General features: G+C 43.3%; 1 protein-coding gene across 1 annotated transcript; it reads right to left on the bottom strand.

The window, feature by feature from the left end:
• Nucleotides 1-29294: 29294 nt before the first annotated feature.
• On the bottom strand, nt 29295-52472 carry LOC307066983 (zinc finger protein 550-like). Its single transcript, XM_079724194.1, has 6 exons — nt 52362-52472; nt 49830-49956; nt 48248-48318; nt 37113-37239; nt 34833-34928; nt 29295-29431 (listed from the first exon to the last, which is right to left on the bottom strand). Exons 2-5 carry the CDS (start codon nt 49861-49863, stop codon nt 34846-34848), a joined length of 315 nt encoding a protein of 104 aa, XP_079580320.1. The 5' UTR covers nt 49864-49956; nt 52362-52472; the 3' UTR covers nt 29295-29431; nt 34833-34845.
• Between the last annotated feature and the right edge of the window lie 19617 nt (nt 52473-72089).

Consider the following 72089-nt stretch of genomic DNA (forward strand, 5'->3'; position numbering starts at 1 on the left):
GGGAATCCCCATAAGGTTAACAGCTGATCTTTCAGCAGAAACTCTGCAAGCCAGAAGGGACTGGCAGGACATACTTAAAGTGATGAAGGAGAAAAACCTGCAACCAAGATTACTCTACCCAGCAAGGATCTCATTCAGATTTGGTGGAGAAATTAAAACGTTTACAGGGAAGCAAAAGCTGAGAGACTTCAGCACCACCAAACCAGCTTTACAACAAATGCTAAAGGAACTTCACTAGGCAAGAAACACAACAGAAGGAAAAGACCTACAATAATGAACCCAAAACAATTAAGAAAATGGGAACAGGAAAATACATATTGATAATTACCTTAAATGTAAATGGACTAAATGCTCCCACCAAAAGACACAGATTGGCTGAATGGATACAAAAACAAGACCTGTATATATGCTGTCTACAAGAGACCCACTTCAGATCTAGAGACACATACAGACTGAAAGTAAGGGGATGGAAAAAGATATTCCATGCAAATGGAAACCAAAAGAAAGCTGGAGTACCAATTCTCGTATCAGACAAAATAGACTCTAAAATAAAGACTACTAGAAGAGACAAAGAAGGACACTACATAATGATCAAGGGATTGATCCAAGAAGAAGATATAACAATTGTAAATATTTATGCACCCAACATAGGAGCACCTCAATACATAAGGCAAATACTAACAGCCATAAAAGGGGAAATCGACAGTAACACATTCATAGTAGGGGACTTTAACACCCCACTTTCACCAATGGACAGATCATCCAAACTGAAAATAAATAAGGAAACACAACCTTTAATTGATACATTAAACAAGATGTACTTAATTGATATTTATAGAACATTCCATCCAAAAACAACATTGAATACACATTTTTCTCAAGTGCTCATGGAACATTCTCCAGGATACATCATATCTTGGGTCACAAATCAAGCCGTGGTAAATTTAAGAAAATTCAAATTGTATCAAGTATCTTCTCCGACCACAATGCTATGAGACTAGATATCAATTACAGGAAAAGATCTGTAAAAAATATAAACACATGGAGGCTAAACAATACACTACTTAATAACGAAGTGATCACTGAAGAAATCAAAGAGGAAATAAAAAAATACCTAGAAACAAATGACAATGGAGACACGATGACCCAAAACCTATGGGATGCAGCAAAAGCAGTTCTAAGAGGGAAGTTTATAGCAATACAATCCCACCTTAAGAAACAGGAAACATCTCGAATAAACAACCTGACCTTGCACCTAAAGCAATTAGAGAAAGAAGAACAAAAACACCCCAAAGTTAGCAGAAGGAAAGAAATCATAATAATCAGATCAGAAATAAATGAAAAAGAACTGAAGAAAACAATAGCAAAGATCAATAAAACTAAAAGCTGGTTCTTTGAGAAGATAAACAAAATTGATAAACCATTAGCCAGACTCATCAAGAAAAACAGGGAGAAGACTCAAATCAATAGAATTAGAAATGAAAAAGGAGAAGTAACAACTGACACTGCAGAAATACAAAAGATCATGAGAGATTACTACAAGCAACTCATGCCAATAAAATGGACAACCTGGAAGAAATGGACAAATTCTGAGAAATGCACAACCTGCCAAGACTGAATCAGGAAGAAATAGAAAATATGAACAGACCAATCACAAGCACTGAAATTGAAACTGTGATAAAAAAAATCTTCTAACAAACAAAAGCCCAGGACCAGATGGCTTCACAGGCGAATTCTATCAAACATTTAGAGAAGAGCTAACACCTATCCTTCTCAAACTCTTCCAAAATATAGCAGAGGGAGGAACACTCCCAAACTCATTCTACGAGGCCACCATCACCCTGATAACAAAACCAGACAAGGATGTCACAAAGAAAGAAAACTACAGGCCAGTGTCACTGATGAACATAGATGCAAAAATCCTCAACAAAATACTAGCAAACAGAATCCAACAGCACATTAAAAGGATCATACACCATGATCAAGGGGGGTTTATTCCAGGAATGCAGGATTCTTCAATATACATAAATCAATCGACATGATAAACCATATTAACAAATTGAAGGAGAAAAACCATAAGATCATCTCAATAGATGCAGAGAGAGCTTTCAACAAAATTCAACACCCATTTATGATAAAAACCCTGCAGAAAGTAGGCATAGAGGGAACTTTCCTCAACATAATAAAGGCTATATATGACAAGCCCACAGCCAACATCGTCCTCAATGGTGAAAAACTGAAAGCATTTCCACTAAGATGAGGAACAAGACAAGGTGGTCCACTCTCACCACTCTATTTTTTTTTTTTTTTGCAGTACGCGGGCCTCTCACTGTTGTGGCCTCTCCCGTTGTGGAGCACACACTCCAGACGTGCAGGCTCAGCAACCATGGCTCACGGGCCCAGCCGCTCCGTGGCATGTGGGATCTTCCTGGACCGGGGCACGAACCTGAGTCCCCTGCATCGCCAGGCAGACTCTCAACCACTGCGCCACCAGGGAAGCCCTCACCACTCTTATTCAACATAGTTTTGGAAGTTTTAGCCACAGCAATCAGAGAAGAAAAGGAAATAAAAGGAATCCAAATTGGAAAAGAAGAAGTAAAGCTGTCACTGTTTGCAGATGACATGATACTATACATAGAGAATCCTAAAGAAGCTACCAGAAAACTACTAGAGCTATTCAATGAATTTGGTAAAGTAGCAGGATACAAAATTAATGCAAAGAAATCTCTGGCATTCCTATATACTAATGATGAAAAATCTGAAAGTGAAAGCAAGAATGCACTCCCATTTACCATTGCAACAAAAAGAATAAAATACCTAGGAATAAACCTACCTAAGGAGACAAAAGACCTGTATGCAGAAAATTATAAGAGACCGATGAAAGAAATTAAAGATGATACAAATAGATGGAGAGATATACCATGTTCTTGGATTGGAAGAATCAACATTGTGAAAATGACTCTACTACCCAAAGCAATCTACAGACTCTATGTAATCCCTATCAAACTATCACTGGCATTTTTCACAGAACTAGAACAAAAATTTCACAATTTCTATGGAAACACAAAAGACCCCGAATAGCCAAAGCAATCTTGAGAAAAATGGAGCTGGAGGAATCAGGCTCCCTGACTTCAGACTATACTACAAAGCTACAGTAATCAAGACAGTATGGTACTGGCACAAAAACAGAAAGATAGATCAATGGAACAGGATAGAAAGCCCAGAGAGAAACCCACGCACATATGGTCACCTTATCTTTGATAAAGGAGGCAGGAATGTACAGTGGAGAAAGGACAGCCTCTTCAATAAGTGGTGCTGGGAAAACTGGACAGGGACATGTAAAAGTATGAGATTAGATAACTCCCTAACACCATACACAAAAATAAGCTCAAAGTGGATTAAAGACCTAAATGTAAGGCCAGAAACCATCAAACTCTTAGAGGAAAACATAGGCAGAACACTCTATGACATAAATCACAGCAAGATCCTTTTTGACCTACCTCCTAGAGAAATGGAAATAAAGACAAAAATAAACACATGGGACCTAATGAAACTTCAAAGCTTTTGCACAGCAAAGGAAACCATAAACAAGACCAAAAGACAACCCGTAGAATGGGAGAAAATATTTGCAAATGAAGCAATGGACAAAGGATTAATCTCCAAAATTTATAAGCAGCTCATGCAGCTCAATAACAAAAAAACAAACAACCCAATCCAAAAATGGGCAGAAGACCTAAACAGACATTTCTCCACAGAAGATATACAGACTGCCAACAAACACATGATAGAATGCTCAACATCTTTTATCATTAGAGAAATGCAAATCAAAACTACAATGAGATATCATCTCACACCAGTCAGAATGGCCATCATCAAAAAATCTAGAAACAATAAATGCTGGAGAGGGTGTGGAAAAAAGGGAACACTCTTGCACTGCTGGTGGGAATGTGAATTGGTACAGCCACTATGGAGAACAGTATGGAGGTTCCTTAAAAAACTACAAATAGAACTACCAGATGACCCAGCAATCCCACTACTGGGCATATACCCTGAGAAAACCATAATTCAAAAAGAGTCGTGTAGCAAAATGTTCACTGCAGCCCTATTTACAACAGCCCGGAGATGGAAACAACCTAAGTGTCCATCATCGGATGAATGGATAAAGAAGATGTGGCAATATACAATGGAATATTACTCAGCCATAAAAAGAAACGAAGGGGCTTCCCTGGTGGCACAGTGGTTGAGAGTCCTCCTGCCAATGCAGGGGACACAGGTTCGTGCCCCGGTCCGGGAAGATCCCACATGCCGCAGAGCGGATAGGCCCGTGAGCCATGGCCGCTAGGCCTGCGCGTCCGGAGCCTCTGCTCTGCAACGGGAGAGGCCACATCAGTGAGAGGCCCTCGTACCACAAAAAAAAAAAGAAAAAAAAAAAGAAACGAAAGTGAGCTATTTGTAATGAGGTGGATAGACCTAGAGTCTGTCATACAGAGTGAAGTACGTCAGAACGAGAAAGACAAATACCGTATGCTAACACATATATATGGAATTTAAGAAGAAAAAAAATGTCATGAAGAACCTAGGGGTAAGACAGGAATAAAGACACAGACCTACTAGAGAATGGACTTGAGGATATGGGGAGGGGTAAGGGTAAGCTCTGACAAAGCGAAAGGGAGGCATGGACATATATACACTACCAAACGTAAGGTAGATAGCTAGTGCGAAGCAGCCGCATAGCACAGGGAGATCAGCTCGGTGCTTTGTGACTGCCTGGGGGGGTGGGATAGGGAGGGTGGGAGGGAGAAGCAAGTGGGAGGAGATATGGGAACATATGTATATGTATAACTGATTCACTTTGTTATAAAGCAGAAACTAACACACCATTGTTAAGCAATTATACTCCAATAAAGATGTAAAAAAAAAAAATTACCACTTTAGTGGAAGAATGAAGGTGAAAATAAAGCCTCTACTGTCTATGGCATTTTTACATCTTTTAAACCCAGGTTTGCAATTTCTTTCTTTACTGATCCTTGGACTCTTGACATCTTTAAAAGGTAACTCAGGAGGAATATCTGGTGCAGGATAGAAAATCTGGAGTGGAGACTCCTCCTCACTCTCCAGAATGGGGGAGGGTGGACAGAGTAATGATAATGACTGTGTTCCAACATCTCATAGTGCTATGACAGCACAGGGAAGGTGGACCTAACTTGGCCCAGATGGAAGACAGAAAGAGGTCAGTGGAGGCTACCTGGACAAGGTGCTACATGAGCTTATTTCTAAAGATGAGTAGGAATTCCCTGACAGAGGAATTAGGAGAAAAATTGTAGCAGATGACTTAAAGTACAAAGGTTCGGGGTTTTGAGAGAATGTTGAATGCCAGGCAAAAAGAAGAGGATGACAGGATGGTGGAGAGGGAGGCAGGGAAAGAGGAGAAAGAAATTCTTAGGATTCTGGAGTGTGTGAAAGTTGGGGCAGGGGCAGTGATAAGCAACTGGGTGCACATATTGAGTCTATTATAATAATCTAGTAAAGACTAGGTGAACAGACTCAAAATAGGTAACATTTAGATGAAGTAAACCAGAAAACATATCACATTAATGAAGATTTATATGAAAAGAGATTAATAATACAAAGTTGCCAATTTCCCTCAAATTCATCTATAAATTTAATAAAACTTCAGATAAATCCCAGTAGGGTTTTTCATGGTTATTGGCAAGCTGATTGTGGACTTTATATAAAATAACAGAGAGACCAGGATATATCTGAAGAAGAATAAAGCAAGGGGACTTGCCCTTTGAGGAATTAGGATTATGATGAAATCATATACACCAAGGCAGTGTGATGTAGCATAGATATAAGATAAGCTGTCAAACTGTCAAAGGAAAAGACAGAATTGGGAGCTCAGAAATGTATATATGGAACTTTGATATATGACAAAAGCTGCAGAGATGCCAGTGGAAAAAGGAAGGAATACAGGAAGTCTCCTACATACGAACCTTCAAGTTGTGAACTTTCAAAGATGAGAACATGGAGCTTACTAATGAAGACCAGATGGAATTGGAGGCTCAGAGAAAGAATGAAGAGAGACAACAGGAAGAAGAAGTAACTGAAGAACCAAAGAGATTCATGACGCAGGAAATGGCAAAGGGATTTTCTTTATTTGAGGAGGCACTGTTAGTTTTTGAGGCACAGGACCCAAACGTAGAACAGTACACAAAGGCTGCAGCAGCCGTTCAGAATGCAATCCAGTGCTACCGTGTCATCTATGACAAGAAAAAAATAGCTACTATCCAGACATCATTGGATCGTGTTTTTCAAGAGGGCAGACAGAACTGAATCCAGCACGGAACCAGAACCTGTGCCATCAATGTCAGGTGTGAGTGAAACTGCAGCTTGCCCTTCTCCTATTGCTGATGATCCTTCAGCTCTACCATCTCCCACCTCCTCCAGTCAGTAACTCTTCTTGCCTGTTCACTCAGTACCAGCCCCTGTATGCCAGCTGTTGTACTGTACTACTGTACTTTTCAAGGTACTGTACTGTAAGATTAAAAATGTTTTATTTTTTGTTTGTGTTTGTTTTTTATGTATTATTTGTGTGAGAAGTCTTGTAAACCTATTACAGTACAGTACTATATAGCTAATTGTGTTAGTTGGGTACCTAGGCTAGCTTTGTCGGACTTACAAACAAATTGGACTTACAAACACGCTCTTGGAACAGAACTTGGTCATATATAGGGGCCTTGACTGTATTCAATAAATGGATGTAGAAAAATTATTTGCCACAATGGAAGAAAATGAAATTGTATTTCTATCTTGTACAAAACAAAAAATTAATTCCAGACTGATTAAGACTTAACTGTCAGAAGCTAAAGATTAAAAACTTTTAATAAATAGTGAAAATGACTATCTTTTAGATCTTGGGAAAAAGGAAGATTACATAAACATATAGAAGCATTCTTTATAAAAGACTAATCAATCTGACTAAATATAATTTTAAAAAGGTAAACAAAGGAAGATGGCTGTATTAACATCAGGACTATATTAACATCAGGTAACAGACTACAGAGCAAAGAAGATGGGACAAAGAGGGACATTATATAATGATAAAAAGATTAATCCACCAGGAAGACAATCCTAAATCTGTATGTACCAAATATAAGAGCCTCAAAATATACAAACCAAAAACTGAGTTGAAAGGAGAAATAGACAAAACTACAATTACAGCTGGGGACTTCAACACTCCACACCCAAAATGAAAACTGAGCGTATTATGAACTGATATTTCACAGAAGATGTATATTGGCCAATCAACATATGAAGAGATAACTCAAATTTCTTAGATATGAGGGAAGGGCAAATTAAGACCACAATGAGAGACCATTTTATATTCACCTGATTGAAAAAACTTATCAAGTGTTAGAGAGGGTATGGATCCATGGAATTGTCCATATAAGGCAGGTGAAGTGTAAGTGGGTATAAATAACCATTTTAGAAAACAACAGGGCATCATCTAGTAAAGTTCTCCTTTTGCTTAACTTATAATCCCCAAATTCTAGTCCTAGGAATATTACTAAGAGAAATTCCTACACGTTTGTGAGAACACATGCATGTGAATTTTCACGGCTGTATTGTCTGTGGGTACAAAAAATTAGAAACAAGAAAATTCCCATGAAAATGGATGAATACATTGTGTTATATAAATGACTACAGAAGAAAAAAATGAGTAAACTATAGCTTCATGCATCATGAATCTTAGTAATGTACTGTTAAATGAAAAGTACAAATCCTATACAACAACATAAATGGATACTTTTTATAATATTCAAATAAAAAAGCAAAACATACACAAGTACGATGAACAATATTTTTTTGAGAATGTCAGTTTTTAATGGCATTATAAAAATGATATGTACAATACATACCTAAAATTTAAATTGTGGTAAAATATACATAACATAAAATTTACCATTTTGAGATGAAACCATCTTAAAAACTAATGGACAGGGCTTCCCTGGTGGCGCGGTGGTTGAGAGTCCGCCTGCCGATGCAGGGGACGCAGGTTCGTGCCCCGGTCCAGGAAGATCCCACATGCCGTGGAGCGGCTGGGCCCGTAAGCCATGGCCGCTGAGCCTGTGCGTCCGGAGCCTGTGCTCCGCAACGGGAGAGGCCACAACAGTGAGAGGCCCACATACCGCAAAAAAAAAAAAAAAAAAAAAAAAAACTAATGGACAGGCTTCCCTGGTGGCACAGTGGTTGAGAGTCCGCCTGCCGATGCAGGGGACGCGGGTTCGTGCCCCAGTCCGGGGAAATCCCACATGCCGCGGAGCGAATGGGCCCGTGAGCCATGGCTGCTGAGCCTGTGCTCCGCAACGGGAGAGGCCACAACAGTGAGAGGCCCGCATACCGCAAAAAAAAAAAAAAAAAACTAATGGACAGAATAATTAGATGAAGTGGACAAATTCCTTAAAAGACTCAAATTACCAAAACTGATACAAGAAAAAACAGAATATCTGAATAGCCCTGTATTTACTCAAAGAACAAATTTTGGTATGGACTGAATGTTTGTGTTCCACCAATGTTCATGTGTTGAAGCCCTAACCTCCAAAGTGTATTTGGAGATAGGGACTTTACAGAAGTAATTAAGGTTAAATGAGGTCATAAGGGTAGGGATCTGAGAGGATTAGTGTCCTTATAAGAAGATACACCAGGGGACTTCCCCGGTGGTCCAGCAGTTAAGACTCCTCACTCCCAATGCAGGGGGCCCGGGTTCGATCCCTAGTCAGGGAACTAGATCCCGCATGCTGCAACAAAAGATGCCTCATGCCGTAACTAAAGATCCCTCATGCTGTAACTAAAGATCCCGCACGCCACAACTAAAGATTCTGCATGCCACAACAAAAAGATTCCCACATGCCGGAACTAAAGATCCTGCATGCCGGAACTAAAGATCCCGCATGCTGCAACGAAGATCCCGCGAGCCGCAACTAAGACCCAAGCAGCCAAATAAATAAATAAATATTTTAAAAAAAAAGAAAGAAAGAAAAGACACCAGAGAACTCTCCTTCTCTTCCCCACCGCCCCCAGCACCACACACCACACCTAGGAAAGGCCATGGTCTCTTTGTCTTCATATAAGAACACTAATCCCATCATGGGTGCTCCATCCTCATGACCTCACCTAAACCCAATCACCTCCCAAAGGCCCCACACCTTAATTTCATCACATTGGGGTGTTAGGGATTCAACATACAAATTTTGGGAGGACACAGACATTCAGTTCATAACAAGGTTACATGAGAAAATGTAAATCAATCATCACAGTGCATGGCAAGTGTTCGGTAAATTTTAGACCACTGTCTATCATTATCACAGTTGTTGCATTTGTCCATCAGAATGTCAACAATAACCTGTAAGAACATTTTTAGTACTGTGGTGCTGGGAAATACCCCTATTCAAAGAGTAAAGGGGCAGATACCACCTGCTCACTAGTATCTGAAGCAATGAGGACTCTTACACATGGCTGGTGGGAATGTGAAATGGTGCGGTCACTTTGAAACTGATTGATGGCTTCTTTTAAAGCTAATCATGTAACTACACCATGATAAAGCCAGTCCACTCATATGTATACTCCCAACAGAAATGCATGCTTATAGCCAACAAAAAATATGATCAAGAATATTCATAGCAGCATTCTTCATAATATTCCAAAACTGGAGAACAAGCCAAATGTCCATCAACAGGAAAAGAGGTATATATAATCTATTAATTCACTGAGATATTGCACAGCGAGAAACTAACTCCAAATATATGCAACCACATGGGTGAATTCCAGAGTCATAATGATTATCGAAAGAAGACAGACATAGCAATATTGTGTACTGTGGGGTTCCATTTATAAACCTTCAAAACTAATCTATGGTGACAGAGTCTAAACACTGGTTACTTTTGTAGAAGGGGATATTAATAAGGAGGGAAGCACAAAAAGCCTGAGAGGTGCTGGAAATACTATATTTCTTGACCTGTGTGGTGGATACTCTGGCTTATATATATGTAAAATTTCATAATGATGAACTTTAAGATTTGTACATTCACTATGTGTAAATTACCCCTCAGTACAAAAATTACAGAAAATAGTAAAGGGGAGGTCTGTGTAGATGTCTCTTCTGAGAATGAGAAAAGTCCTCAAAGAAGCTTGGTAGTTCAGCTGAAACAGTCAACAACTTTTGGAGGGCACTGGAGAGCCAAGAGCACTTTTTTTTTTTAATGTTTCCCTCAAGTGTCAGAAACTTGACCACGTTTTTTATGTTGAGTAGAGAGTAGATGGACATATAACAGAGGTAGGAAATAAATGAAGATGCACATTCCCTGATGTAGTGGACAGACTCATGTATGGTTCCCCATAATCCCTGCCTCATGGTGTTCACAGTTTTGATACCCTCTGCCTGAATCCTAGCAGGACGTTGATTTACTTCTAAAGAATAGAATATAACAAAGGTGACAGAATGTAAGATGCAAGAGATGAAGTATATGTGTAACATCTCTCTTGCTGGAGTCTCTCACACCATTACTTGATTTGAAGAAGTAAGCTGACATGTTGTAAGCTGCCTACGACTGCAGCTTTGCAGAGGACCCAGCTAAGCTGTGCCTGGATTTCTGATCCACAGATGAGAGATAATACACGAGTGATATTTTAATATTAAATGATGAGTGATTTTTGGGCCTCCCTGGTGGCGCAGTGGTTGAGAGTCCGCCTGCCGATGCAGGGGATACGGGTTCGTGCCCCGGTCTGGGAGGATCCCATATGCCGCGGAGCGGCTGGGCTCGTGAGCCATGGCCGCTGAGCCTGCGCGTCCGGAGCCTGTGCTCCGCAACGGGAGAGGCCACGACAGTGAGAGGCCCGCGTACCACAAAAAAAAAAAAAAAAAAAAAAAAAAATGATGAGTGATTTTTAATATTGCTATATAGCAATAGATAACTAATACACCTGGGAAGGTAGGTGAAGGTATGACCTAGACACTGCTTGGGGAATTAGCCATGGCCGGGGATGAGAACTCTTTTGAGAGGTGAGAAGGAAGCCACAGGAATAAATCAGTAAGGGTTAGAAGGCAAGGAAAAAAGTGAATGGCCTTTATTTTCAAAATGAACTAGGTCATATGCTGAGATCTCAGTGGCTAGGGAGGTGTGGTGATATTTAGAATAAGGTGTGAGTAGACGGGGAAGTGGATGTAAGACATAAAGCTGATCAGAGGCACAGAGCAGGTATGGGGGTACCAGTTAGGAATTTGTTAGCATCATGCAGGCAAAAGATGATTATAGCCTGGACTAGGGTGATAGTGCTGGAACTGATGGACTTGGTGGAGATGATGGATTCAGGAGAAACGTATGATGAAATATGATCAAGATTCAGGGATGGCTGGATATTGGGAATGATGAAAATGGAGGTGTTGAGGGGTTGTTCAAGTTTGGTTTTGGCTTTCTCAACTTAGTGAATGGCAAGGCCATGAATTGAAATGGGGAGACGAGAGGAGTGGGCAAGATCATGAGGTCCTTTTTAGGCATGATGGGTGTGAAGTGCCTTCGAAACATTCAAGTGAAGATGGAGAACTGCGGGAAGGGGTGAAGGCTTGAGACAGACTCAGCAGGGCTGAGGAGGCGCTGGCCAGAGATACTCACTGGCTGGCTGAGCAGCCTGAAGGAGCCCTAGAGGGGAGAGATCATGCATCTGCATCAGTGCTATCCACACACTTGAAGTGGGGCTGACAGAGGCAAATGTCCCCTTGAGGTTTTACAAGACAGGAGGGTAAGAAGATGACAAGGCTAGGGACTGCTTCTGAATATCTCATTTACAAATGGAAGGATGGATGCATGCAGGGATGTATAGATAAATAAATGATTGGATGCAGGTAGAAAAGAGTGGGAATGCAAAGTATAGTTGGAGGTAGTAATCTGCAGAAAAAGAAAGGACTGTCTTTTCTGAATCTGGAAGGAAGTTTGAGATATCATTGTTCTCTATTCATTATGAGTACTAATATATGAATATTACTAGTACGTAAATTTATTAAGCCACTAACTTTGGGTAAGGCAATGTCCTAATAAGCAGTTTCAAGTTATCTAATTACATTCCCAAACAATACAGTGATGCAGAAACTATTATTACTCTTTTTCTAATATAGGCTAAGTTTAGCAAACTGAGTATATGTTCATCATATCCCTGGTATTTTGTCCTTGGGCACAAAGCTAAACCACATTTCTGTGACAAAACACGTAGCCTAATGCCCAGTTCTTGTCAATGGAATGTGAATGGAAGTGACTATGTATGCAAGTGGATATGACTACTCCCCTTCTCTCCTGTTCCTCTTGGCCAGCTGGATGATGCCAGGGCCACCTTACAGCCACATACTGACAATAGAATACACCTGGGTCCCTGAATAGATACGTGGTACAGAGCTCCCCTGCTGACCCACATTATACCATGGCACAAATGAGAAACAGTCTTAACCAGTTGACCCACCAAGATTTTGGAGTTATCTCTTATAGCAGGTAGCACCAACTCAGCCTTGAGTTGATTTCAAAGGCACAGGGAGATCATGTAACTTCCCCAGGGTCATTAGGCTAGTAAGTGGCCAAGTTTACAGCCCATCTCTTACCCAGTATACCACATTTCAACCCTAGTAAAGGCAAAGAGTGTGATGGGATTGGGAAGACAGAGGAAACACAGTTCAAAGTGCTCCAGGACCACCTAAGACCCCAGGAAGGCTGCAAAAAGAAACTGCTCATGGAATTTCAGACACAGTCATTCCCTGGTAGTCTGCCAGCTGCCATGCCACCCACCTGTACAGGTGCTTCTGGAGAGGCCTCTCTTCACTGTCCTTAGTTCTTGCCCATGCTCCAGTAGGTGAATCAGCTCTGGTTTGGGAACAGGATACCCTGTGCATGGAGAAATAAATGGGGCATGGATACACAGGTAAAGACAAAAGGAAAACTCTCAAGTATACTGGAATGTACACCTTTAACACACCACCATGAAACCCCAGAAAGGGGATGACTCCTTCCAGAAGGTTTTCCCTAATTAAATCAATAAGATTCAACCTTCCCATGCATCAGAACTACTTAGACACGCCTGGTTCTAAACACAGAACAAATTAAACCAAATCTCTGGGCATAAAAACTGAGCTCTGGTTGTTTTCAAAGCTCCCCAGGTGATTCTGGTGCCCAAGGATGGCTAAAAACACTAGACTAACTCAACTGATAGTCAGTTATCTGAGGTAGCCCATGACCTAAAATTGCTACCCATTCTTAAGAAAAAGCCTTCAATCCAGGTTGGGAAGACAGGGCTGAATGTGGGGACCTGCTGCCTTACTTACTGCTGCATCATTCTGTGGCCACTTCAAGGATGCTGGCATGATGATCTGGACCAAGGAGACAAAGCAGACAAACAGAGACAACTGGGTTGGTAGATACCAACCCAGGAGCCAGCACCACCTCAGGGCTTCTCATTAGGTGAAGTAATAAACCTTTTTCAGGGTGAAACCTGTATGAGGTGGTTTTCTGGTACATGCAGCCAAATATATTTTGCCAAATTTGAAGGCTAAGGGACAGGAGGACTCTGGAGAGAAGTCAATGACTTAGACACCAGGACCACAGAAACTCTGATTAGAAAATCCTGTAATGCAAGCCAGAGTGCACCCAGCTGTCACTGAGCAAATGTTCACTGATGTCTGCCATACGCTTGGCACCAAGCTCAGTGATGGGGCCGTGGAAAAGGAGAACCAGATATTCCTTCGCCTCTGTTGGACCTGAGCTCCCTGACCCCTCAGGGACTTGGCTCGTGTTGGTCCCTCTACCTGGAATACTATTCCCCAGATGTCTCCTTTCAACAACTAACCACAACTGTCATAAAATAACACTGGATTTACTTCACTGATGACTGACCTCCTGGGAGAGACTATGTGGACACAAGGCTGGGAGAGCCCTGTCAGAGGTAACCATTTCTGGGTAAAGTGGACATTTAAGGTTTAGGTGGGAGAACACTTGGGATTTATTAATTTATTATAACAAATGCATGTGTGGCACTTGCTATGTTCCCAGTTCTATTCTAAGCACTTTAAAGATACTAGTTCACTGGGGCTAAGTGGAAGGTTACTATAAAAATATGATAAAACAAAAATAATCATGGTCCCAGCAAGCTCATGCTGCCGACTCAAGTTTGTGAGTCTTGCGACTGTTCTTTCTGCTGAAGGGGAAATCAGCCAACAGCCATGTGAACGCTGAAGACTCAGCACTAAGCCCAGACTCTCTCAACAACAGTCAAGAGGCAGGAAAGGGAAGGGAAAAAGAAATAGCCTTCTCAGATGCCCATCAATGCCATTTGAAAATATCTCTGTGTACTCTCTAAAATTAACTCCCATAACCTCAGAGAAGCAAGGCACAGGCCTTAGGACATAAGGGACGACTGTGAAGGTACCAGGGGTCAAAGAAGTCTTTTAGCTGATATTGTGTTGCTTAGAAAAATACCAGTAGCACTGATGACAAATAGCTTCTTGTCTAATTCACCATGTTCTTGGAGAACGTCCCATTAACCGCAGGTCCTGTTAACTGGGCTGTGAGGACATTTGACCCAATCAAGCTGAATTCCAGATCATGGGAATCTGGAATAAGGATGTCAGATTGAGGTCAGCTTATGTTGGACACTTGGGTAAAAGTGTTGAGAAGAACTATGTTTGTTGTACAACAATCCTTGATGCAGACAAGGAAACCAAGGAAGAGGAAGTTAGATAAGAACGTGCTGGGGCTGGAGGGAGAAGGGAAGGCAGGTTCCTCAGGTCTTCTCAACCAGCCATGCTTAGAGAGAGAGAGAGAGTGGAATGAAAGAGGCTGTGGGTACCACAAAGGTGAGGCCTTACCCAGTGAGACCAGGAGGCCACAAGTCTCCAGCATCACCTCCTGGTATAAGGTCCTCTGGGCCAGGTCCAGATGTCTCCATTCCTCCCCAGTGAAGGTTACGGCCACATCTTCAAATGATATCAATGCCTGGAAAGTCAAACAGAGGTGGTGGGGTGCCTGTATGAGTCTACTGCTTGGTTAGTGGCAAAAGTCCAGAGAGACCCAAGGTCTGAATCACTGAGTATCTCCTGAGAACCAAGGTCTGTGCTGGGCTCAGGAGGGAGGTAGATGGTGCCTTTGACAGAATACAAAGGTGCAGGAGAGAAAAGCCGCCTATATGGGAATCCACTGGAGAGTGACACAAAACAATGGTAATCTTGTGTGGACTGTGAGTCCATTACTGTAATTCAAGTAATGATAACAGCAGCAGCAGCTGAGCCTCATTGGTCTGCACTGTTTGCCTGCACCTAAGGGCTTTCGATGCTGTGTTAAAGCAACTACAAGTCTCTAGGTCTGCAGCTAGACTTCCTGGGGCTTAAATCCAGCCTTTTGACGCTAATTTCTTTGAGCCTCAATTTCCACATTAATAATAGTACCAACTTCACCATGTTGTTGTGGGAATTTAAGTGAAAATGTTCATAAAGCAAACACTTCAGCGCCCAGCATATGTCAGTGCTCAGTGTGTATTTGTGAATTTCATTAATCCTCCTGCAGCACACGGGGTAAACACCATCACTGTCTCCATTTCACACGCAGCAAATGGGGACTCAAAGTCAAGCTGCCCAGAGTCATATGTCTAATGAGAAGGGGCAAGATTTGAAAACAGGTCCCTCTGGTTCAGCCACGGTGGGGGAGTTAGATTTAAGTATGATGGGAGCCCCAGAAGGTAGAATCTTTCACTCATCAACTGCTTACTGAACACCTGGTGCAGGCCCAGCACTCTTCTAAGCCTGGGGATAAAGCAGAGAACAGGACTCACACTCTTGTCAAGGAAAGATCCTTGACAAGAAACTAAATAAATGATCAAGATAAAGTCATATGGCCCTAAGGGCTCCGAAAAAAAACGCCAAAAGTAAGTGACATGACTACAAAGATTATGGGAGACTTTATGATACGGGAGGCTTTAGATGGGGCACCTGGGGAAGACCTCTCTGAGTGCATGTGGAACAAGGCTGGAATGAAGTTAGGGAGCAAGTCAGGTGAGGAAAGATGGGTAAATAAGAGAAATAAGAGAAGTTCTGAAGGTGATCAGAGCTATGATGAGAGCAAACAAGGTGGCATGCTGAAGAATAACTTAAGGCCTGTCCATGTGTTTACATGCCTTGAGACACAACATTTCTATGCACTGTCATTAAGGAATACTGTAATGGATTCACTTTTCAAATATAAGTAAATGTGCTAGGAAAATGGGTTCACTGCCATAAGTGGCAAGACAACTTCACTTGTGGTACCCAGATGGCATCTGCAGAGATAAATTCAGTGACTGGCTTGTCTTCTGGTCTGTCCAGGGAACTTCTACTCCTGTTAGAGGAGCAGCAATTCCAAAAACACTCCTCCCACCTCACCTCTGCTCTAGAGGCTCTCTCATCCCAGTCTCCCAGCCTTCAGCTGGGCTGAGACCCGAGGCAGGGAGGCGTGAGGGTCAGACTCCACCTGGGTGTGAGACTAAGATAATAGCAGGACCAGGAGAGTCCCTCTCTGGAAACCACATCGAGAGTGATGCTCTCTGGGTCCTGCTGAGCACTGAAGGACATACGTCACACGCATATCCTCTCCAGTTCCCTCAACCGAAAGAGAAAAATAGTTAATAGTCCAATTTTAGACCCGAGGGAATGGAGGCCAATCGACAAGCTCAAGGTTAGAGCCAGAAATGGGTGCCTCTCCACATCTGAACCCCTGGCCCGGATTCAGAAGCCTGGGTTGGAAGTGATTAGCACTGTCGTTCCCACACCCCATTCTCACTGGACCTCCAGATCCGAGAGTATTAAGAGGGAAAGGCGAAAGGTCCCGGGATTCCCTATATCACAGCGAGTGGAACTGTGCTGACAGCGACCCCAGCGCACATGGGCCTGCGGAACCCTCCACTCACCAGCTCCGGCGCCGCCATGGGGCCCAGTGGGCAGAGCGCGACGACGAGAGGCGGCGACAAAAGCCGGTCCAGCGGGCTCAGCCGACTCCTCAGGCCAGCCCTGGGCGGGGGCACCTGGAACCTGAGTGTCCGCGGTGTGGGATGCGCACAAGGCCCCGGGAGCCGCCTCCGGGACCTGCGGAGACCGAAAGCTGGGGCCGAGCTCGGAGAGTGCTCGGCTGACAACCCGCTCGAGGGAGGGGGTCACGGCTCATACAAAAGCGTAGAGGTGGGTCCCATTCTCCTCGCGGTCCTTTGCTCGGTCTTGAAGACCTTTTTCTGAGAAGCGGCCAATGCCCAGTGCTCCAGCCAGAAAGGCCCATAAGGACATACCGGCCACTTCCAAACGACGCCCTAAGACCCGACGCCAGAAGCTCCGCCCAAGCTGCAGCAGGCAGCACCCGCCTCCGCCGTCCGTCATTGACCCAGCGCCCACCGCCGACGTTCGAAGCACTGCCTTGTGGGTAACGTGATTTCTGACTGCATCCGGGTGAACTGGGGAGCTCACTTCCTGTTTTCTGTGAAAACTGTACCCTGAGGTTCCAAAGAGGGGGCGTGGCCTCGTTTCTTCTTAAAGGCACGCAGATTTCCTTGTCCCTTCAGGCAATGCCCCGCCCTTAAAGGTCTGTAACACGTGACCCATGCCTTGACCTTCCGCACTGTACTCCTGCCCCAGGGTTTCACTTCTCTGAGCCAGGATTTACAATGAAAAATGAAGATTATTCTTTAAGGTAGTAATTTAAAGTGTTTCCCTAATCCGTGGTTTCCAGCCCACAGACCACATCAGCATTACCTCGGAATTTGTTACAAATACAAGTCCTAAGACCCCACTTCAGACATACTGAATCATGTACTCTTGGGTGGGGCCGCGAACCTGTGCCTAAGCCCCCCAGGGGATTTTAATGCTCCAACACAGTTAAGAACCGGACTCTTTAAATTCCAGTGAATGAGACAAAACTATCTACTTCCTGGGAGATAACTAAAAAGTGCTTAGCACTAGGCCTAACATAATGATAAGTACTTAAGAGCTTTTGCTGTCATTATTATTTTATATTAGTATTATTGGCAATGTCTTCACAAGGATCTGGCATACACTGCTGTGAGAGTAAGTCTGATATAATTCTTTGCAGAGACATTGGTGATATTTGTCAAAACATGAAATATATTGACTCTCTGGCTCAACAAGAAGCCTCCTAAGTAGTGTTTAAAACTTTTACATAATACAGTGTTGTACCATTTGGCACATGTAATTTTGTTTTTTTTTAATGGTCCATGCAGCAGCATTTCATAATATAGGTAAATCTATTGCCCAAGGGATACTTCCTTACAGGCCACATGATTCAAAATTTAGCATCACCAGGAGTAATTGCCTGCAGGCCTAAGTAAAGAGTAAAGTTGACATGGTTTCTAGTTTGTTGGTTAAGATGACGTTATTTTTCATCTTTAATTCATAGGAACCAGGACCTCACCCTTCCAGCCTTCAGGGCAGCCAGGCACAAATGAATGGTCATGAGACAGACAAGTCTAACACCCAGGGTCTCAGGGTCACCAAGTCTTGTTCTCATCAAGGGACTGTCAACCCATCACCCAAACTTAGAGTCCACAAGAAGATGGCAGTAAATCCTGAGGGTTGTGAGAAGTGAAAGCATTAAGTCCAAAGAGGCATTCCGAGGATGGAGCAGAAATGAGAAAACATAATGATGACAGCTTCACAATCACTTCTGCCCATATTCCATTACCCACAACTCATTCATATGGTCCCCAAATGGATTGATGACCACCCAGCCATTTTCTAGCACAATCCTTTAATTTGGTCATCAGGTCTCCTTTTTATTATTTATCCTCTATATTCCACACTCTCACTTACTCCTTAATGTGACAAGCCAAAACCCTGTCCTGTCTCTGACCTCATCTAAATTTTAGAATCTCTGAGTGATGTGTCATATTACGCATCTGGTCCAGATTTTGTCCCTCTAAGATCAGGAAGCTCAAAACAAAGCTAAATGTGGCTTCTACCCAGACCTGATGTGCAACTGCCAGTCAAAGACATGGAAGGACATAAACTACTGGGGAAAAAACCCCTGCCAGCTGAAATTTCTATGCACAGCAAAGTACCTTCCAAGAACAGTGTGAAATAAGACCATTTAAGGCCAAAAATGTGAAATTAATGGAAAAATAACCCTCACAAAATGACAATCTAAAGATCATGTTTAAGGTCAAACTAAAGCGATTCCAGTTGAAAATTCTGCAAGATAAAAGGAATAAGTATACAAGAAAGGTGTGTTTGTGCATTTATACAACCACTCATTAGCTATATGAAATCATTACATTTCCTTTTTGAGTTAGAAAGATGAACTTACCATATATATCCTCAATAACACATAATTTAATATGGGGAAATTGTTCTAAATCCATTATATTGTCCAAGTGGAAGTAAAGGAATTTATAAATCTATACTTTAATATGTTAAAGATGTAAAAAGATGGAAAGATATTTTGTGTTAATGAATTGGAAGACTGAACACAGCAAGGATGTCAAATCTCCCCAGACTGATATATAGGTTTAATACAATTCCTATCAAACTAACAGGGCAGGGTAAACAATTTATATTCAACTAGTTTGAATAATTTCAATGGGCTCTAAGTTATAGGGGTGGTAGCTGGTTGCCTGGTACCTGGCCCTGGAATGATTAAGGCAGAGGAATATTGCTTCCTGGGGCACACAGGCAGATAGAGGAGGTATGGCTCTGGATTGATTAGTTTGCATGTTCTGGGCTGAGTCCTTTGCTATCCTCAAGAATTGGCTAGCCCTGGGCGGGGTAGTCTCTCCCCATTCAGGGCTGCCCCTTCTAGGGCTAGCCAATTCTTAAGGGCAGCCATACCTCCTGAAGATACATTGTTTACCCTGCTCTGTCTTGCCTTTCTCATGGAAACCCCAATAGTCTGTGGCCTAAACCTGTCTCTTGCTCCTGCTTCTGTTTTCTGACCAAAATCTCCTGTGGCCCTGCACGGCATGCCATTCCTCTTGTTTCCAGGGGAACTGAGTGACATTATAGGCTACTTTCAGTGGCATTGAGCTCTCTATGTTGTCACTCAGTCACCTTTAAAGATTAAGACCCAGGCACAAAACAGTATGAGTGCAAGTGAGAGAGGAGAGGGTGAGAGAGGAGGAGAGACTATAAAGGGATATCATGAGGGAGATTTTCATGGAGATAGAATGGTTCTGTATCTTGATTGTAGTGGTGGTTACACAATTCTGCATGTGATGCAATGATATAGTATTACATGTGCACATATTGTATGAGGGTTAATTCCTGGTTTTGATGTTCTAATAATTACCTAAGAAGTAACCATTGGGGAGAAACTGAGTGAAGGGTAACATGACTTCTCTACTATCTTTATGACTTATTTTGAATCTATAATTATTTCAAAAACAGATCATGTCACCATCCTACTGAAAACCTCCTATGGACTCCCAGAGCAGTTAACATAAAATCCAAATTTCTCATCATGACCTACGAAGACTTGTGCCCCAGCCCCCTGTGCCCTGTATCTCACTGCCTTCCACTTTTTTCCTTCAGCCACATTGGCTTCACTTGCTTTCTTCACTAGACCAAGCTCTTTTCAGCCCAGGGGTTTTGGCACATGCTAGTTCCTTTATCAGGAATGCTGTTCCCCACCTTTGAACCTGGTGAGACTATTCCATCCTGCAGGGGACTGCATGATGTCAGCTTCTGTTTAGTCTGCTGTCCACCCTGAAGTTTGTACCTTAATGTCCATTGTCCCTCTTTTACCAATGAGAACACTGAGAAGTGGTATTAGCAGGAAATGACAGATCAATATCCCTTACAAATATATCAACAGATACAAAAATCTTCAACAAAATATTAGAAATCAAATCCAACATCATTTTAAAATTTATAAAGGATTATACACCACAACCAAGTGGATTTATCCCAGGAATGCAAGAGTGGTTCAATGTAAGAATATCAAGTGGGGACTTCCCTGGTGGTGCAGTGGTTAAGAATCTGCCTGCCAATGCAGGGGACATGCGTTCAAGCCCTGGTCCGGGAAGATCCCACATGCTGTGGAGCAACTAAGCCCGTGCGCCACAACTACTGAGCCTGTGCTCTAGAGCCTGCGAGCCACAACTACTGAGCCCATGCGCTGCAACTACTGAAGCCTGAATGCCTAGAGCCAGTGATCCACAACAAGAGAAGCCACTGCAATGAGAAGCCTGTGCACCACAACAAAGAATAGCCCCTGCTCGCTGCAACTAGAGAAAGTCCGCGTGCAGCAATGAAGACCCAATGCAGCCAAAAATAAATAAATAAAATAAAATAACATTAAAAAAAATAAAATCAATAGACCACATTAATAAACAGAAAAAAGACATGATAATCTCAATTGACAAAGAAAATGCATTTGATAAAGTCCAACACCTTTTTATAGTAACAATAATAGTAATAAACACTCAGAAAACTAGAGACAGAGGAAAAATTTCTCAATGTGATAAGTGGTATTTACAAGAAAGCCACTGTTAAAATTATACTTGATAGTGAAAGACTGAAAGCTTTCTCCCCAAGATTAGGAACAAGACAAGGATTCCCGCTTTTACCACTATCATTCAACAATGTACTAGAAGTTTTAGCCAGAAATTAGGCAAGAAAAAGAAACAAAAAACATTAAATTTGGAAAGGAAAAAGTAAAACTACCTCTATGCACAGATGACATGATTCTAAATATAGAAATTATCATAGAATCTACCAGAAAAACTACATGTATTCAGAAAAGTTGCAGGGTACAATATCAACATGCAAAAATCAGTACATTATTGGTGGGGATGTAAAATGGGTCAGCTGCTGTGGAAAAAGAGTTTGGTGGTTCCTCAAAAAGTTAAGCATAGAACTACCACATGGCATATGACTCCATGGCTAGGTATACACCTCAGAGAATTGAAAACAAGTACTTCAACAAATACTTTCACACAGTGTTAATAGCAGCACTATTCACAATAGCCAAAAGGTGGAAATAACTGAAATTTCTATCAATGGATGGATAAACAATATGTGCTATAAACATACGATAGAATGTTATTCAGCTATAAAAAGTAATGACACAAGGAATTATACAATGTGGATGAACCTGGAAAACTATGAAAGATTTATAGAAAAATAGAGAAAATGGTGAAGCCTAGATAAAGAATTCTTAGACATGATTGCACAGGACAAAAGGGAAAAAACTGATAAATGAGACTTTATCAATTTTAATGATATTTGTTCTGTGAAAGTATTTTGAACTGAATGGAAATGAAGACACAACATATCAAACTTTGTGGGAGGCAGCTAAAAGAGTATTTAAAGGGAAATGTATCACATTAAACACATTTTAAAAAGGAAACGTCTTAAATCATGGATCTCAGTTTCCACATTAAGAAATTAGAAAAATAAGAGAAACCAGGAAAAGGATATAATAAAGATCAAAATGGGAACCAATGAAACAAAGAAACAAAAACTAGAGAAAATCATTGAAACTAAAAGCCTTCAGATATGTAAAATTGATAAACCTCTAGCCAAATTTTATTAAGAAATAGAGAATACATAAATTATGAAATCAAGAATGAGAGAGCAGACAGACATCACCACAGATTCTATGGATATTAAATGTTAATACGGGAATATTGTGAACTTCTTTTATGGCATTAATTGAAAAACTTAAATGAAATGGACAATTTCCTTTAAAGACACAAACCATGAAAGCTCAGTTAAGAAAAAAAAATAGTTAACTTATTTAGCCCTATATCTATTATAGAAATTAAATTTCTATTTAGAAACATTCCCACAAGGCAAATTGCAGGCTTAAATGGCTTCACTGTGAATTCTACCAAACACTTAAGGAAGAAGTAATAATTCTACACAAACTCTTCCAAAAAGTGGAAGAGTAGGGAATGTTTAACCAATATATGCTGTGAACTTAGCATTCTGTTGATACCACAACCAGACTAAGGCATTACAAGAAAAATGCAAACCAACATTCCTTATGAACATCCATGCAGAAATCCCAATAAGATCTTAGCAAATCAAATCCAGCAATGTATGAAAAGGGTTGTGCATCAAGACAGAGAGGAGTTTATTTCGGAAATGTAAGGTTTGCTTTTCCACTTTCACTGCACTCATAACTCAACTCTTCATTGTCAACTCTTTGATGAGCAATGAGAGTGGAGGTCCGTCTAAGGAATTCCCCACACTACGCCACTCCACTCATAAGGCCTTTCTCCAATATGGCTTCTCTAGGGCTGACCAAGTGTGAAATTGTAGCTGAAGGCTTCTCCAAATTCACTTCACTTGTAATGCCTCTGCACAGTGGGAAAGGCCACTGCACACTTGGTGCTCCTGTGAGGTTTCTCCCCTTCCTGGTCATTCCCTGGTGAGTGACCTGACACTGGAGAAAGCCTGATGTGACCAAGCAGTCCTTCCCAACCTCCCTGCATCTGAAAGGTTTCTCTGATGTGTCATCTCTACAGCTCTTACAAAGGAGCCCCTTCCCTCCTCCCAGAATGCTGATGGACTTCTTGACATTCTGCTGCATCTGTTGCTGGTGAAGTTTTACACTAAATCAGAACCTTCTCCACATGCCACACCAGTGTGTGGTCTCTGCCCTGGGTGTATGGCTTGGTATCCAGCCAGGTGCAAAATGTTTTTCAAGAGTAGACCATGCAGGGCTTCCCTGGTGACGCAGTGGTTGAGAGTCCGCCTGCCGAAGCAGGGGACACGGGTTCGTGCCCTGGTCCGGGAGGATCCCACGTGCCGCGGAGCGGCTGGGCCCGTGAGCCATGGCCGCTGAGCCTGCACGTCCGGAGCCTGTGCTCCATGGCGGGAGAGGCCACAGCAGTGAGAGGGCCGCGTACCGAAAAAAAAAAAAAAAAGACTAGACCATGCATGTCACAGGGGTAGGTCTTCTGAGTGGAAGGACCTAACTGAGTGGGATTCCTAACATGCGACACTCCTACTATGCTCAGAAGGGGACCCCTCACCCTCCACTCTGTGCCAGAACACTGAAAGCTGAGACATGTTGGAGAAATTATTGTTAACTTTGGTGGGAAGAAACAGCCCATCACAAACATATGCCTGACCCAGGAATGAGTGCATGGGATTGTTGGGAAGGTGAAGGTGTTGAGGGCAGGGTAAGGAAGGGAGGCTGTGCACTAGTCAGCCTCTGAAGGTCACAGAATCCAGGGGCAGCCTTAAGAGTGCCACATACTCGGGCTTCCCTGGTGGCGCAGTGGTTGAGAGTCCGCCTGCCGGTCCAGGGGACACGGATTCGTGCCCCGGTCCGGGAAGATCCCACATACCGCGGAGCAGCTGGGCCCGTGAGCCATGGCCGCTGAGCCTGCCTGTCCGGAGCCTGTGCTCCGCAACGAGAGAGGCCACAACAGTGAGAGGCCCGCCTACCCCCCAAAAATAAAAAAAAAATAAAAATAAAAAGAGTGCCACATACTCACCAAAGCCAAGAATACAAGGATGGGACATGGAACTGGATGGAGAGGCAGGGTTCTCAGGTTACTTCTCTGTAAACACTTTTTAGCGAGGCCTTGGCTGCCAGTAATACATGAACCCTGTGCAGAACCAGGCCCCAGGAAAATCTGATTACAGCTGAGTTGCTGGTGTCCAGGGGCTATTAACAGAAATGTGCACAAGTCACAACACATTAATCATAGGCCAAGTTGGAGAGCCCTAGGGGTAGTGGAGAGGGTGAGATGTGGAGACTGCAGGGGGATGGAGAGTGCAGCCAGGGACCCACAGTCAGAGTAGAAATAACAAGTGGTCAAGTTTCAAGAATGGGGAAGGAATGATGTAGAGGAGGTATGGCCATTAGCTTTGGAACACAATAGTGAATAGGAGACATGTCGCTGGTGTGATTTGAACCTAGTCCTGACGTCATGCCATCCCCCAGCTCCCACTCAGCAAGGCCGGACCACCTTGAGCACCCCTTGCCACAGTTGCAGTCATGTTTGCTTTGCTCAGGCACATAGGGCTCTTCCTTCAACTCCAGTTGGGAACTTAGAAGATGAGAGTCCTAAGGGAAAGATATGGTAGGTAAAGTTGCCCAGGTGAACTACTCTACCATAGACTACAGGAAAGAAAACCTAAATGAAACAAAATAAAACAAACAACCCCCTCTGAGGAATGTCTGGCAGGAATAATCCAGTGGTCCCAGACACATAGTGCCTATGTCAGTGTATGTAATTCCTGGCACAGCCAGAACCCAGGAAATGTCAGCTGAAAGGGGCAGCAGAACCCAAGTCCCAGAACTGTCCCAGAACTGGACAACCATTTAAGGAGGGAATGGCTAAGCCTGATGGGATCCACCAGAATGACCTCAAGATTAATGACTCTCGCCCTTTAGCTGCAGGGTTTCAGGGTGGCAGCTGTTGGGGCTGATAGAGGACTATACTGCTTAGAGTAGTGCATACAGCTCAGCCCTGGAACCCTGGCACCTATGCCAGGAAAGTGGGAAGGAAGACGTGCCCATGCTCCAGCTGTGGGAATGAGAGCTGCCTCTGGGGAGAAGGGGACAGGCAGAAACCAGCTCAGGTCACTGGGGTAGATGTGAAGGCCTTATGCAGTGAAGCTATAAGTGCAAAGTTGTCCAGCACCACTTCCCAGTACAGGATTCTCCGAGCCTCATCAGGCTGTCCCCATTGCCCCCAGGGAAAACTAAATGGCAATATCCTCAAAGGTCATACAGCACTTGGTGTGGGGGCAGTTGATTCCATGATCGGCAGGGCCCCAGTCCATCCTCCCATAATCCATCCCACGCTCAACTTCTTCCCCAACTTCGCAATTCATAGGAGATACCAGACACTGGTGCTCACTCTCAACTAATACCCCATTGATCACTGTGTTAACCCACAACAGACAGGCAGGCAGATAGACAACAACTAAGCTCTGGGCCTTGTAGGCAGGGTATTTTAAGATGTACCTGGGGTTTGTTTTTATCAGATATGGTAAGATGACAGACACGGAGAAAACTGTCTTTGAAAGAAGAGTTTATTACTTACAACTCCCATGAGGAAGGAGCACAGCAAGCCATGCTGGGCCACATGGGGAGGCACCAGGGTTGGTCAGGAGGCAGAGGAGTGAGAAGAAAACAGGCGCCAGAGACCACTGTGGTTTTTGCAGGAAGGAATGGGCAAAGCAGGGTAGGCAAGTTGAGCAGGTTTAGGATTGGAGAGTTTGAATAATTTTGGTAAATTCTGGGCTATGAGGTGGCATCTAGCTGTCCAGTACCTGGCCCCGGGGCAATTTTAGGGCAGGGGGATAGTGTCCTAGGCTGCAGGAGCCTGATAAAAGGAGGTGGGTGGGGGTATGGACCCAGATTGGTTGGTTTGCATATCAAAGACTTGCTCACAGGTAACTTTTTTACTGCCTCTAGGAACTAGCTAGCTCTGGGAGGGGCAGTCTCTCCAGGATCAGCAAGGGCCCCAAGACTTCAACTCATCATGAATACAGAAAATAAAAAGACATGATGAATACACAAGGCCCAACCCCATCTCCTGGTGGCACCAAGATCATAACTCAGTCTTCTTCAATCCCCAAAACCAGGGCCCTGGAGCCAACAGTTAACACTTCCTCCCTACATGCATATCACTCTTTAGACTGCACTTCCCTCGTAACTCTAGACCCCCCTTCCCCATGAACCCCCAACACCACTGCTACCCAATCCCTGGCCCACACCCTAGCCTTCTCCATAGACTCCCCACAAATCACTCTGCACCTGGCATTCAGAGAGCGTTTTGCAAATGCAACCAGGATCTCATCCTGCCCAAGACCTTCTGTATTCGTTTTCTTTTTTTTTAAATTAATTAATTTCTTTTTGGCTGCGTTGGGTCTTCCTTGCTGTGTGCGGGCTTTCTCTAGTTGCAGCGAGCGGGGGCTACTCTTCGTTGCAGTGTGCAGGCTTCTAATTGCGGTGGCTTCTCTTGTTGCGGAGCACAGGCTCTAGACACGTGGGCTTCAGTAGTTGTGGCACGTAGGCTCAGTAGTTGTGGCTCGCGGGCTCTAGAGCGCAGGCTCAGTAGTTGTGGCGCATGGGCTTAGTTGTTCCACGGCATGTGGGATCTTCCCGGACCAGGGATTGAACCTGTGTCCCCTGCACTGGCAGGTGGATTCTTAACCACTGCACCACCAAGGAAGTCCCTGTATTAGTTTTCTAGTGCTGCTGTAACAGAGTACCACACACTGAACAACAGAAATTTATTATCTCCAGTCCTGGAAGCTAGAAGTCTGAAATAAAGGTGTCGGCAGCACCATGCTCTCTAACGGCTCTAGGGGAGAATGCTTCCTTGCCTTGTCTAGCTTCTGGTGTTTGCTGGCAGTACCTGGTGTTCCTTGGTTTGTAGATGTACTGCTCCAGTCACCTGGCCATTTTCTGTGTGTCTTCACATCATCTTCCCTTTGTGAGTATCTGTCTCTGTGTCCATTTTCCCCCTTTTCTGAGGACACCAGGCATATTGGATTCAGGCCCAGTTTAATGACCTCATTTTAGCTTAATTACCTCTATAAAGACTAATTACAAGTGAGGTCACATCCTGAGGTGCTGCATGTTAGCACTTCCACATATCCTTTAGGGGAGACATGACTTAACCCACTGGCAAGGGCGGCACCCAATCCTGCTCTGCCGGCCTCCCACCGGGCTCTGTTCCTGACTTCAACCTCAGTCATAACTACACACAGATGTCTGATGCCCTCGATCATTTTCTCATCTGTGTTGCACATTCTGTCCCTTCATCACCAATGGTCACCAGGTCAAAAGCCTGGTATGTCCACAGAAGGGTGAATAAGCATTAGGCCAGGCCTTATTGTAATTTTACTTCCATTCCTGCTAAACCTCAGCATCGATCTAAAATCCATTCCCCCTTGGAATGTTTGGCCACCTGCTAGACCCTGATCTTCCTGCAGGCACCCCTCATGGCCACTGTATTCCCTCTCCTGTCCTTGTGGGGCCCACCATCCTCATTCATTTGCCCGAGCAAGATAACCGGTCCTCGGGCCCCACTCTCTCCTTTCTTTCCTTGCATTTTTCTTGCCACCATGACCAGAAGATTCCACCTCCTAAATCTAACCCACAATTCCATGCTCATCCATACACCAGGTGCCACGTTTTGGATGCTTATAACCTGAAAGCCTCCCCAGCACACCATAGTTGTGTGTCTAGTTCTGCCTATTCATAACCTCCACTCAGGGGTCTCTGCAACGTCAGACTCAACATGACTAAAACCTAATTTGCACCATTTGGCTCCTTTAAATTTTTTTATTCTTAAAAATAGATCACGAAGAAGGGTTTCATAACTATAGGGAGGCCTACTGCCTAACAGACAAATTCTTTTTTTTTTTTTTTTTTGCGGTACATGGGCCTCTGACTGTTGTGGCCTCTCCCGTTGCGGAGCACAGGCTCCGGACACGCAGGCTCAGCGGCCATGGCTCATGGGCCCAGCCGCTCCGCGGCATGTGGGATCTTCCCGGACCGGGGCACGAACCCATGTCCCCTGCATCGGCAGGCGGACTCTCAACCACTGCGCCACCAGGGAAGCCCCTAACAGATGAATTTTCACAAGGCCATATGATTCAACACTTGACAATATCATGTCTAACTGCCGTCACGCCAAAGCTGAAGTGGAAATGATGTGATTTCAAGAGTGTGACAGCAGTTGACAAGTCACCATTCGTCTCTAATTCTCAGGAACTTCACCTTGCTCCTGCCTCCTCTCTGGCTCTCAAAGCAGCCACACCCAGGTACATATGTTTGACCAGGAGACAGCACAGCCTGATGACCAGTGACTCAGAGACACCAGGGACTGCCCTCATCAAGACTTCGTCAGTCCATCACCTGAACCTGCCATCTGCAAGCAAGCACCAATTAAGTGTAAGGGAAGCTGGGTGTCCAGGAAGAGAAAAAGGGATTGCTGAGCACCTAGCCAGTTTCTACACGATCAATCAATTTGGCCACAAGATACCTGTTATATTATTTCTCTCACACCCTCAGCACGCTCATCCTTTTTATGTGACAACCCCACAGCCCATTCAATCACTGCCTCCATCAATGCTAGAATTTCCGTTCCTAACCTAACCTCAGACCTGGAGACTACAAACATATAGTTGTTGTTCAGAGACACAGTGAAAGGGACCTATTCAAACTGCTGAAGAAATAACTGCTAACCTAGCTTTCTAAACAACTCAGTAGTGCTTCTGAAGCAAGAGTATGAAATAAACTACTTCACATCATAAATGAGAAATTTAATGTAAAATTAATCTGCAGAAAACAAAATTCTTCTTTAAGGATTTTCTATTTAATGATGATGAAAAGTGATCCCAGGTGAAAGATCTGCGATGATAGAAGAAATGAGGATCCAAGGAGAGGTGCATCTGTGGATTTAAAAAGTGCTCATTATCTGTCTAAGACATGAATAATATTCCGTTATGAAGTTAGAATGATAGCATTACCATGTATAGCCTCAATAACATGTATATATATATATATATATATTTAAATTGAAAACCAATATTTTATTTTTTAATAATATGTACATATTGAGATGGGACAAATTGGTTAATGTTCTAAGTCTCTTAATATGGTGGAGGAGGAAGGTAAAGTGTCTGAAACTCCTTGTTCTATTATGTTAAATAAGTGTTTGTAATTTTTAGATTAAACAATACTAAGAATCAGGGTATACACTTCCAAACTAGAAGAAAATTTGGATTGTAAATAAGTAATCAATGGAAACTTTATAAAAAATGACCACCTAAAGAACAGTGAGGCAAAGAAACCTACAAAATAAAAGAATATATTTAAAGCCAAATACATCAACTATTACATTAAGTGAATATGAGAGAAATGTTCAAATTAGCAGTCAGTGATCTTTATTGGCCCAAAATACCCTGTATGAGGGATTTAATTTTCAGTGAATTTAAATTTTCATTCAAAGTACGACTAATTCCATGACACCCTCAGCCACCACCAGTGGAAAAGGAGCCAGAGGGTGGGTAGGGATGTCCTACGTTTGGCTGGAGAGGTGCCAAGATCTTTGAAGGTCATCAGGGTCACAACCAAGGTACGTTAAGGCCTAAAGCCAGCTGAGATGTCATTGGAAAACTGTAGTACACGTGCTTTTATTCAGAAAATCCCTAGGTCAGCAGCACTCTCTGGTGAGGGAGATGGGGTTGGGGAAAGGACAGTACAAAGGAGGAAAACTGTGATAGTGATTACAAAAATAGCTGCCCTTTATTAAACATGTTTATATATCAAGCATACCTATGTGTACAGACTCTGTATCCTTTAATCTACACAGCAGCCTGGAGAGGTGATCTACCCAGTTTACAGAGAAGGAAATCAAGACCTAGAGATCCCTGAGTTGCCCTCGGTGGTGCTTGGTAAGTAGCTGGGAATGGTGCCCCACAGAGCTGCAGCTCTGCCCACCACCCACATGGTCTCCTTCCCAGTATCATCTAATCTGGGCAGGGCCAAGGCCCCTCTGTGTTAGAGAAACAAAGCCATAGAAAAATGAACTGCCCAAGTAACCCTCCTGGGGACAGGGAAGAGTCTTGCTTTTTCTATGCCCCAGAAATGGCAGCCTTTGGCTTCACTCACTCAACCTGTTACTGTGTACTGATTGAGAAATCTAAACATGAGAATAGGACACGCCCTGCAGTCCCATGCATGTAGTGGGTTTTTACGAGATGGGAAAAGTCATTCCCTGGGGTTCACCACCTTATCTCAACCACCCATACATCCATACATCCTGTTAGCTCTGCTTCCTAACATGTCCCTGGGCATACTCTTCCCCCTAAGCTTAACACTGCAGTCCTGAGCCAGTCCACCATCAACACACTCCTGGATTATACTGCGGCTTGGCCACATGCCCTGCATCTGTTCTTGGCTCTACTGAGTACCTTTCTCACACACTAGTTAGAGGGAGATTTAAGAACAAATCAGATCATGTCTTTGTCCTATTGAAACCCTCCCACAGCCTCCCAGAGCGATTAGGATAAAATCTACATTTCTCACATGGCCTACAAAAACCTGTGCGTCCATCTCTGCATCCCACTCTACTTCACGCCTGCTACTCTCCTCCTCTCCACACTGGCCCAGCTCTTGGCAGCCTCAAAATCTTGGCCCATGCTATTGTCTTTTGCAGCAATACTATTCCCTATCTTTGAATCAGGCTTCCTGCCTACCAAGGAGTCTGCATGAAACCTATTCTGCTCTCCTTATTGGGCTCTATAATTTATTGATCATCTTCCCATTTTTACTGACAAGAATGCTAAAGCCTGGGGAAAAGAGACTTGTCAAAGTCTGGTGATGGGAACAGCTCAGAAGTGCTGGAATTCCAATCTATACTCAGTATCCAAGCCCTTAGCAACCAGCAACTAGACTACTCTTGCCCCTGTACATCTTTCCTCCAAGACCCAAGTTTTGAACCTACTCTTTTTTATGCCTTTGGGGGCCCTGGACAGGTTTCTACTGTAGCAGCAGAGTTGTTTTACTGCACCTGTTTTCATGTGTGTTTCCCACACTATACGGTGAGTTCTCTTCTTGCTCAAGAGCCAAGTCTTAGTCACCCATGTGTCTTTACTATCGATGATGTGTCAAGGATACAGTGTGTGGTAACGTGGATGAAGGATGACTCATGACTCTTGCTTATCATACCAGCAAGAACATACCAGACCCCTTTGGACACAGAAGTGAAGACTGAATGAGAGAACTGAACCCCAGGGTGTCCTTCCTCCATTGGACTGTGCATCATTCCTGCTTTGGAACAATTGGAGGCTCGTGTTTTTGTGTGAGCCATGTTATGGTACAGATCTTCCTGGTGTGGAACCAAGGTGTGATCTAGGAGAGGAGGACCTCCAACCTCTGCGATGCAGGGGTTCAGCTACCTGAGGCAGCTGAACCCCTGCGTAGCTACAGCAGAGACTGTGTACCTGAGGGATGATAGGGTTTCTCTTCAATATGAATTCTCAGATGTTGAGTAAGATTATTCCACTGACTGAGCAATTTGCCACAGTGGTTGTATTCAAAAGGCGTTTGCCTACTATGAGTCCTCTGAAGTAGACTGAGGTTTGCCCATGCGTGAAAGATCTACCCACGTTTCTCATACTCATCGGGTTTCTCTCCACTATGAATCCCTCAGTGGCTAGTGAGGGATGAACTAAGGCTTACAACTTTTCCACATTCACTGCACTCACAGGGCTTCTCCCCATTGAAGAAGACCTCACACATCTAATTGAGGATAGCTTGTCACAAAAGGTTTTCCTACATTCTTTACAGTAAAAAGGGCTTTCCTCCGGGGTGGGTCCTATGATGCAGATAAAATCAGAGCGGTAAGTGAAAGTCTTTCCATATTCACTGCATTTATAGGACTTCTTTCCAGCATGAATCCATGTATGTCAAGTTAAGGAAGAGCTGTCACCAAAGGCTTTTTCTACATTCTTTGCCCTCCAGGAGTTTTTCCCCCACTGGATAAAATCAGAGTGGTCTATGAAGGTATTTCCACATTCACTGCACTCATAGGCTTTCTGTCCAGTGTGAATATGCTGGTTCTCTGTGAGGTGTGACCTGTGATTGAAGGCCTCCTCACACTCAATGCATTCATATGGCTTCTCCCCAATGTGGATGCTGTAGTGTTGAGTGAGGCCTGCCCTCTTGAGAAGGGTTTTCCCATATTAATCGCATTAACAGGGCTTCACTCCAGGTTGAGTCCACTGATGTTGAAGATGGAAGCAATTATATTTTTCAACATGGATTTGGTTATTTACTGAGACTTCAGCAACTGTGAATTTGTCATAAGGTCTGAGTGGCTGGGGAAGCTGATGCAAGAGAGGGAGTTGACCAGAGGCACAGAGCAGATGTGCAGAGATCAGGTGGGAATCTGTCAGCATCATGCAGGCGAGAGATGACCATAGCACGGACAGGGTGTTAGTGGTGGAGCTGATGAGCTGATGGATTCAGATGTGTATGATGTAGAATGGACAGGCCTCAGGATGGCTAGATGTTGGGCTTGATGGTGATAGAGGTGTTGGGCTGTTGCCTGTGTTTCCTGCCTTCTCAACTTTCTAGATGGCAAGGTCATTCACTACAACTAGGGAGGTAGGAGGAGTGGTCAAGATCATGAGTTCCTTCTCAGGCATGATGAATATGAAATGCCTCTGAGACATTCACGTGGAGACGTGGGATTGAGGAGAGGGGTGAAATTTTGGAACAAACTCCAAGGGGCTGAGGAGGGGTTGGGCAGAAATATGTAGCTGGCTGTGCAGCCAGAGGGACGACCAAAGAGAGACCATCACTCTCATATGGTGCCGATCAACACAGTGATGGCTTCAGGTGCTCTCAGCAGCCCAGCTGTGGGACAGGCAAGGCCAAAGACACCTAAACGTTTTACAGAACAGAAGGGATGACGTGGGGAAAGGATTGCTTCTGAGTGTCTGATTGCCAAACAGAAAAATGTATGCATATATGGAGAGATAAATGGATAAAGAAGGTGGGAAATGGTGGGATGCAGAGTATAAATGGAGGTATTAATGGTAGAGAAAGAATGGCTCTTTTCATCTGAACTCTGAAGGAAATGTATGATATTACTCTTATTCATTATGATTAATATCATTACATACATGATATCAATATCAATATCAAAGCTAACTTTTTGTGAGGCACTATGTGTCAGGTACTATACTAAGTTTACATATTTTCTAGTTAGATCCTCAAACAATCCAATGGGATAAAATGAGATAATATTGGGTTGGCCAAAATGTTCGTTTGGGCTTTTCTTTTTTTTTTTTGTGGTACGCGGGCCTCTCACTGTTGTGGCCTCTCCCGTTGCGGAGCACAGGCTCCGGAAGCGCAGGCTCAGCAGCCATGGCTCACGGGCCCAGCCGCTCCGCAGCATATGGGATCCTCCCAGACCGGGGCACGAACCCGTATCCCCTGCATCGGCAGGCGGACTCTCAACCACTGCGCCACCAGGGAGGCCCGGGCTTTTCTGTAAGATGTTTCATTTGGGAAAACACAAACGAACTTTTTTGGCCAACCCAGTATTATTACTATCATTTTCTAACTGTAGGCTGAGTGTAGCAGACCAAGTAGAGGTTCACCAAACCCATTTTCTCTTCTCCTTGGGCACACAGCTAAGCCATTTCCTAGCTCTGAGAATACAGGTGTGGCCAAATGCCCAGGTTTCATTAGTGGGATGTTAGTTTCGTGGTGATGGCAATATTATGTGTACAAGTGGTATGACTTCTTTCATTCCTCTCTCATTTCCCCTCTGCTGGACAGAGAATGCCAGGAAAGCCTAAATTAAGCCACATGTTGACAATAAAAGGTACCTTGTTCCCTGAATAGCTCTGTGGTACAGAGCTTCCCACTGACTTATGCAGATCTTGACATGAATGAGGAAAAGAAAAAGACAAAAACAAAACTCCCTCTGCTGAGCTGCTGAGATTATAGTTTCTAGCATTAATTTAAATAAGCTGGCATTAACTTAGCTTATTTCTAACAATGATGAGATCACTCAACATCCCCATGGTCACAAAGCTGAAGAGAGACAAAGCCAGGTGTTAATCTCAAAGATATGGAGCCTACAGCCTGACATTTACCTAAGACAACCTACTCCTCCCCAAGTAATGGGGAAGAGTGTGACTGGGTGAGAGGACAGGCCAAAGGGCTCCATGGCCGCTGGGCCCCCAGGGAGGTCACAACAAGAGGCTTCCCAGTGGTCCCCTGCTGGTCTGCAGGGTGCAGTGACCCACCACCTGCTGGCTATTGGTCACCCACCTGGATAGGAACTTTAGGAGAGGCCTCTCTTCAGCATGCACAGATTTTGCTCATTCTCCAGCAGGTGGATCAGTTCTGGTTTTTGATTAGGATACTCTGATCATGGAAAAAAAGGACAGCAGTGTTTGAGTAAAGGCACAAATGAACCTCTCTTCTTCAGTATGATATTCAAAGATGGGATCTTGGAATGAGGCTGCTCCCACACCTGCAAAGAAATTGCTGACCTGTGAGTGACCTGGAAACCAAGAGCACAAACACCATCCTTGGACCAAAGGTCTGTAGAGGGTGGTGATGGCTGTCTACCTAACACCCATTCCCCCTGATCTCCATCCCACAGAGTCAAATTCAAGGGTACCCTTCCCTTTATACACAGACATGGGACCCCAGGAAGGTGACACCCTCATCTTGTAAGCTATTTTCAGTGTTCCAACCTCCCTGGGCATCAGAAGCACTTGGGAATGCCCGGTTTTGACCATGAGCCAAATGGAACGAAATTTCTGGGGAAGAAGCCTGGACAAGAATGCCTTAAAAGCTCTCCAAGTCACTCTGATTCACTCTGTTATAAAGCAGAAACTAACACACCATTGTGAAGCAATCATACTCCAATAAAAATGTTTAAAAAAATAAAAATAAAAAATGAATAAAACTGTTTTAAAAAAAAAGGCTCTCCAAGTGATTCAGGTACCCAGGGAGGACTGAAAAGTGTATGTTAACTGATGCCTGACTGTCTGACCTCTTTCTGTTTCATTTGGGAAATGTTGAGTGTTCTGCTGTCCTGGAGCTATGATCTGTGATGGTGCAAAGTGAGGCAAAGGGAATCTGTATAAACCAGAAGACATCTGCATCAACAGTCTCAGGACCGAAATTAATCCTTGTACTATGAATCTCACAAAAAAGGATGTTGAGTGAAAGACTCCGAACATAAAGCAGTGTACACTGTGTGATTCCATTCGTATAATGTTCAGGAACGGGCCAATCCAATCTCTGGGTGTGGAGGTCAGCAGAATGGTGTCTTTGGTGGGGAACTGACTGAGAGACTGGGGAAAACCTGCTTTGGGGCAAAAATTGCTCCATAACTTGATCCAGGTGGAAGTCATATGAGTGGGTACACAGAAAAATGTACAATTGAGCTAGACACTGAAGACTGTACATGTTATTGAATATAAGTTATACCTCAAATAAACAAGCATATTCAAATAATAACTCATGCTAAAAACTGTCATAGTTGTCTTTGGGCAGCAGCTTCCTGGAGGGGAGAGAACTGGGTTCAGAATGAGCAAAAGATACTGTGAGAATTAGTGGAGTAGCAACAGTCATGTCAGGAGCAGGGCCTGCCATGGGGTGTGAGTGACCAGGGAGCATTAGCTGTGTCCACTATTATAAACTGCTCTTTTAAAAACAGTTGACACATATTTTGTTTACTTAAATTGATTTCTTCAGAAGGGGAATCTTGTATCACTTGTAAATGGTAAAACTAGATTCCCTTTTCACAAATAGGTTACCATCAAAATATAACAATGAAAACAGAATAATGTTATAAGCTCCAGCAAGCTTATGTGGCCTGCCGTGCAGTATGAGTCAGGGACTGCTCCTTGTGTTGAAAAGGAAAATTAGCCAAAGTTAGGGGAGACATCAATGATCTCTCACTAAACTAAGACTCTCCTGACAAGAATCAGAGGCAGGAAAGAGAAGGGGAAAAGGAACGGCTTTCTCATGTATCCATCAATGACAGCTGATATTGTCTGCACACCCTCGAACATCATCTTCTGTACCAGCAGAGGATTGTGGCCCAGGCCTTAGGAAGCAAGGGATGATCATGCAGGCATCTGGGAAAAAAGCCTTTAAACTGAGATTGTGTAGTTTCACTGTTGCTGGGTGGCCTGCCTGACCCATGGACGTTTTGGAAAATGGTCTTTCATCTCTAGCCCCTGCTCACTGGGTTATGGGGACACCTAATCCAACAAAGCTTGACCATTCAGTTTCGCTCCAGTGAGAATCTGGAATAAGGGCCTCAGACTAAAGCCAGCCTGTACTAGGTATTGGAGTGAAGGTGGGCTTCATTTAGCTCTTGATTTTACTTCCTGTTTTTTGGCCCTTCATGGTGCTTGGCTGGACACAGGGAGACCAAGAAAGAGGAGGTGGGACAGGAACACAGCAGGAGTTACGGGTGGGAGGGAGGGTGGACTCCAGGGGCCTTGTGTACCAGTCAGGCCTGGAGTGAGAGGGTAAAATGAAGAAAGAGGCTGCGGGTTCCCCACACGGGAGGGAGGTGATCCTTACCCGGTAAGACCAGAAGACTGCAGGCCTCCAGGATTACCTCCTGATACAGGGTCTTCTGTGCCAGATCCAACTGCCCCCACTCCTCCCAAGTGAAGGTCATGGTCAAGTACCTGGAGATTATCGACATCTGGAAAGTCAAACAGAGACAGCCACCTTGACTTTGGGACTGTTAGATGAGATTAGAGTCTGTTGCTTGGTCACTGCTAAAGATACAGAGAGACTCAAGGCCTTAATCACCAAGCACATCTAGTGAGCCAAGCTCTTTGCTGTGTTCAATGTGGAGGCTGATGCTGCCTTTGACATAATGCAGTTGTGCCAGAGAGAAATGCCATCAATGGGCGAAGCCATTGGAGAAGGACACAAGGTTAGGACAAGTCCATAGGACTATAAGGTGCAGACAGTAAGTGCTCTGGTATGTCAGAGAATGGGAAAATAAGATAAAAATTCCAATAATAATGGCAGCAGCAGCTGAGCCTCACTGGTCCTCAATGTGTATCAGCACCATGCCAAGGGCTTCATATGGTCTGTTAAAGTATCTAAAGTCCCAGGTCTGGACCCAGAGTCCTAGGTTTCAGTCCATCCTTTAGAAACAAAAATTTGCCAGGTACATGACCTTGGGGAAAGCACTTCATTTTTTTTAACCCTCTTCACAAAAATTATTTTAAGTTAATTTTTATTGGAGTATATTTGCTTTACAATGTTGTTAGTTTCTACTGTACAGCAAAATGAATCAGCTATACATATACATATATCCCTTCCTTTTTGGATTTCCTTCCCATTTAGGTCACCACAGTGCATTAAGTAGAGTTGCCTGTGCTCTACAGTAGGTTCTCATTAGTTATCAATTTTATACATAGTATCAATAGTGTATATGTGTCAATCCCAATTTCCCAACTCCTCCCACCCTCCCTTCCCCCTTGGTATCCATACATTTGTCCTCTATGTCTGTGTCTCTATTTCTGCCTTGCAAATAAGATCATCCATACCATTTTTCTAAATTCCACATATATGCGTTAATATATGGTATTTGTTTTTCTCTTTTTGACTTACTTCACTCTGTATGACACTCTCTAGGTCCATCCACATCTCTACAAATGACCCAGTTTTGTTCCTTTTTATGGCTGAGTAATATTCCATTGTATATATGTACCACATATTCTTTATCCATTCCTCTGTTGATGGACATTTAGGTTGCTTCCATGTCCTGGATATTGTAAATAGTGCTGCTATGAACATTGGGGTGCAAGTGTCTTTTTGAATTATGGTTTTCTCTGGGTATATGCCCAGCAGTGGTATTGCTGGGTCATATGGTAGTTCTATTTTTAGTTTTTTAAGGAACCTCCAAACTGTTTTTCATAGTGGCTGTATCAGTTTACATTCCCACCAACAGTGCATGAGGGTTCCCTTTTCTCCACACCCTCTCCAGCATTTCCTGTTTGTAGATTTTTTGATGATGGCCATTCTGATTGGTATGAGGTGATACCTCAGGGCAGTTTTGATTTGCTTTTCTCTAATAATTAGTGATGTTGAGCATCTTTTCATGTGTTTGTTGGCCATCTGTATGTCTTCTTTGGAGAAATGTCTATTTAGGTCTTCCACCCATTTTTTGATTGGGTTGTTTGTTTTTTTGATACTGAGCTGCATGAGCTGCTTGTATATTCTGGAGATTAATCCTTTGTCAGTTGCTTCATTTGCAAATATTTTCTCCCATTCTGAGGGTTGTCCTTTCCTCTTGTTTATGGTTTCCTTTGCTGCGCAAAAGTTTTAAGTTTAACTAGGACCCAACTGTTTATTTTTGTTTTTATTTTCATTACTCTAGGAGGTGGGTCAAAAAAGATCTTGCTGCAATTTATGTCAAAGAGTGTTCTGCCTATGTTTTCTTCTAAGAGTTTTATAGCGTCCGGCCTTACATTTAGGTCTTTAATCCATTTTGAGTTTATTTTTGTGTATGGTGTTAGGAAGTGTTCTAATTTCATTCTTTTACATGTACCTGTCCAGTTTTCCCAGCACCATTTATTGAAGAGGCTGTCTTTTCTCCATTGTATATTTTTGCCTCCTTTGTCTAGATTAGGTGATCATAGGTGCATGGGTTTGTCTCTGGGCTTTCTATCCTGTTCCATTGATCTATATTTCTGTTTTTGTGCCAGTATCATACTGTCTTGATTACTGTAGCTTTGTAGTATAGTCTGAAGTTGAGAAGCCTGATTCCTCCAGCTCCATTTTCCTTTCTCAAGATTGCTTTGGCTATTCGGCATCTTTTGTGTTTCCATACAAACTGTAAAAATTTTTGTTGTAGTTCTGTGAAAAATGCCATTGGTAATTTAATAGGGATTGCATTGAATATGTAGATTGCTTTGGGTAATATAGTCATTTTCACAATATTGAGTCTTCCAATCCAGGGACATGGTATATCTCTCCATCTGTTTGTGTCATCTTTGATTTCTTTCATCAGTATCTTATAGTTTTCTGTGTACAGGTCTTTTGCCTCCTTAGGTAGGTTTATTCCTAGGTATTTTATTCTTTTTGTTGCAGTGGTAAATAGGATTGTTTCCTTAATTTCTCTTTCTGATCTCTCGTTGTTAATGTATGGGAATGCAAGAGATTTCTGTGTATTAATTTTGTATCCTATGACTTTACTAAATTCATTGATTAGCTTTAGTAGTTTTCTGGTGGCATCGTTAGAATTTTCTATGTATAATGTCATGTCATCTGCAAACAGTGACATTTTTACTTCTTCTTTTCCAATTTGGACTCTTTTATTTCTTTATCTTCTCTGATTGTCATGGCTAGGACTTCCAAACTATGTTGAATAATAGTGGCGAGAGTGGACACCCTTGTTTTGTTCCTGATCTTAGAGGAAATGCTTTCAGTTTTTCACCATTGCAAATAATGTTTACTGTGGGTTTGTCATATATGGCCTTTATTATGTTGAGGTAGGTTCCCTCTATGCCCACTTTCTGGAGAGTTTTTTTTTTTAACATAAATGGGTGTTGAATTTTGTCGAAAGCTTTTTCTGCATCTATTGAGATGATCATATGGTTTTTCACCTTCAATTTGTTAATATGGTGTATCACATTGATTTGCATATACTGAAGAATCCTTACATCCCTGGGATAAATCCCATTTGATCGTGGTGTATGATCTTTTTAATGTGCTGTTGGATTTGGTTTGCTAGTATTTTGTGTTTATGTTCATCAGTGATATTGGCCTGTAATTTTCTTTTTTGTGTGATATCTTTGTCTGGTTTTGGTATCAGGGTGATGATGGCCCCGTAAAATGAGTTTGGGAGTATTCCACCCTCAAGCACTTCATTTCTTTGAGCCTCAACTTCCCCATAGATATAGTAATAGTTACCACATCACTAGGTTGTTCTGAGAATTAAAGAAAAAATGTTGCAAAAGCAAACACTGGAGTGAATGGCTTATGTAAGGACTGAGTGTGTGTGTGTGTGTGTGTAAGAGTTTGGAAGTTTCTTTCTTCTTTTTTTGTAATTACTAGTAATTGTATTTCTTAGAACCATATCAGATTTACAGAAAAAGTCAGCAGATAATAGAGAATTCCCATATCTACCACTTCCCTCCCCAGTTTCCCCTATTATTAACATCTTACATTAGTATGGTATATTTGTTACAATTAATGAACCAGTATTGATATGTTATTATTAACTGAAGTCCATAGCTCATTCTGACTACCTTAGTATTTATCTAATGTCACTTTCATGTTCTAGAACCCCATCCAAGATACCATACTACATTAGTTATGCCTCCTTAGGCTCTTCTTGGCTGTGACGGTTTTTCAGACTTTGCTTGTTTTTGATGATCTTGACAGTTTTGGTCAGGTATATTGTAGGATGCCTCTCTATTGGAACTTAACTGTTGTTTTTTTTTCATGATGGTGGGACTTTTCTAATGGGCCTATCATTGTGGGGGAGGAAGATCACAGATGTAGAATGTCATTTTTACCACATCATAGGAAGGGTACATACTATCAACGTGATTTATGGCTGCCTATCGATGTTCACTTTGATTACTTGGTTGAAGTAGTGTTCATCAGGGTTCCCCACTGTCCATACTGTACTCTTAGAAAGTAAGTCACTATGCACTGCCCATACTTAAGGAGTGGGGAGTTATACTCCCTCTCCCTTGGTGTGCAGTATCTACTAAGTTTTTTAGAATTCTTCAGCACAGGAGATTTGTCTTTTATTCCCCATTTATTAACTTATTCAATAATCTATTTGTATCAATATGTATTCATATACTGTTGTACTTTGAGGTATAATTATATATATACACACACACACACACAGATACACATATATATATATACTGCTACTCAAATTTTTCCATCTTTGGCTAATGGAAGCTCTTTCAGTTGGTTCCCTGTGTCTCTTTGACATACTCCCATAATTGTGTGTTTTTTTGGAGAACTTCCTTACTTTCTGGCATTACTAGATTGACCCAGTCCTAGACTCAGCCACTTCTCCAAGAAGCCTTGATTCATTTTATTAGAGAATTTTATTAGAATCAAGATCTGAGCACTAGGTGTGCTCACTGTTACTTGGGATGTCATTGCTTTCAGGCCCTCTCATCTACAAAACAAAGAAATAGGTGTATACACTAATCTGTATCTGTATAGACCATCTGTATCTATATAAAATTAAACATGAGTTCTTACTGATGCCTCCACTCTAACCCACTATCACATGGATCATTCTAGTCTCCTTTCTTTACTTATCTGTAAATTCCTGCTCCAACAGTGAGACACCTGGCTCCTACCACCCACCATCCATTTACTTAATAGTTCAATTCCAGGGTACATATATAGCACTATCAGAATTGTTAACCTGTACTCCTGCGGGGACAACTTTATCAACTAAAGTGCATATTTGCAGTTCAATTTGCCTTTAGTCTTATAGATCCCATTCATTTCCAAAGTTACTTAGGTCAGCACCTTTTCCCCATTCCCTCTGAGGTTGTTTCATACATTCATAATAGAGTTAGATTGTCTGGTTGCAGTATGCTTTATTTTCTGGGACCTCTCAATCTCCTAAATTGTTATTTTAATTTGCACACATTAAGGTTCACTTTTTGTATTGTACGGTTCTATGGGTTTTGACAAATATATAACAGTATTAGAGAATAATTTCACAGCCATAAAAATCCCCTGTACTTTAAATATTCATCCCTCCAACCTTCCCTCTAACCCCTAGCAACCACTGATCTTACTGTATCTATAGTTTTGCCTTTTACCGAATGTCATATAATTAGAATCATACAGTTGCCTTTCCAGACTAGCTTCTTTCACTTAGCAATTTGCATATAAGAATACACATTAAGGGGCTTCCCTGGTGGCGCAGTGGTTGAGAGTCTGCCTGCTGATGCAGGGGACACGGGTTCGTGCCCCGGTCCAGGAAGATCCCACATGCCACAAAGCGGCTCGGCCTGTGAGCCATGGCCGCTGAGCCTGCGCATCTGGAGCCTGTGCTCCGCAACGGGAGAGGCCACAACAGTGAGAGGCCCATGTACCGCAAAAAAAAAAAAAAAAAAAGAATACACATTAAAAAGGAGAATTTAATGAGTTCCCACATACGGATCACTCAGTTTCAACATTTATCCTAATTTTTGCTACTCTTGTTTCATCTGTCCCCTCTTTTTTTTCCTGGTTGGAGCAGTTTAAGGAAAATCCTATAATTACTTCAGTATGCATCTCCCACAGATAAGAACATTTAAAAAATATAACCATGCCAATATCATACCTAAAAAATGTAAAAAGATTCCTTAATACTCAGTTTGTACTTAAAATTTCCTGATTATATCAAAGATGGCATTTTATTGTTGGTTTGTTCAGTTCATCATCCAAACAAGACCAAGCTCTCTTGCTCTCTCTCTCTCCCTCTCTCTTTCAATCTCATAAAGAAGAAAAATCTTTTGTCATCACAAATGAGATGTTGGGCAATGGAATAAATTCTTTCATCAAACTCATTTTGGTGTTGGTTACAAATATAAACATCAAGAGATTTTTTTCAGAGAGCCCAAGAGAGAGTAGATATTAATTAGAATGAAATTTCAGCAAAGCAAGCTGAATTTTGTTTTGTTTTGTCCTGGTGCTGCATCATTTCTGCATCATATCCACTTAACATGAGCAGAAGCAAGAACTACAATCCTGAAGCCTGTGGAACAAAAACCACGTTCACAGAAAGATAGACAAGACGAAAAGGCAGAGGGCTATGTATCAGATGAAGGAACAAGATAAAACCCCAGAAAAACAACTAAATGAAGTGGAGATAGGCAACCTTCCAGAAAAAGAATTCAGAATAATGATAGTGAAGATGATCCAGGACCTCGGAAAAAGAATGGAGGCAAAGGTCGAGAAGATGCAAGAAATGTTTAACAAAGACCTAGAAGAATTAAAGAACAAACAAACAGAGATGAACAGTACAATAACTGAAATGAAAACTACACTAGAAAGAATCAATAGCAGAATAACTGAGTCAGAAGAACGGATAAGTGACCTGGAAGAAAGAATGGTGGAATTCACTGCCGTGGAACAGAATAAAGAAAAAAGAATGAAAAAAAAAAAAGAAAAAAGAATGAAAAGAAATGAAGACAGCCTAAGAGACCTCTGGGACAACATTAAACGCAACAACATTTGCATTATAGGGGTCCCAGAAGGAGAAGAGAGAGAGAAAGGACCCGAGAAAATATTTGAAGAGATTATAGTCAAAAACTTCCCTAAGTTTTTTTTCCCTAGCCACCCAAGTCCAGAAAGTGCAGAGAGTCCCATACAGGATAAACCCAAGGAGAAACACGCCGAGGCACAAAGAAATCAAATTGGCAAAAATTAAAGACAAAGAAAAATTATTGAAAGCAGCAAGGGAAAAATGACAAATAACATACAAGGGAACTCCCATAAGGTTAACAGCTGATTTCTCAGCAGAAACTCTACAAGCCAGAAGGGAGTGGCATGACATATTTAAAGTGATGAAAAGGAAGGACCTACAACCAAGATTACTCTACCCAGCAAGGATCTCATTCAGATTCAATGGAGAAATCAAAAGCTTTACAAACAAGCAAAAGCTAAGAGAATTCAGCATCACCAAACCAGCTCTACAACAAATGCTAAAGGAACTTCTCTAAGTGGGAAACACAAGAGAAGAAAAGGACCTACAAAAACAAACCCCAAACAATTAAGAAAATGGTAATAGGAACATACATATGGATAATTACCTTAAACGTGAATGGATTAAATGCTCCAACCAAAAGACACAGGCTCGCTGAATGGATACAAAAACAAGACCCATATATATGCTGTCTACAAGAGACCCCCTTCAGACCTAGGGACACATACAGACTGAAAGTGAGGGGATGGAAAAAGATATTCCATGCAAATGGACATCAAAAGACAGCTGGAGTAGCAATACTCATATAAGATAAAATAGACTTTAAAATAAAGAATGTTACAAGAGACAAGGAAGGACACTACCTAATGATCAAGGGATCGATCCAAGAAGAAGATAAAACAATTATAAATATATATGCACCCAATATAGGAGCACCTCAATACATAAGGCAACTGTTAACAGCCATAAAAGAGGAAATCGACAGTAACACAATAATAGTGGGAGACTTTAACACCTCACTTACACCAATGGACAGATCATCCAAACAGAAAATTAATAAGGAAACACAAGCTTTAAATGACACAATAGACCGGATAGATTTAATTGATATTTATAGGACATTCCATCCAAAAACAGCAGATTACCCTTTCTTCTCAATTGCACACAGAACATTCTCCAGGATAGATCACATCTTGGGTCACAAATCAAGCCTCAGTAAATTTAAGGAAACTGAAATCATATCAAGCATCTTTTCTGACCACAACGCTGTGAGATTAGAAATCAGTTACAGGGAAAAAAATGTAAAAAACACAAACACATGGAGGCTAAATAATATGTTACTAAATAACCAAGAGATCACTGAAGAAATCAAAGAGGAAATCAAAAAATACCTAGAGACAAATGACAATGAAAACACGACGATCCAAAACCTATGGGATGCAGCAAAAGCAGTTCTAAGAGGGAAGTTTATAGCAATACAATCCTACCTCAAGAAACAACAAACATCTCAAATAAACAACCTAACCTTACACCTAAAGGAACTAGAGAGAGAAGAACAAACAAAACCCAAAGTTAGTAGAAGGAAAGAAATCATAAAGATCAGAGCAGAAATAAATGAAATAGAAACAAAAGAGACAATATCCACTTAGCACCACCACCTGTGCAGAAAATAATCTATGCAAATAGTTGGTCTACAGAAGTCATGCTCAAAGTGTGAAGCAGAGACTACTGAAGCAGAGACTCTGGCAATGGAGCCCAGCAATCTCTGTGTTAACAAGCCCTCCAGGCGAGTCTCTGCTTAAAATATAAGTTTCTGGTGTACAGCATTATAATTCAGTATCTGTACAAACTGCAAAGTGATCACCATCACAAGTCTACCATCCGTTGCCATACAGTTGACCCCCTTTATTTTTGCCCATTCCTCATCCCCATTCCCCTCTGCTAATGACTAACCTGAGCTCTGCATCTATGAGTTTTATTTCACTTGTTTGTTTGTTTTTAGAGTCCACATATGAGTGACAAGGGGTTAATATCCAATATATGTAAAGAACTCATACAAGTCAACAACAAAAACCCAAACAATCCAATTTAAACAATGGGCAGAGGATCTGAATATTTTTCTTAAAAAGACATACAGATGGCCAATTCAGGCACATGAAAAGATGTTCAACGTCACTAATTATGGAAAATGCAAATCAAAACCACAATGAAAAAGGTATATGTAGGGCAAACAAAATGAAAAAAAAAACCCACAATGAGACATCACCTCACACTGTTAAAATGGTTATCATTGAAAAGATAGGAAATAACAAATGTTGGAGAGGGTGTGGAGAAAAGGGAATCCTAGTACACTGTTGGGACTGTAAATTGGTGCAGCCACCATGGAAAACAGTATGGAGATTCCTCTTAAAAATAGAGCTACCATATGACCCAGCTATTCCACTCCTGGGTACTTATCCAAAAAACACAAAAATACTAATTTGAAATGATATATGCACCTATATGTTCATTGCAGCACTATGTACAATAGCCAAGATACAGAAACAACCTAAATGTCCATCGATGGATGAATGGATAAAGAATATGTATATATACACAATGGAATACTACTCAGACAGTGAGAGGCCTGCGTACCGCAAAAAAAAAAAAAATCACTGAATTCCATTGTATGTATGTACATTCATAAGGCCTTCCTCTAACGCGAACTATCCAATATTTAATGAGGCTGAAGCTTTCCTAGAGACTCTCCCATACTCATTGCATTCAGAAGGTCATTCTCCAGTGTGAAATCTCTGGTGTTCAATAAGGCTGGAGCTTTGGCTAAAGGATTTCCCATATTCATTGCGTTAATAAGGCCTTTCTCCAGTGAATTCACTGGTGAGAACAGGTCTGTATTTGCACACTGAAGACTTTCCCACATTTGTGGAAAGCCTAAGTCCTTTTTCCATTGTGGACTCTCTGGTGCTAAACAGGCATGTGTTTGTGGTTGAAGGCTTTCCTGCATTTGTCACACTTCTAATCATTTTTCCTACTGTGAAAAGTCACCCCACACTCAGTGCTGCTGTGTGGCTTCTTCTGTTGTAAGTGGCCTGGTGCTACAAGAGGCCCAAACTGACCAGGAAGCACTGCCCAACTTTGTTACAGGTGAAGGAATTCCTTGGCACATGGAATGTGTAGCTCTTCACAAACGAGGCCCTGCCACATCCCTTCTGAAAGTTTTTCTCTACAGTGCTGCTTCTGGTGAAGGTTTACACTGAATGAATTGTTTCCCACATGCTCCATAAGTGTATGGTTTTTGTCTGGGATGTGTGCCCCTTTCCTCAGCCAAGTGCAAAATGTCTTTCAAGAGAGAGGCACTGATAAAATATTTGAAAATGAAGCAACTGACAAAGGATTAATCTCCAAGATTTACAAGCAGTTCATGTAGCTCAATAACAAAAAAAAAAACAACCCAATCCAAAAATGGGCAGAAGACCTAAATAGGCATTTCTCCAAAGAAGATATACAGATTGCCAACAAACACATGAAAGAATGTTCAACATCATTAATCATTAGAGAAATGCAAATCAAAACTACAATGAGATATCATCTCACACCAGTCAGAATGGCCAACATCAAAAAATCTGGAAACAATAAATGCTGGAGAGGGTGTGGAGAAACGGGAACACTCTTGCACTGCTGGTGGAATGTGAATTGGTACAGCCACTATGGAGAACAGTATGGAGGTTCCTTAAAAAACTACCAATAGAACTGCCATATGACCCAGCAATCCCACTACTGGGCATATACCCTGAGAAAACCATAATTCAAAAATAGTCATGTACCAAAATGTTCATTGCAGCTCTATTTACAATAGCCCGGAGATGGAAACAACCTAAGTGTCCATCATCGGATGAGTGGATAAAGAAGATGTGGCACATATATACAATGGAATATTACTCAGCCAGAAAAAGAAACGAAATTGAGCTATTTGTAATGAGGTGGATGGACCTAGAGTCTGTCCTACAGAGTGAAGTAAGTCAGAAAGAGAAAGACAAATACCGTATGCTAACACATATATATGGAATTTAAGAAAAAAATGTCATGAAGAACCTAGGGGTAAGACAGGAATAAAGACACAGACCTACTAGAGAATGGACTTGAGGATGTGGGGAGGGGGAAGGGTAAGCTGTGACAAAGCGAGAGAGTGGCATGGACATATATACAGTACCAAACATAAAATAGATAGCTAGTGGGAAGCAGCCGCATAGCACAGGGAGATCAGCTCGGTGCTTTGTGACCACCTAGAGGGGTGGGATAGGGAGGGTCGGAGGGAGGGGGACACGGGAGGGAAGAGATATGGGGACATATGTGTGTGTATGACTGATTCGCTTTGTTGTGGAGCAGAGACTGGCACACAATTGTGGGGCAGTTGTACTCCAATAAAGATGTGAAAAAAGGGGAAAAAAAAGACAGAGACACATGTCTCACAGGGGTGGGCTTTCTGGGGAAAGGGACCTGCTTCGGGAGTCCTGACCTGTGACATTTCTTCCACAGAAACACTCTGCTCAGAAGGTGCCTCCTCATCTTCCACTCCATGCCAATTACCTGAAATCAAAGAAATACAGGTGAAGTGCAGTTGGCTCTGGTGGGACAGGGCAACCCCAGTCACAAATGTGCATCTGATACACTAATGAATGAGTGTATGTGAGTCCATAGGATTATTGTCAGGAGGAGGGAATTGGAGTCAGGTTGAGAAGTAGCTGCTGTGCAGTAATGGTCCTCTAAAGGTCACAGCATCGGGGAAATGAAGGATACAGTGAAGGACCAAGTGAAGGAGAAAGGGTGGGGTGCAGCACGAAGAGGAGAGCCAGGTCTACAACTCACTCTGAATGGTTTTCAGCACTTGCCTGCTGATAACACAGGAGTGCTGTGCAGAAGGATGTATATGGGCCCAAGAAAACACAATTGCATCTGAGTAGCTCTTGTTCAAAGACTACTTAAAGATATGTGCACATCTCACAACATAATACGTGTGGTGCAATGGTGGAGAACACTGTGAGATGGAGCAGTGGAGAAGAATGGGTGAGATGTGGAATCCACTGTGAGAACTCAGGATTCACCCTGGGCTGAGAGTCAGTGTAGAAATGACAAGTTGGCAAGGTGTCAAGAATGAAGAAGGGAAGGTAGAAATGAGGTGTGGCCACTGGCACCAAAATAGTAATGGAAACAGAACGGAATTATGGTATGAAGTGAACACAGCCGTGATGTCACATCCTCTTACCTGCTACTCAATAGGGCCAGGGACCCTCTGAGCCCATTTTGTGGAGCTGGAATCATGCCCACCCTGAGAAGCACCCATAGCTCTTCCCCTATCCCCAGGTGAACATAGTACCTGGATGACGCAAGTTCTAAGGAGAAGACTGGACAGGTGAGTGGCCAGCACTGGCCAGAGCAACTCATAGGAAAGAAAACTCAATATTACCAAAAAACCCTCAGAGGAGGATCTTGCAAGAATAGCCCGTGGGGGACTTCCCTTGTGGCGCAGTGGTTAAGACTCCGCGCTCCCACTGCAGGGGGCCCGGGTTCGATCCCTGGTCAGGGAACTAGATCCCACATGCATGCTGCAACTACGAGTTCGCATGCCACAACTAAGGAGGCAGCGAACTGCAACTAAGGAGCTCACCTACTGCAACTAAGACCCAGTGCAACCAAATAAATAAAATAAATATTTTAAAAAAATAGCCCATGGGCCACAAAAGTAGTGACCATGTCAGTGACTGCGATTACTAGCATAGGCAGATATAAGGATACATCAGCTAGGGGAAGGGAGTAGACCCTAGGGCAGAGGCGTCACCTGGCCAGAGAAAGGGAAAGCAAGGTGAGGTCCCAAAGGCTAACTTCAAGACTCCTGACTCCTTCCCTGCAAGGCTTTGGGGCAGCACGTACTGGGGCTAAGTGGGAAAAGGACAGGACAGTACAAACAGCTCAGCCCTAGCAACCAGAGCACCTACCCGGGGAACTGGGGAAGAAAGCAGGGCCCGTGGTCCTGATGTGAGAAAGACTAATCTGTTCCTGGGGAAAAGGAAAAGGTATTGGGGCAGGTATGAGGGTCTTACCTACAGAGGCCATAAGTGCAAAGTTCTCCATCATCACATCGTTGTATAGGAGTTTCTGAGCCTCATTAAGGAGAGCCCATTCCTCCCTGGAGAAGTAAACTGTCACGTCCTCAACGGTTATACTGCCCTGCCATGATGAGGAGAGAGGAAACCATGAACAGCCTCTCTCTCAAGGACCTCCAATCCATACCCCCACATATCCAGCCCACACTCACACTTCTCCCCAGCTCCACAACTCAGGTGAGGTATCGGACCCTGGTGCCATTTGCGTCTACTCTCTCCTCATGGCCCCGTTAATTACTGTGTCTGGCCCTTGGCAACATTAGGCAGGTGGGCACATGGATGCCATTAAGATCTGGACCTGCCATGCAGGAAGTCTCCCAGATGGTGCCTCCCAAGCACCACCTGGGCCCAAACTTGGGTCCACCTTCATCCTTCAGTCCCCAATACCAGGACCCTGGCGACATCAATTCATACTTCTTCTCCACATGCACATCGTTCTTTAAACTGTGCCTCTCCCAGACCCCACAGCCACCACCACCACCTCCCTGCCCCATGCACGTGGGGAGACCATAAATCTCTCCCTGGCTTCCTCATGTGTTACTTCCCTCATGGCATCAAGATTATGCAAATGCAAACAGGATTCAGTACTACTCCAGACCGTCAATGGCTCCTGCTGCCAGGGCAGCCTTGAATCCTGCTATGAAAGCCTCACTTCCTGGTTTATTGCTTGTGTCACCCCTGGCCATTCAGAACCATATGCAGACTTCAGATCCCACTGGTCCTCTTCCACTTCTGTGTTGCACTTGCTGTCCCCTTATTAGTCACAACCCTCCTTTCTCAACCTAACCCTCATTCAGAGACCAACCTCAGGGCTCCCCTCCCCCAGCTTAGTGACTCTATCAGACAACCACATTTTCCCCTGAGCTAATCCACCAGCCTGACTGAAAAACTCCAGTGTCACCAAAAATCCTGGGAAGTCCATAGATATGTGAATAGGAATCAGCCTCAGCCTCATGTTTCCTCAATTATACCTAGGCCTCTGCATCCGTCTCAGTGTCTACTCTACCCTTGGAAGTCTTGACCACCTGCCAGACCATCCTCTTCTCAAATCCCCTTTCATGGCCGGTTCTCTCCCTCAACTGTGCTTGTGACGCATACCACCCCTAACCAGGTGCTCTAACAAGAGACCCAGTCCTGGGGCGCCACCTTCCCTTTCCTGGACTGCTAATAGCATTGCCCCCATAACCTGAAGATTCCTCCTCCCAAGTGTGATCCACAGCTCCACCTCCTCTTTTTTAAATTAATTAATTTTTGGCTGTGTTGGGTCCTCGTTGCTGCGTGCAGGCTTTTTCGAGTTGAGGCGAGCTGGGGCTACTCTTCGATGCAGTGTGCAGGCTTCTCATTGCGGTGGCTTCTCTTTGTTGCAGAGCAACGCTCTAGAGCGCAGGCTCAGTAGTTGTGGTGCATGGGCTTATGTACTCCGCAGCATGTGGGATCTTCCTGGAACAGGGCTCAAACCCGTGTCCCCTGCATTGGCAGGCGGATTCTTTTTTTTTTTTTAACATCTTTATTGGAGTATAATTGCTTTACAATGGTGTGTAAGTTTCTGCTGTATAATGAAGTGAATCAGCTATACATATACATATATCCCCATATCCCTCCCTCTTGCATCTCCCTCCCAGCTTCGCTATCCCACCCCTCTAGGTGGTCACAAAGCACCGAGCTGATCTCCCTGCACTATGCAGCTGCTTCCCACTAGCTATCTATTTTACATTTGGTAGTATGTATAAGTTCATGCCATTCTCTCACTTCGTCCCAGCTTACCCTTCCCCCTCCCCATGTTCTCAAGTCCATTCTCTACGTCTGTGTCTTTATTCCTGTCCTGCCCCTAGGTTCCTCAGAACCATAAAAAAAATATTCCATATATATGTGTCAGCATACGGTATTTGTTTTTCTCTTTCTGACTTACTTCACTCTGTATGACAGTCTCTAGGTCGATCCACCTCACTACAAATAACTCAATTTCGTTTCTTTTTATAGCTGAGTAATATTCCATTGTATATATGTGCCACATCTTTATCCATTCATCTGTTGATGGACACTTAGGTTGCTTCCATGTCTGGCAGGAGGATTCTTAACCACTGCGCCACCAGGGAGTTCCCTCCACCTCCTCTTGGATACACAGAGTAGCCACCACCATTTGGATGTCTCCACCTTGAACAATTCCCTGGAGTTTCAGACATTTATGTCCAGCTGCCAACCTGATGCCATCAAGCAGTATTCTCTGAAACATCTCAGATTCTTAACATGGCTAAAAAAAACCCAAACTCCAAATAGTCCCATTGAAAATTATTGCCAACCTTCCTTTCTTCCTTCCAAAACCTCAGGGTAATCCCTGACTCCTACCTTTTTCTCTCTCACCGTCAACATCAGAAAATCCAGTCAGCCATACACAAAAACAGATCCAGAATCTAAACACTTCTCCCACTTCCACGGCCACCACACTGTCCAGTCACCACCAATACTCACCAGGACTATTGCAGTAGCCTCATCCCTGGTCTTCCTGCTTCCTCCCTCACTCCCTCAAATCTGTTCACTCTGCAGCCAGAGAGAGTCTGCTAAGACCTGAGCCACATAACCTCCTTGTTCTCATCCCATTGCTCCCATCCCTCCAGGAAAACATCCAACTTCTCAGGCTACCATTCCAGGCCTGACTCTTCCTCTCCTGACTGCTACAAAGGAAAGAGAAACACCGAACACTCCCAGCTCAGTCTGCTCTTCAAGCACTTGGACATGCTGCTACCTGTGCCTGGGATAAACTACCACACCTCATTCCCGTGGTTGCCAGACATAGGAATTATTTCATATAAACTCTGGCCTAGGGTTTGGCGTTTCTCAAGAGTCCCCAGGCCAAAGGGCTAGGAGAGTGGCAGTCTGAGTCCTAGAGCATCACAATGCCAGAGAACATGTGTGTGTGAGGAGGTTGGGACTGGTGAGAGCCCACTCACCTGTGTAGGGTCCTTAAGCACTTCTGTGGCCATGGAACCTGTGGGAAGAGGGAAGCTGTGAGAAGCAAGCCACCATGGAAGGGCTCCATGGGCTCAGGCCTCCCTTGTACCCTTGCCTAGCCCTGGAACCCAGTGACCTTGGGCTTACTCTACCCTGGCCTTCAGTAATGCCTCTTACCAGCTGTGTGACTTTGGAGAAGGACTCAAACTCCCTGTGACTCACCTTTTCCAGTTTGGGGGAAACTCCCTAACTCAGACCATGGTCCTCCTTTGTTAATAAGCCTCCATGGTTCTAAGCACCGTATGAACCTAGGTACACCTCTTCCACCTGCCATTCCAGGCGTGACTCGCCTTCACACTCTGTTCTGTACAGACACAACATGAAGCCCAGGTTTCCCCAACAGTCCTGGACCAGTAGCCCCTCCAAGCCTTTGCACATGCTGATCCCTCTGCTTGTAACACTCCCACACCTCATCACACTGACTTTCAGAAACGGGGATATCACCCACAAGTGGCCCCTCTCACACCCCTGCAGGTGCTGGATGCTCGGGCCTAGGCTTCAGTGATCTGAACAGGCTCCCAATATTTGGGGCTTTAGGATTCAAAAGTGGGGGTGGTTCGGGGGAAGGCCTGAAGGTCTCAGCACCAACTTGTGTCAGGTCCATCAGTGAGGCTTCTGAGAACTGAGCCTGTGGGCGGGAGTGACGGGTGACCAGGGTGGGGACTCCACCACCACCACTTCCAGCCCAGCCGCGACGCACAGTCCCCCTCCGAGCCTCAGATTCACCTCTTTGTAGTGAGGACAACACCTTCTCTCGACCTTTCAGCCTCCCGTTGCCTCCAACCTGACCCAGCTCTCGGGAGCTACCTCCAACCCGACCCAGCTCTCGGGAACTACCTCCAACCCGACCCAGCACTCGGGAGCTACCGGTCAAGTAAACCAGACCGAAGCCAGTCACAATGACCGTCACAAAGTGAGACCGGAAGTCCCGCCCCTATCCTTCACGCCAAGGACGGATTGCCCCCCTCCTGTGTCTTCATTGGATCAGCGCTGCTGCCACTCTGCGCAGAGCACTCTGGGTAATATAGTCACAGCTCCTAACGCGGCAAAGGGCGCGTGCCTCATCCCCTGCAAGCCGCAGAAAAGGCACTTTGCTTCCTCTCAAAGGGAAGGCACCCGGATTTCTGGGCAGTGTTGTCAGCAATCGAGCCAACACCAAAGTGTTGTTACGTATTATTTCATAGTCCATCAAGCTCAGCATGCTCTTAGAGGCTAAACATATTATTTCCAATGCTCCAAAGGCTACAAATCCAAATGGAATTATCATTCCATGGTGTCACTGAGGCCCAAAGTGCTTCCACACCTGTTATCTAGGATGTTCCACACCTAGGATAGGATGTTATCTCCAAATGTGATTCTTTTTCATTCTTGAAAATACTGAGCATTCCCTTCCAGCTTAGAGGGAAAACTGAAGAGGACATGTAGAGTTACCAAAATGGTGAAAATGAACAGGGATCTATGGTGGCATGTTCATTCATTGCTCTAACAAATGTTCAGTGAACATCTGTTCTAGGCGCATGGGAGACATCATGAAACAATTGAGACAAAACCTCCTGCCTTCACGGGGCTTATATTATTTTCAAGAAAGACAGGCAAAATGAAAGAAGAAATACTAAATTATATAAATATAAGTAGAAAGTAGTAGGTAGAATGGATAAGAGTGATTGTGTGCTGAGAAGTAGGGAGATAGGCTGTAATATTACACAGTGCAGTAAGGGAGGTCTCTTTAGTAAGAGGATAATTGAGTAAACACTAGAAGGAGGTGAGGAATGAGCCATGTAGGGTTTTTTGTTTTCTTTTTAAGTTCCAGGCAGAAGAAACAAGTGGCTTGGGGCCTTCTGTGGGTGGAGCTTGGCCAGGGTTTGTGATCACCTGCATCCTGGGGCTTCCTCACAGGGTCCCTTAGCAGTGGAGGGACTAGGACCCCCAGGTGGCCATTTCTCTGTTTTACACACTGCAGAGACCTTCAGGAATGTCGGTGAGAACTCCTGGGGTCTGCCCCTTGGAGTGAGCAAACCTCCAGCCCTGTGGACTGGGGCCTGGCACAGCATGCAGCATTGCCTTTCCTGGAACACTGCTTCTCTGAGTTTGATCTTTGAACCAGAAGCAACCGCATCACATGGGAACTCTTTAGAAGTGAAACTTCTCATTTGTGAACCCAGAACTACTGAATCAGACACTCTGGGGTTAAGGAGAAGTCACAAGTCAGGATGGCTGCTGCTGGCAGGCTGGCCCCTCCTCGGGCACCTCCTGGCGGCTGCTGGTCAAGGTTGGGACTCGGCCTAAGAGCCAGCCTGGAGCACTCAGCCTGAGGAGGGAGAAGTGGAGACAACCTCTGGAGCCAAAGGTCAAGACTTAGTCCCCTGGGCGGAAAGCGGGACGCAGCTCCTGACCAACTGAGTGATGGGGACTCAGCTTCTGAGACCAGGTGCTGAGAGAAGCCAGGGACTTAGGCTGGTTTCCTACCCTGGGAAAGCACCCTGGAGAGGACTAAGCATCCTCTCAGGGGCCTGTCATTTCTCCCTACTAGCAGGAGACCGATTAGCTACAAGAACTGACAGGGAAAGTTAAAAAGAACTTTAAAACGAGTTGAAGAGAAAGTTTCCATCTGCTGTGGGTCAGCTGTGCCTGTGGCCATTTCCTCTGAAACCCTCTACCAGCAGCCACCGGCCCTCTGGAGAAGGGGCATGCATGCTGGGGCACAGGGTTACTTCTAAGGTGTGGTCTCTCTGGAGTCTCCACTGAACACCCAGGGTGTTCAGGGAGGAGGTCTCTCCCCTCTGGCTGCTCAGGATTCAAATGAATCTCACACTGTAGACCTCTGCAACCCCCATTCAGTGCTCAGCCCCCAGCAACCGTTCTCACCAGGTCTTATAGAATCTTGTCCAGGGAATTTCCTGGCGGTCCAGTGGTTAGGACTCTGTGCTTCCAGTGTAGGGGCATGGGTTTGATCCCTGGTCATAGAACTAAGATCCCGCAAGCAGAGTGGCAAAAAAAAAAAAAAAAAGGAATCTCGTCCAGAACCCACCCAGCTTAGTCTTCCACCAAAAAGCCAGGGGAACCCATACAGATTTCTGTGGCTGCTTCTCTATGCATATCCCATTTTATGGGAGGCCTACACACAATTGCCTGAGCAGCCTGAAGCTCTGATCTCTGTTGCTTCCACCCTATCCTCTCTGGCCTGCACTTCCAGGAATAGTTGTTTTCGAAAATGGGGAACCGGGTGGGAAGAGTAACCGATTGCCTTGATTTGACCAGATTGTCTTGCTTTTAGCACTGAAAGTCCCAGGTACTGGGAACACCCTTCCCATGACAGAAGTCTCAGTGTTTAGCGATTGGTACAGGATTTTATAGCAAAGTACAAAACTCATACAGTGACCAAAAAATATGGGCTGAAAGCAAAACTGTTTTCCTTTTGTTTTTTGGCGGCACATGGGCCTCTCACTGTTGTGGCCTCTCCCATTGCGGAGCACAGGCTCCGGACACGCACGCTCAGTGGCCATGGCTCACGGGCCCAGCCGCTCCGCAGCATGTGAGATCTTCCCGGACCGGGGCACGAACCCATGTCCCCTATATCGGCAGGCAGGCTCCCAACCACTGCGCCACCAGGGAAGCCCTGTAAAAGTGTTTTTAATGTCAAATAGATATGGTATAGATGATCTGTTTTCTGTAGTTGCTGTAGCTGACCCAGTTCACACCTGAGTAATTTTATGGTGAAGCATCATATATGAAATATACCTTAACTTCATTATACCTAATGTATATAATTAATCAATGAAGCCACAGAAAATGAAGCAGTTTCCTTATCCACATTGATCCCACCCCATCTCACAGTCAGAACTACCTCACAGAGCAGTGAGCATTCGCTGACTTGCTCTGAATTCTTCTGTCTCAGTTCTTTCTTCTTGCATGTCTGTCCCTGTATTTGTTTTCTATCATTGCTATAAAAAAAATTACCACAAACTTAGCAGCTTAAAACAACACAGCTTTCACAGTCTCTGTAGATCACAAGTTCGAGGGCTCAACTAGGTCTTCTGCATAGGGTCTCACAAGACCAAAAATCAAGGTATTGGCTAGGATGGCAGTTTTCATCTGGGGCCCTGGGTGCTCTTCCAGGACCATTGTTTTTGTTTTGTAGAATTCGTTTCCTGCCCATGGTTTCCATGTGATCTCCTTGATGTTCAAATTAGCAACAGTGGGTTGAGTGCTTCTCTCATGCTTTGACTCTCTCTTTTTTCCTCTTTTACCACCAGCCAAAGTTATCTGCTTCTAAGGGTTCATGAGATTAGAATAGGCCCACCCAAACAATCTAGGAAAATCTCCTTATTTGAAGGTCAGTTGATTAGTAATTTTACTTACATATGCAAAGTCTCATTACTATGTAACCTAATATATTCATGGGAGTAACACCAGGAGGCAAAAGATAATAGGTTCCAAAATTCTGCCTACCGCAGTTCCCTTTTATCTGTAAGCTTATCTGTATCTATAGATCCATATCTATCTATAGGTTCTATAGCAGATTTTATATTTTCTTTACAGTAGGTCTGGAATTATTTATATGAATTTAGTAACAACTTATCCACACAACTCAGGTTTCCTCATGTCAATTTAGAACATGAGAAAACTTATTATTACAGGCTCTGGATGCCAGCCACCACTGCACAGCACAACCTGACTCAAATTATGGTTTGTCGGACTTTCAGACAATGGTCTTAATCATAATAGTTTGCTTCCAAGTAATTCTGATTATCCCTGGTTTTGAAAACAAATGAATCATTTTGGGAAAAGTTTTAATTTTATTTCACTCACTTTTATGGATTTATCTTTCTACTTTACCTAATATTCCCCTGGGGCTTCATATGCTGGGTCTGTGAGGAATTAATACTGACTTCTGTTGACATCTCACTCCTGTCCATGATGACGAACAGACCTGGGACTTAAGCCTAATACCCAGTCTTTTTTTCTTTTTAATCAATGTTCCATTTACACAATTCTTTTTCTTCGTGTTTTCATTGCAGTAAGTCAGGTATTTTTTTTTTAGCTGCATTAAAATTCACACATTTTGTCTGTTTTCATATGGTGGTTGCACTTAATGTAAGAACCGCATTTACATTTATCCCAATTTTTCCCTTAAAGAAAACTTAGTATGTGCATTAGTTTGCCATGGCTGCCATAACAAAGTACCACATATTGGGTGGTTTAACCTACAGAAATTTATTTTTTCACAGTTCTGGAGCCTGGAAGTCCAATATTAAGGTATTGGAAGGTCGGTTTCTTTTGAGGCCTCTCCTTGGCTCTCTGTGTCCTCACGTGGTTGTCCTTCAGTCCATGTTGTCTGCGTCCCAATCTCCTCTTCTTATAAGGACACCAGTCATATTGGAGTAGGACCCACCCCTATGACCTCATTTTACCTTAATCATCTCTTTAAAAGCCCTATCTCCAAATACAGTCACATTCTGAGGTACTAGGGGTTAGAACTTCCAACATATGAATTTGGGGGAAACACAATTTCACCCATAGCATTGTGGATTGGGCATACACATAGGAAATTTTAAAATATTTATGTAGGTTTTAACGAATCTTTCTAAAGTTGATACCTATGTAACTAACTACCACTAAAGACAATACAAAAGAATATTAGCAGTGCCCATAGTCCTGAGTGATCCATCCCAGTCACAATGGGATCTTCCCCCAACACCAAGAGGAATCCCATATCCTAATTTGAAAACTAGGTATTACCTGACTTTTGGATAGTTCTTACTATGGCTTATGAGTCCTAAAAATAGAATTTGATTGTGGCTGTTATTGATCTTTATATGAATGGAATCATATATTATGTGTTCTGTTTGCCCTTGTATCTTCTTCACAATAAATGCTTTTAAGATTTGCCCATGTTGGGACTTTCCTGATGGCACAGTGGCTGGGAACCTCCCTGCCAGTGTGGGGGACAGGGGTTCAATCCCTGGTCCGGGAAGATCCCACATGCAGCGGCACAACTAAGCTCATGTGCCATAACTACTGAGCCTGTGCCCTAGAGCCTGAGAGCCACAACTACTGGGCCTGTGCACCACAAATACTGAAGCCCGCATGCCATGGAGTCCGAGGGCCGCAGCTGTGGAGCCCAAGTGCCACAACTACTGGAGCCCTTGCACTCTGGGGCCTGCATACCACAACTGCTGAGCTCACGTGCTGCAACTGCTGAGGCCTGCACGCCTGGAACCTGTGTTCTGCAACAGGAGAGGCTTCCACGATGAGAGGCCTGCACACTGCAGTGAGGAGTGACCCCCGCTCACCGCAACTAGGGAAAGCCCCTGTGCAGCAAGGAAAACCGAACGCAGCCAAAATAAATAAAGATTTGCCCGTGTTATTCCATGTATCTGTGTATCATCCATTTAAATTGCTGTTGAGCAAGCAATTTATCTATCCATGCTACTGCTGATGCACCTTTGTATTGCTTTCAGTTACCAGTAATCAAAAGGATGCTGCTGTGAAAGTTTCTGTCCATGTATTCTGGTGCACATTAAAAAATGTATTTTTTATAGCAGAAGACACACTTTTATTAAGGACTCTTCATTGAGAAGGTATAAATATCTTAAATATTTATGAACTTAATAGAGGAACTTAAAATATATAAGGCAAAATAAATGATAATATACAAATTACAATTATGATTGGAGATGTTAACATTTCTTTCTCATGAATAGTTAGAAAAAGTAGACAAAAACCAAATGAGTACAGAAATTTTATCTTGACTTAATTGCATTTTAAACAATATACCCAAAATTATTTGAACACACATGCTTTTTCAAGTGAACATAGACTATTCCCAAAGATAGGCATATACTGTGTGAAAAAATAAGTCTCAGCAAATTTCAAAAGATTGAACACATACGGGCTTCCCTGGTGGTGCAGTGGTTGAGAGTCCGTCTGCCGATACAAGGGACACGGGTTCGTGCCCCAGTCCGGGAAGGCCCCACCTGTCGCGGAGTGGCTGGGCTTGTGAGCCATGGCCGCTGAGCCTGCGCGTCCAGAGCCTGTGCTCCGCAACGGGAGAGACCACAACAGTGAGAGGCCCGCGTACCGGAAAAAAAAAAAAAAAAAGATTGAATACATACAATGGAATTAAAGTAGAAACCAAAAACTAATGTATCTAGAACGTCCTTAAATATTTATAAATAAAGCAACATGTGCTTTTACATAAGCAATGGGTCAAAGAAATAACAAGGCAAATTAGAAAATAATTTGAAATGAATGATAATTAAAAACAACTTATCAAAATTTGTGGAGTGCAGTTAAAGCAGTGCTTAAGGGAATGTTGCAGCTTTAAGTGTGTATATTAAAAAGTAAGTAATATCTAAAAGCAATGATTTAGTTTTCCATCTTAAAAACAGAGAAATAGAAATCAAGTTAAATCCAAAGTAGAAATAAGTAACAAACATATAAGTAGAAAAAGAAAATCTACAGTAGAGAAAATTAACAGAGCTAAAAGTGGATTTTTCAAAAGACTAATAAAATTGATAAATGTTTACTAAGATTGATCAAGAAATAAAAAGAAAATTCAAATTACCAACATCAAAGAAGAAAGGGGGATATAGCTACAGATCTGGAAGACATTAAGAGGGTAACAAGTGATTATTCTTCCAGGAAGAAACTTGCAGGTCCAAATAATTTTCCTGGTGAATTTCATCAAATATATAAGGAAGATATTTTACCAGTGTTACATAAACTCTCAGAGAATAGGGAAAGAGGCAGCTTTTCCTAATTTATTCTATGAGGGTAGCATTAAACTGATACTACAGCATAGTAATACAGAAACATACAGATTAATATACCTCATGAACATAGATATGAAAATCTTTAACATTTTAGGAAATCAAATCTAACTAAATATGGAAAGATAATCTATTGTGGCCAAATGAAATTTGTACCAGGAACGCAAGGTTAGTTTAATATTTAGAATCAATCAATGTAATTTACCATGTTAAGAAAATAAAGGAGAAAAGCCATGTGAATCTCTCAAATATGTGTAAAGTAATTGACAAAGTTTAACATCCCTTGCAAAAAAAATCTCTCAGTAAGTTAGGAATTGGAGGGATTTCCTTTGTCTCAAGGCAAAGAAGGGCTGTGGAATTATCACAAGAGATTATGCCTTGGAACATAAGGCTTTTAAACCAGAGTGGAGTCTGCACTCATTTGCTGTTCATCTTGTCCTAGCATCTGGGAGAAGGTCACTCACAAACAGCTGTGTGGTTTCCCGAAAGGTTCAACTGGAAGACAATGCCTGACAGGTTATCCTGACAGTTGTTGATCTCTGTCCTACATCTCCTGAGGAGAGCAGAGCCCAGTGTGGCCTGTGGGTGCCTTATGAGTTGAAGGAATTCAGACCTCCTACTATGCACTGCATGCCCATGATGCCTACGTGAAGAGGAGCCACCACAGTCAGGCAGATAATGCATGAGCTCTGGAATCAGACAGCCTCAGTTCAAATCCTGGTTTCTCCACTACCATGCATGTGGCCTGAGGAAGGTTCTAAGGGTTAAATGCTCTTTGTAATTTGTAAACAATATAAAAAGAATTGAAGAGTACCTGCCTGCCTGGAAAGGATGTTGTGGGGTGCAGCATCTGTCTGGTCAAGTCAGGTCAGGGTGCTCTTGCCCCACCTCAGAAAACTCCCCAGCCCTTCTGGGGACACTGAGGACTTCTGCTTTTCCAGGGTGGTCATGGAGGCACACCTAGAGAGGTCCCTGGAGGAGGCAATGTCCAGTAGCCCTGAGCTACTAGCATGAGACAGGGAGTATGTGTGGGTAAACTGGTGTGGTCTGTCGTGGCTGCCCGAAAGCAAGAGGCTGGCGTCAGTTGCAGCCCGTGCTGCTTGGTCACTCCTTCCCCATCTTAGCACATGCCCTGCTGCAGCCATCCTTAGCCACCTGGGTGCACCAGTATCTGCAGAAAACAGAGGCCATGCCTGTCCTCTCCATCCCTGTCTCTCTTTCACTGACCTCGGGTAAGCCAGGACCCACTTTGTCAAGATCTAGGTTGCTCCAGCACTTGGCTCTGAGCAGGCTCTGCCTTCCTGTGACTCATGGAGAAAGGGCCAGCAGACCCAGAGGCACAGATGGCTGCAGCTTCTGCCCTGGACCAAGTGCTGAGGAGGCTGCAGACCCTGTGCCCTTGTGGTCCCAGTTCTGCTGGCACCAAGCACCAGCAGTCCTGAGCAGTGCTCATGTAGCACAGGGGGACATCTGGTGCCAAACATCTGCAACCAGGTGTGGGAATCCCAAAGGAACTGGGGAAGGGCCACTGGGCCCTGGCCTTTGCCCTTCGGCACCTTTTTCCCACCTTTGCTGGCATGGCCCCAGTCTGTCACCCGTTCCAGCTCTGTGTCACAGCATTAGTGTGTGGTTTGCCTTGGAAGGGTAGGTATCTAAGAGGCAGCTCCAAACTGGGTATTGCACTCCAGTATCAGACAGCAAACACATTGTTTTTCATGGGTAACTTCTTTTAGCAAGCTTCTCCCCCGCCCCTAGCCAGCTCCTGTTTCAGATCAGCTGTCACCCACACATTCATCCAACTGACTGTGTTCCTCCCTCACTTCCACCAGTACCTCAGTATTCACTGGGCAGCCCATCGTTGCTTCCCCATCACTTCCACCGTTGGAGTCAGCAGACTCGACCTACCTCCCAGCTTGCTTTGGGATTAGGTGTAACTGACATGGGCACCACTCTTCTTTCCCAGGCTTTTATCTCCTGGTCTCCCCCAGGATCCAGTGGCAGCTCTCTCCCATTTGACCACTCAACTCAGTGTGGAACAGGTTCCAGTCTCTACCAGTCCACCTGCATTTCTGCCAGGAGCCCTACCCCAACTTTGAACCTCTCCTTTGACCCAGGAGTCACCTCTCAGTCACATTTGGAGTCCCCAGTAGGCAACAGCAGGGAGTCCCTCTCCCCAGTGCTCCTGTCTTTACTAGCCTATCCATCACTGCTTTTGCAGTTGCCTGGTTTACGGCAGCCAAGTCCTCAGCCAACTGGGCATCCAAGCCTGCTTTTGACTCTGATGAAATCGATATGGCTACAATGCCCCCTTCCTAGGTTCCTCCTGACAGGCTCCCCCACCAAACAGCTTTGGTATCACTTACCCCTTAGGAAACACGGCAGTCCCAGTACAAGCTTCAGACTTAACCTCTACTGCAGCCCAGGCACCCCGTGAGGGCCTAACTCAGTCAGCTTTTGCATATGTGATATTCCCATGATCCACCTTTGGCATCTCTGTCAGCACCCAGCCCGCCTTTGCTGGCATCTCAGGTGTTTTTCCCCATTTGCCCAGCTACCACTTCTTGCCTCAGAGCCATCAGCAGGATGCCGAGCACCAGGCATAGCTCACCTTTTGTTAACACCACTCCAGACCCAAATCTATTCATGGCACCTGCAGCTCCTTTGGGCCATGACAGCTCTGGGGTCAGTGTGTCTGCCCCAGAGCCCAGCTCCATGTCTGAAGTGCTCAGCTTTAGGACAGAGCCAAGAGGGACACCCAGCACCACAACTCTTGTTGGAGGAGGCCTAGGACCTGAACACCAGGGTTCTGCCAGCCTATAGCACCTCTGTTACAATTAGAGAGGCCAGCACTACTGAGAGCAAAACTTCCCTGGCAGACACTTTTCTTCTTGCCTAAAAAGGGAGACCACCTGGGACTCGCCCAGCCAAAGCTGGAGGAGACAGCATCATTGAGAAGGAGCATGTGTCAGGTTCCTCCCTGTGTTCAGATCACCTGGAAACCATCTGGCCAAAGCACATCAGTTGCAGTGGGTGGGGTCACCACCATGCCTGTATTTGGAGGCCCTTATGTTTCCACCTACAATCAGAACACCTGGATTCCACTTGTCCAGAACACATGTGTTGCAACGGGAAAGGCCAGGACGATAACTGTGATGGAGAGTCAGTCTTTCTCTTCCTGAAGCTGGTCAGAGTGCTTGGGCCCATATGGCAAGAGCAGACCTGTTACTATTGGAGAAGCCTGCGTCACTGAGAAGAAACACATGCCTGGAGGTACTTCTCTTCACGCCTTCTGTCAGACACCTCACGGCCACGTGGCCACCGAATATCCATTTATGTTGGAGGGGCTGGCACCACATCTGTGGTTGGAGAAACTACTGTCCATGAATACAGAGCATCAGAGCATCTGGGTCCATGAGTCCAGAGTACAGGTGGTGCAATGGGAGGAGACAGCACCAGACCTGTGTTTGGAGATACTTCTGGTTCTACCATCATTCAGAGCTGCTGGGGGTGCTCATGGCCAGAGCATATCTGTTGCACTCAGATGGGACAACATCATACACTTTTAGGAAGACACCTCTAGTCTTGCTTTCAGTCAGAACACTTGGGGCTTACCCAGCCAGGACACCCCCTTTCACTTTGTAGGAGCTGACACCCCTGAGAAAATACCTGTGCTTCAGGCATTTTTTTCACCTACCTTTGACCAGATCAAATGTGCCTCTTTGGTGGACCCAGCAAGCAGCAGCCTTGCCATTGGGGCATCCTAGTCACCTACCCAGGGATTCTTTGGGGACAGAAGTGTGGGGGCAGCAACCCATTCATTATCTTCTCACGCAAGAACTAGGATCTCAGCAACTAGGAGGCAAAAGCTTCCTCTAGAATGGCAGGTGACCACTGTCCCCCATGAATGAAGCTTACTTTGCTGGGAACAGTCTCAGTTCTTCTAGTTATGTCAAACAAACTTAACCTGTTCTCTGTTCTCCTAGAGCCAGCAGGAGGCCAAACACTCAGGGTGTTTGTGTATGTATCTAAGGTTGTGGGTCCAGATGAGCTGGTCACAAGTCAATGCGTTGGCTTGAGAAGTTCCACCCTGGAGAGAAGAGAGAGAGATCTGTATGTATCGACTGTGCAACACTCTGGTTTCAACTGTTAGCCTGGAAGACTCAAGTTCTAGGCGAGTTTTTCTCTAGTCTTGGCACTGCTACTTACCAACTGCTACCTACAACTGCCCCTTTCCTCTTTTTTTCTTTTTTCTTTTTTTTAAAAACATCTTTATTGGAGTGTAATTGCTTTACAATGGTGTGTTAGTTTCTGCTTTATAACAAAGTGAATCAGTTATACATATACATATGTTCCCATATATCTTCCCTCTTGCATCTCCCTCCCTCCCACCCTCTCTATCCCAACCCTCTAGGTGGTCACAAACCACCGAGCTGATCTCCCTGTGCTATGTGGCTGCTTCCCACCAGCTATCTATTTTAGGTTTGGTAGTGTATATATGTCCATGCCACTCTCTCACTTTGTCACAGCTTACCCTTCCCCCTCCCCATATCCTCAAATCCATTCTCTAGTAGGTCTGTGTCTTTATTCCTGTCTTACCCCTAGGTTCTTCATGACATTTTTTCCCCCTTAGATTCCATATATATGTGTTAGCATACGGTATTTGTTTTTCTCTTTCTGACTTACTTCACTCTGTATGACAGACTCTAGGTCCATCCACCTCACTACAAATAGCTCAATTTCGTTTCTTTTTATGGCTGAGTAATATTCCATTGTATATATGTGCCACATCTTCTTTATCCATTCATCCGATGATGGACACTTAGGTTGCTTCCATGTCCTGGCTATTGTAAATAGAGCTGCAATGAACATTTTGGTACGTGACTCTCTCTGAATTATGGTTTTTTCAGGGTATATGCCCGGTAGTGGGATTGCTGGGTCTTATGGCAGTTCTATTTTTAGTTTTTTAAGGAACCTCTATATTGTTCTCCATAGTGGCTGTATCAATTTACATTTCCACCAACAGTGCAAGAGTGTTCCCTTCTCTCCAGCATTTATTCTTTCCAGATTTTTTGGTGATGGCCATTCTGACTGGTGTGAGGTGGTATCTCATTGTAGTTTTGATTTGCATTTCTCTAATGATTAATGATGTTGAGCATTCTTTCATGTGTTTGTTGGCAATCTATATCTTCTTTGGAGAAATGTCTATTTAGGTCTTCTGCCCATTTTTGGATTGGGTTATTTGTTTTTTGTTATTGAACTGCATGAGCTGCTTGTAAACCTTGGAGATTAATCCTTTGTCAGTTGCTTCATTTGCAAATATTTTCTCCCATTCTGAGGGTTGTCTTTTCATCCTGTTTATGGTTTCCTTTGCTGTGCAAAAGCTTTCAAGTTTCATTAGGTCCCATTTGTTTATTTTTGGCTTTATTTCCATTTCTCTAGGACGTGGGTCAAAAAGGATCTTGCTGTGATTTATGTCATAGAGTGCTCTGCCTATGTTTTACTCTAAGAGTTTGATAGTTTCTGGCCTTACATTTAGGTCTTTAATCCATTTTGAGTTTAGTTTTGTGTATGGTGTTAGGGAGTGTTCTAATTTCATAGTTTTACATGTACCTGTCCAGTTTTCCCAGCACCACTTATTGGAGAGGCTCTCCTTTCTCAACTGTATATTCTTGCCTGCTTTATCAAAGATAAGGTGACCATATGTGCATGGGTTTATCGCTGGGTGTCTATCCTGTTCCATTGATCTATATTTGTTTTTGTACCAGTACCATACTGTCTTGATTACTGTAGCTTTGTAGTATAGTCTAAAGACAGGGAACCTGATTCCTCCAGCTCCAACTTTCATTCTCAAGATTGTTTTGGCTATTTGGGGTCTTTTGTGTTTCCATACAAATTGTGAAATTTTTGTTCTAGTTCGGTGAAATATGCCAGTGGTAGTTTCATAGGGATTGCATTGAATCTGTAGATTGCTTTGGGTAGTAGTCATTTTCACAATGTTGATTCTTCCAATGCAAGAACATGCTATATTTCTCCATCAATTTGTATCATCTTTAATTTCTTTCATCAGTGTCTTTATAATTTTCTGCATACAGGTCTTTTGTCTCCTTAGGTAGGTTTATTTCTAGATATTTTATTCTTTTTGTTGCAATGATAAATGGGAGTGCATTCTTGATTTCACTTTCAGATTTTCCATCATTAGTATATAGGAATGCCAGAGATTTCTGTGCATTAATTTTGTATCCTGCTACTTTACCAAATTCATTGAATAGCTCTAGTAGTTTTCTGGTAGCATCTTTAGGATTCTCTAGGTATAGTATCATGTCATCTGCAAACAGTGCCAGCTTTACTTCTTCTTTTCTGATTTGGATTCCCTTTATTTCCTTTTCTTCTCTGTTTGCTGGGGCTAAAACTTCCAAAACTATGTTGAATAAGACTGGTGACAGTGGGCCACCTTGTCTTGTTCCTGATCTTAGTGGAAATGTTTTCAGTTTTTCACCATTGAGGACGATGTTGGCTGTGGGTTTGTCATATATGGCCTTTATTATGTTGAGGAAAATTCCCTCTATGCCTACTTTCTGCAGGGTTTTTATCATAAATGGGTGTTGAATTTTGTTGAAAGTTTTCTCTGCATCTATTGAGATGATCATATGGTTTTTCTCCTTCAATTTGTTAATATGGTGTGTTGATTGATTTGCATATATTGAAGAATCCTTGCATTCCTGGAATAAACCCCCCTTGATCATGGTGTATGATTCTTTTAATGTGCTGTTGGATGCTGTTTGCTAGTATTTTCTTGAGGATTTTTGCATCTATGTTCATCAGTGATATTGGCCTGTAGTTTTCTTTCTTTGTGACATCTTTGTCTGGTTTAGCTATCAGGGTGATGGTGGCCTCGTAGAATGCATTTGGGAGTGTTCCTCCCTCTGCTATATTTTGGAAGAGTTTGAGAAGGATAGGTGTTAGCTCTTCTCTAAATGTTTGGTAGAATTCGCCTGTAAAGCCATCTGGTCCTGGGCTTTTGTTTGTTGGAAGATTTTTCATCACAGTTTCAATTTCAGTGCTTGTGATTGGTCTGTTCATATTTTCTATTTCTTCCTGGTTCAGTCTTGGCAGGTTGTGCATTTCTCAGAATTTGCCCGTTTCTTCCAGGTTGTCCATTTTATTGGCATAGAGTTGCTTGTGGTAATCTCTCATGATCCTTTGTATTTCTGCAGTGTCAGTTGTTATTTCTCCTTTTTCATTTCTAATTCTATTGATTTGAGTCTTCTCCCTGTTTTTCTTGATGAGTCTGGCTAATGGTTCATCAATTTTGCTTATCTTCTCAAAGAACCAGCTTTTAGTTTTATTGATCTTTGCTATCATTTCCTTCATTTCTTTTTCATTTATTTCCAATCTGATTTTTATGATTTCTTTCCTTCTGCTAACTTTGGGGTGTTTTTGTTCTTCTTTCTCTAATTGCTTTAGGTGCAAGGTCAGGTTGTTTACTCGAGATGTTTTGTTTCTTAAGGTGGGATTGTATTGCTATAAACTTCCCTCTTAGAACTGCTTTTGCTGCATCCCATAGGTTTTGGGTCATCGTGTCTCCATTGTCATTTGTTTCTAGGTATTTTTTAATTTCCTCTTTGATTTCTTCAGTGATCACTTCGTTATTAAGTAATGTATTGTTTACCCTCCATTTGTTTGTATTTTTTACAAATCTTTTCCTGTAATTGATATCTAGTCTCATAGCGTTGTGGTCAGAAAAGATACTTGATACAATTTGAATTTTCTTAAATTTACCACGGCTTGATTTGTGACCCAAGATATGATGTATCCTGGAGAATGTTCCATGAGCACTTGAGAAAAATGTGTATTCTGTTGTTTTTGGATGGAATGTCCTATAAATATCAATTAAGTCCATCTTGTTTAATGTATCATTTAAAGCTTGTGTTTCCTTATTTATTTTCATTTTGGATGATCTGTCCATTGGTGAAAGTGGGGTGTTAAAGTCCCCTACTATGATTGTGTTACTGTCGATTTCCCCTTTTATGGCTGTTAGTATTTGCCTTATGTATTGAGGTGCTCCTATGTTGGGTGCATAAATATTTACAATTGTTATATCTTCTTCTTGGATCGATCCCTTGATCATTATGTAATGTCCTTCTTTGTCTCTTCTAATAGTCTTTATTTTAAAGTCTATTTTGTCTGATATGAGAATTGCTATTCCAGCTTTCTTTTGATTTCCATTTGCATGGAATATTTTTTTCCATCCCCTTACTTTCAGTCTGTATGTGTCTCTAGGTCTGAAGTGGGTCTCTTGTAGACAGCATATATATGGGTCTTGTTTTTGTATCCATTCAGCCAATATGTGTCTTTTGGTGGGAGCATTTAGTCCATTTACATTTAAGGTAATTATCGATATGTATGTTTCTATTCCCATTTTCTTAATTGTTTTGGGTTCGTTATTGTAGGTCTTTTCCTTCTGTTGTGTTTCTTGCCTAGTGAAGTTCCTTTAGCATTTGTTGTAAAGCTGGTTTGGTGGTGCTGAACCCTCTCAGCTTTTGTCTGTAAAGGTTTTAATTTCTCCATCAAATCTGAATGAGATCCTTGCTGGGTATAGTAACCTTGGTTGCAGGTTTTTCTCCTTCATCACTTTAAATATGTCCTGCCAGTCCCTTCTGGCTTGCAGAGTTTCTGCTGATAGATCAGCTGTTAACCTTATGGGGATTCCCTTGTGTGTTATTTGTTTTTCCCTTGCTGCTTTTAATATGCTTTCTTTGTATTTAATTTTTGACAATTTGATTAATATGTGTCTTAGCATATTTCTCCTTGGATTTATTCTGTATGGGACTCTCTGTGCTTCCTGGACTTGATTAACTATTTCCTTTCCCATATTAGGGAAGTTTTCAACTATAATCTCTTCAAATATTTTCTCAGTCCCTTTCCATTTCTCTTCTTCTTCTGGAACCCCTATAAGTCGAATGTTGGTGTGTTTAATGTTGTCCCAGAGGTCTCTGAGACTGTCCCCAGTTCTTTTCATTCTTTTTTCTTTATTCTCCTCTGTAGCAGTTATTTCCACTATTTTATCTTCCAGGTCACTTATCCGTTCTTCTGCCTCAGTTATTCTGCTATTCATCCCATCTAGAGTATTTTTAATTTCACTTATTGTGTTGCTCATCGTTGCTTGTTTCATCTTTACTTCTTCTAGGTCCTTGTGAAATGTTTCTTGCATTTTATCTATTCTATTTCCAAGATTTTGGATCATCTTTACTATCATTATTCTGAATTCTTTTTCAGGTAGACTGCCTATTTCCTCTTCATTTGTTAGGTCTGGTGGGTTTTTATCTTGCTCCTTCACCTGCTATGTGTTTTTCTGTCTTCTCATTTTTCTTATCTTACTTTGTTTGGGGTCTCTTTTGCAGGCTGCAGATTCGTCGTTCCTGTTATTTTTAGTGTCTGTCTCCAGTGGATAAGTTTGGTTCAGTGGGTTGTGTAGGCTTCCTGGTTGAGGGGACTAGTGCCTGTGTTCTGGTGGATGAGGCTGGATCTTGTCTTTCTGGTGGGCAGGTCCACGTCTGGTGGTGTGTTTTGGGGTGTTTGTGGACTTATGATGATTTTAGGCAGTCTCTCTGCTAATGGGTGTGGTTGTGTTCCTGTCTTGCTAGTTGTTTGGCATAGGGTGTCCAGCACTGTAGCTTGCTGGTCGTTGAGTGAAGCTGGGTGCTGGTGTTGAGATATAGATCTCTGGAAGATTTTCACCGTTTGATATTATGTGGAGCTGGGAGGTCTCCTGTGGACCAGTGTCCTGAAGTTGGCTCTCCCACCTCAGAGGCACAGCACTGACTCCTGGCTGCAGCACCAAGAGCCTTTCATCCACACGGCTCAGAATACAAGGGAGAAAAAGTAGAAAGAGAGAATTAGTGGAAGTACAAAGAAAGAAAGAAAGAAAGGAGGGATGGAGGGAGGAAGGAGGGAAGGTAGGAAAAAAAGAAAGGGAGAAGATAAAGTAAAATAGAATAAAGTATGATAAAATATAATAAAGTTATTAAAATAAAAAATAATTATTAAGAAAAAATTTTTAAAAAAGACGGATAGAACCCTGGGACAAATCGTGGAAGCAAAGCTATACAGACAAAATCTCACACAGAAGCATACACATACACACTCACAAAAAGGGGAAAAGGGGAAAAAAATCATAAATCTTGCTCTTAAAGTCCACCTCCTCAATTTGGGATGATTCATTGTCTAAAGGAGGGAAGGAAGGAAAGAAAGAAAGAAAGAAAGAAGATAAAGTAATATAAAATAAAGATAAAATAAAATAAAGTTATTAAAATAAAAAATAACTATTAAGAAGAAGAAAAAACAAGGATGGATAGAACCCTAGGACAAATGGTGGAAGCAAAGCTCTACAGACAAAATCTCACACAGAAGCATACACGTACACACTCACAAAAAGAGGAAAAGTGGAAAGAATCATATATCTTGTTCTCAAAGTCCACCTCCTCAATTTGGGATGATTCGTTGTCTATTCATGTATTCCACAGATGTAGGGTACATCAAGTTGATTGTGGAGCTTTAATTCGCTGCTTCTGAGGCTGCTGGGAGAGATTTCCCCTTCTCTTCTTTATTCTCACAGCTCCCGTGTCTCAGCTTTGGATTTGGCCCCGCCTCTGCATGTAGGTCGCCGAGGGCGTCTGTTCTTCACTCAGACAGGATGGGGTTAAAGGAGAAGCCGCTTTGGGAACTCTGGCTCACTCAGGCCAGGGGGAGGGAGGGGTACGGAGTGCAGGGCGAGCCTGTGGTGGCAGAGGCCGGCGTGACGTTGCACCAGCCCGAGGCGCGCCGTGCGCTCTCCCGGGGAAGCCGTCCCTGGATCTCGGGGCCCCGGCAGTGGCGGGCTGCACGGGCTCCTCGGAAAGGGGACGTGGACAGTGACCTGCGCTCGCACACAGGCCTCTTGGCAGCGGCGGCAGCATCAGCCCCAGCGTCCCACGCCTGTCTCTGGGGTCCACGCTTTTAGCCGCGGCTCGCGCCCGCCTCTGGAGCTCCTTTAAGCAGCACTCTTAATCCCCTCTCCTCGTGCACCAGGAAACAAAGAGGGAAGAAAAAGTCTCTTGCCTTTTCGGCAGGTACAGACTTTTTCCCGGACTCCCTCCCGGCCAGCCATGGTGCACTAACCCCTTCAGGCTGTGTTCACGCCGCCAACCCCAGTCCTCTCCCTGCGCTCCGACTGAAGCCCGAGCCTCAGCTCCCAGCCCCGCCCGCCCTGGCGGCCAAGCAGACAAGCCTCTCGGGCTGGTGAGTGCCGGTCAGCACCGATCCTCGGTGCGGGAATCTCTCCACTTCGCCCTCCACACCCCTGTTGCTGTGCTCTCCTCCGCTACTCCGAAGCTTTCCCCCTCCATCACCCGCAGTCTCTGCCTGTGAAGGGGCTTCT

Source organism: Hyperoodon ampullatus, assembly GCF_949752795.1.
Source record: "Hyperoodon ampullatus genome assembly, chromosome: 18".
NCBI lineage: Eukaryota > Metazoa > Chordata > Mammalia > Artiodactyla > Ziphiidae > Hyperoodon > Hyperoodon ampullatus.

What these genes read in the sequence shown, in the direction of transcription:
- LOC307066983 (XM_079724194.1), bottom strand. Translation starts at nt 49,863, where the DNA reads ATGATGGAGAACTTTGCACTTATGGCCTCTGTAG. An exon ending in TGCACTTATGGCCTCTGTAG is followed by an intron (nt 48,319 to 49,829) that starts GTAAGACCCTCA and finishes CTTTGATTTCAG; the next exon opens with GTAATTGGCATGGAGTGGAA. An exon ending in CTGTGGAAGAAATGTCACAG is followed by an intron (nt 37,240 to 48,247) that starts GTCAGGACTCCC and finishes TTGACTTTCCAG; the next exon opens with ATGTCGATAATCTCCAGGTA.